This window comes from Lygodium microphyllum, chromosome 15 (genome assembly GCF_053477565.2).
Source record: "Lygodium microphyllum isolate KBCC chromosome 15, Lygodium_microphyllum_v1.1.10, whole genome shotgun sequence".
Classification (NCBI taxonomy): Eukaryota; Viridiplantae; Streptophyta; class Polypodiopsida; order Schizaeales; family Lygodiaceae; genus Lygodium; species Lygodium microphyllum.
The window spans coordinates 67,535,151-67,607,239 of NC_141149.1; the positions used below are offsets into that span (position 1 = coordinate 67,535,151).

Sequence of the window (72,089 nt, forward strand, 5' to 3'; positions counted from 1 at the left end):
AAAAAACAACTCTAGCCAATACCACCAAAATTGCCAAAACTATCAAAAGTTATTTAAAAGTATCACAACTACCAAAACTACCACAACTATAAGGACTTTCATAACTAATAGAACTACCACAACAACCAAAGCCACCAATACTTAGAGAATAAAAAAGGCTGAGAAACAGTAAATACTAACAAAATAGTTAGAAGAACCCAAATTATCAAAGCTAGCAACACTATCAAAACTACCAAAACTATAAGCAAAGTCAAAATCTTCCGTCATACCAAAACTACATATACTATCAAACCCTCAAAAGGACCAAAATTATCTATGAACTAGTGCTAAAACCCACCAAGCAATACTAGATGACATGTACCAAGAAGTACCCTAAACCCTAAAGATACCACCAATATAATCTAATTTTTAGAATTACCATAACAAAGTCCTCAAATAGAATCCATCATGCTATTAAACCTCTACTTGAAGCCTTTGAATATCTTTACTAACTCCATGTCACCACAACAATCATCAACTTGGTTCCAATTCAACCTGCATCTCCCTTATATCTTCATCATTAAGAGGATTTTCCTATCACATATAAAGAAGCTGTGCTTTCAATGAAACAATATCCTCCATGATTCTCTTCACCACCCCCTCTTTACCTTCATACACCAACAAAGTGTCATTGTTTTTCCGAATAGCATCCTTGAGCTCTATCAACCTTGCTAACTCTCCCAAGATCTATGTCATCCTTTCAAGTAATGCCTCCAAACTAGCAATATAATCAACAATTGGTGTTATGTATAGATGCTTTGTTTCTGTGCATATGTTGCTACCACTTTGCATCATGCGAGGCTTCTTGTTAGAATTGGGGGATACCTCCTTGGGATGCACCATTTAGCCTCTTCCATTATTCAATTTTTTGCTCTAGCCATCCAATCCTGGTCCCACACATATTCACCACACCTTTGTCAAAGTGGCCCCATGCCACCTTATGGCCTTTAGGGTCTTTTGTGGTTGCATGACATCTTTCATAAGCATAGCACTATGCAAAGTTGCTAGTTAATTCACCACATGAAGGGAGGCCTTAATAAACTTTGTAATACAAAATTTTTCGCTTTTGTCGGACCAAATGGTAGACCAAATGCGGATGCAAATGATTGAAGTAGATTTTTGAATTTTTTTGGTACTTATACTTGAAGACTATTAGCCATTGGTTGGGAGGCATATCATCGTTGAGATTCTTTAGAAGCTTTTCTTCAAAATTCAACCCAAACTCTTCATGCAGGTCCTTTGTTGCAAAGCAAAATCTTCTTTGCTGGGGATATTCTTCCATTTTTCTTTTACCTAAAATTTGAAAAAATAAAAATTAGTCAGAAATATCATCTCCATCCTTTCTAATAATATACATATTTGTGCTTTGTACATGCAAAACAATTACTTACTAAAAGTTAATAATTTATTGTCATAATTTATTTTTGGTGCCATATCTTCAAAGTGGTGGCTCACAGTATCAAATATGGTACTCCAAAGTACCAAATTTGGTATTATACACATTTCACATCATGCATGGTTTCATGACATAATAAAGGAACATATGTAGTAGATTGCATATACTCTTGCTTAGTTGCATTCAAACAACATGCAAATTTGAAATATGCCTATTTTGATTTTGTATATCTAGAATTTCACAACATGCAAAAGTACATACTTAAGATCAAAACATGATAATTTAAATCATTTGAATAGATGAATGCAAAGTTGCATAGAACTTTTAACAAGCATAATTTTGTGCATAATCTTTAAGCAAACCAAACACCAACCTTCATCAAGATTTAGCATATGCATGCAATTTAACCAAAAAATAGCCTATATTCACTAGTCACAACAAAACTGATTAAAGACTGTATACACTCTTACATGCAAAATAAAAGCTAGAGTGATCATCCTCTCCACTCACCTCTTGCTAATAGACTTGGTCTCCTCATCATCAAAGACGAAAAAGGTTTGCTTAGAGTCAAGCTCAACCGACTTGTAGTGCTAATGGGAATGATATTGACTAGGATTGCCCTAAATGTGGAATCACATACATGTATCCAAACTATCCATAGCATAAGGCAAGCAGTACCAAGGCAACACTACCACCATCAATTCTCTTAAGCATGTTCATGCTAAAAATTATCAATGATGAAGATAGTATTCCCATTCCTATGCATGCTATCACTTACACATTAGGAAGTGAGCATTGAAGGCTCCATGACAATGAATGGATCACTCATTGGAAAGAAGAGCATTAAGAAAATTGGATAAAGAGCTGAATTTAAACTTGAGTGAAGTCCTTAACACCACCACAACCACCTCGAGCATAGAGAGTGCTACAATAGCACCTTAAACCACTAAAGAAACCATCGCTAAGGAGAAGACATATCCTAATCCAATTGAGTAACTAGCTGCAATTAAAAAGGTCAAGGAAAAGGTAAAGAGGACTCATGATGAGTTATAGATGGGGTAGGGTGATGATACCTTAAGCAATTAAAAAGGTCAAGGAAAAGGTAGAGGGGCTCAAGATGAGTTATAGATGGGGCAAGTTGACGATACCTTAAGCATTCCAAGACAATTTGCACATCTCTTCAAGAGAAGCCACAATAATTTAATGAGATCTTCAATGATAATCAAACCCTCGAATGACTTAAAACTCATAGAACAAGAGTCTTCTCTCTTGTCCTTGATCCAAGTAGGATATAATATATCTACAAGACTATCGAACCTACCATCATTGCAACACCTACTTTCACAAAAGTTACCATTTCACTCAGAACTCTACTCAAAGGTAGCACATTGATTTGATAGGGATTGAAATATTGACTGGAAGAAATGAACCTTGCTAGATCTCACCAGATTCCAAAGCCTAGCTTTAGTGCACCTCCAACTCTAAGTGCTTCATGAGTTAACACATTCTAGGAAATAGTTGAGCAACACATTGTTCTTCTCATGGAAACCCTTGGAGACATTATACATCAAGAAATTGTTGACATTGGAGCAAGCATGAGCATAGGTGATCAAGGTATACTCCAAGCCTAGGGAAAAGGAATGCTTTTTTGAACAAATATTATTACTTCTCCCAAGTGGGTTGCCACTAGTAGGTGAGTATTATCATATTTGTGTCGACCAATCCAAGATCTATCATTACAAATAGTTTGGTAAAGAGGCCAAACATAGCATCGAGTTATGGAAAGCATTTCGATAGTGACTTTTCTACTTGGATAGATAAATCTTCATCCATTTTGTAGATCGAACAATATTGACATGGTTTCTTCAGAGCATCTAAAAGAGAGGATCCATATTTGCACATACAATATGGGGGAACTTGATACCGTTTGGGGAGGATATCCTCTTGTGGAGCTAAGTTGGCAACAAATGAACTTGTAACAACAATAAGTGTAGCCAATTTAGAGGATTGAGATGGTGAACTTATTGTGGAGTCTATAGGTGGAGATGAGATGATAAGTGAAGGAGAAGGTATAGGTGAATCTTTTTCCTAAGTAGGAGTGCTCATGAAAGCTCTATGGGGGATTGACTGGTAGACACAATGCAATCGGCCTATCTAGTTGGTCTGTGGCATGTTTTCAAAGCTATTGCTATGGTAATAGTATATGTGTGGGGACCATGCATGCAACCATGGATAATTTTGGAAACCAATGTCTATGGCAGCCTTCATAATACATTGTGCTTCTAGAAGGGCCTTTGGAACCCATCAAGTCATGCTACATGGGCTACTATAGTGCTAGCATCACTAGCAATTGTGCTTTCACTTATGTTTTGCTAGCACGGGATGTGTAGAAGCATGTGTGGAGGTTTGGGATTTCCACTTCCACTATGTCATGGAGCTTATAGGTAGCTTCTCATGAGCTTGATCATTCAAGAGCTGGCTCAAAAGCATTGTGGTTTTAGGTGATTGGTTAAACCAAGACATGGTGGTGATCTGAGTCAACTCAATTTGCACCTCTTTGGAGCTAAAGGTTGTAATCACTAGTGCATTGGCTAATCGTAGATGGATGTGTTTATCAACATAGTTAACATTGCGATTAGTCAAGATTGAATGTTCATCCTAAAAAGATCTCAATGCCACTCCTTTAAGAGTTCAAAATAATATAGAAGAGGAGTGGGATGCTCTTAATCTCAATGGTGATTGTCAATTTACACATGCCCAACAAGGATAAGGTCATCTTTTTTATAGATTCAACTTTGTATTCATTGGGGAAATAGATGTGGTTGGCCTAACTTTTACCAATAGCAGTAAGGAAGTGTGTTATAATCGGACCTCTCATCAATGAGTGCATCAGCCATGACTGACTTAGCTATTGTAAGACATATGCAAAGATATGATATCATATTAAGGGGCTCAACTTTCATTTCTAAGATGTGAATGGTAATAAAATCAAATATTTATTATTGGATATTATGGATTTGGTCCGAAGTGTGGTGTAGGAGAGTGTTGTTGCTGCTACTCAAACTATCCATAACATGTTTGTTCTATATGCAACCGAGAACTATCTACATTCATCATGGGTGGTTGATGTGAGTAGCATTCATGTGGACAATATTTCTTTATTTAGCTACAATTAAACGGTTGATGGTTCAACCATCTAAGGTTTCTATCTCAACACTCCCTACCCTACTGATTACACAAAAACAAAAAGGTGCAAGGCCTCAAAGTTTCATCATTGGTTTATGACGTAAACCAACACAAAATCCCCTTTGTTGAAGGATCTTTGCTTAACATGCTTGGCAAAACAACCCTTATGTCAGGCTTTTTTAGCAAGTAGGGCATGAGTGGCTAGTAGGCATGTTTTGGTCGGGCACTCAAGCTCTTCTAAGTGATGCTGCCATGCTTTAGTACCTTCCCCCCATTCTTGATGGAGCAATGTACAAATTAGGGATTAAGAACTTAATGGGTATAATGGCATCCATGCCATAGGTGAGTCAAAATGGGATTTGTTCTATGGCAGTCTTGTAAGTTTTCTAGTAGGCCCATAGTGCTACTGTGAGCTTATGATCCTAGTCTGAATGAGATGTTGAGATAGTTTTTGTCAAGACATTGATAATAACTTTGTTTGTGGCTTTTGTTTGGCCATTTTCTCAAGGATAGTAAGGACTAGACTTCTTTTGAATGACTAGGAATGTAAATAGAAAATGTTTAATTATTTCATTAAGAAAGTTTGTCCCTTAGGCATTGATGAGAATGAAAAAATGCATCTACATCAAAGATGGAATCTAGAGGATCAATAGATATAGGGATAATGGAGTGCTCCATAAGCAAGTTTATAGGAGACTATCTCCACCAACTTGTCAAGGGCTATAAATATGGTACAAGAAAACACACAAAGGCTCTATGAGATAGCCCTAATGAAGCTCTCTAATGACCTAGGAGCAACCTTGTATAGTGAAAGTCAGCACATAATGTAGTTGGAGGCTTGCAAATTGGTCATGGTGAAGCAACAAGAGTTGTTTAGGGAAGCTGCAATGTGGACCCACACACTCCTCAACCTGAAGAAGATCCAAAAGAACTCAAAATCTAGCTAGGATTTCTCTATAATACCTTGGAAAGCATGGAAAAGGTTCAAAGGATCGATTGAATGATTGAACGTCCAACCAAGAAAGACTTGATCTCACACTTGAGGCAAAAATGCTATTACAATCATAAACTCAAAGCAAGAGGTTTGATACAACTTGAAATGCCTTATCCAACATCTCCTATCGCCTTAGAACTACCAAGGATCATGACACCCCCTATGGATATGCTATAGCTACTAGATTTTGACATAGGGAAGTCACAAGAACACCCAATAGGTGAAGAGGAAGACCCAAAGCAAAAATATGCATTTATGTCAATGACCCAAACTTTAAGAGCTTAGTCACATAGAAAAATAGAACACCCCATTTTCCCTAAGCTCCTACCAAAGGAAGAGGAAGAGAACTCAAAAGAGACACTACAAAAATATTATGAGAAGTAGGAGACCGACCCTTCTATGAAGTTTTATTTCAAATTCAATGAGAAAAGTAGGTTTAGAAAATCACTTTTGCTACACATTATATGTTTGCTCATACGAGTAGATGAGAATATTACTATAAAGTGGATGGACCCTTTAGATATCAAAGCTTATCAAAAGTCATGCAAATTCTAAAGAAGCAGGGGGAGATACTTGAAACAAAGCCTAAAAAAGTGTGGCCAAGTCTACCAAACTAATGCTGCCCCATTTTGAAAGGAAATATGAGGGCATGGAAAGCCTTTGTATACTCTCGAAAGGAAGAGTAGCTAGATCCACTCTTCTATCCCTACCCAAGAAGTCGTGGGCAAGAGTATCACAAAAAAGAACATGGTAAGTACAACTTTCCAAAGGTCCTCAATATTAGAGGTACCCCACACCAACAAGACTTGCCTATTCCAGTCCATTGACCTAGTCTCCTCCTTTGCTCATTTTGCTAAGAGAATTTTCTAATTTTCTAGATCTTCCCTTCATCGCCACTTGCAAATATTCTTGACTCCTCACTCATCAAGCTCCTCCAACAACTAGCAAAGCCTTATCTCCACTCTTTTTTGACATCAATGCTAGAATTGATCGAGTGGCAATAGTTTACCCTTACCTCTACACCCTATTACTACCAACCTTTTGTACTCAATTACTAGAGGACATGGTGGAGAGCAAGTTTACCATGTGTACACATCCATTTTACCTAGAAGCATCACTACAGATGTGGGAGGTACATCAAGGAATATATTTTCAACCCAAGTTGTCTTTAGCACATGCTCAAGCCACTTTCCAAGTGATTTGTTGTATATCTTGTACCTTGATGTGTATTCTCTTTATATTTATATTTTTTAAAAGAAAAAAAAAACATTAGAGAAAATATGGACTCCAAAAATGCCCTTTAGCTTAGGAGTTAATGACTTCTCTAATCAAGAGAGATTTGAGGTGGACCAATGAAAGGGGGGTAGTGTGCACATTCTATCCACTCACTTTTCCCCCTTTGATCCACCAAGCTAGTTTTCTCACAAAAAAGAGTGGTGTTATGGAAAAAAAACCTTTAATTGTCGACATAATAAGGCTCTACTTTGCTCATTTTTTGACACTTGTAAAGGTGGAGTGGAAAATTCAAATTCAAATTTATTTTTGGGTGCCACCCATTTAAAAAAATGTCTATAATGCACCACATGAGGCAAGAAGCACTCAAAATTAGTCACAAAGGCACACCCAATAGTGCCTCGTAATTTGCGAGATAGTGCAAGATTGTGCATTGTATTTTGTAGGATAGTTAGTCTAGTTTTTGTAGTGGCACAGGTGGGGATTGGCCCATAGACCTCTTGCTTACCCCGCCACCCCACTAACCACTAAGCTAAAGGCCAATGTTGAAAGGCCACATGGACTCTAATTAAATAAACAAATCATGTGAGATTTTTTTGGAGTTCTTTCATTGAATACCATCCCGGTTTCATTATGGCATTTGGGCCCCATGTTGTCTTTGTATTAGAAAAAGTAGTCCTTCCTTAATACAATCCTTACAAGGCTCTTTTTTACTCCATATTTTCGCTATTGAATAGAAAAGCACATGCACATTTACAACACTAGGCAATGCCCTAGCCCTTCCCCCATGTCATAATCTCAAGGCACATTGAGGGTAGGACATTTGGGTTTGCTTAGATGACTTGTCACCTTGAGGATAGTACCACATCACATTCTCCCACCAACTAGGTCCTCAAGTATCGACAACATTCTAAGTTTACTTAGAATTTGACCTAGCTCCTAGTTGCACATGCATAAGCATGCAACCATTGCACAAGTAAAGTACACATACCCTATAGGAAGAGCATGAATGATGCAATAAGTACAACAAATTTCCTCAAGACCCATCAACATCATTATTCCATGCCCCTCACAATCCCTTTAGCATCGTCCAACACATTGGTAACATGTGCAAGAGGCTAACTCAGAGATGGCCATTGTGCTTCATGGTGGTTGAACTTCTTAGATGAATAAGAGGGCATCCAAAGTACCATTATTGAGCTCATGTAGCACAATAATTTCTTTGCTTGTTCTTTTGTAGTCTTTATCTCCTTTTTAGAATGCCTTATATAAAATCTTCATTTTCTTATTTCTTTCTCTTTCTCTATGTGTCACAAATGAGGCAGACCCCCTACTTAACAACTAGGCCCTCAACTTTTGGACACAACTAAGCCTTGCGCTTGATGAAAGCAACCTCCTTAAGCCGCCTCTTTAAGTAGCTCCCCTGCTTGATATGACAAAACATGGATCTAGAGCATAGCACTGACTATGGAGGATGGAAGTCGATAACAAGACTTAGAGTGATATAGACAAGAAGAAAACTATTGCTCAAGTGAATTAGGTTCCAAGATGTAGGCTTGGACTCATAAACACAATCTTGAGCTGACCATGTCAGAGACACAGAATGAAGTACAAAGTACAAAATATCATTCATTCAAAAGTGAACCAAGTACATGCTTTTATAGCTTTTCAGCTCCTCACTGTGCACAAGGGATTCAAGACATCTCTTTCTGGAGCATACACCATTTGTTATTTCTCAACACCCCCCCTCAAATGATGAGTCCCTACACTTGCAAGCTTTTGCCCCCCCTACATGATAACATGACCCAGGAGACTAGCTCATAGGCAGCCTAGTCAAGTTAAAGCTTGAGACTTTACATCTTTGGTAAGGGTTTTTACAAAGCAAATCCACTATGGGAACAAATTCCTTAGAACAATCTGTCAGAGTTGTTGATGGTAGCAGAAGCATCTTCTTCTTCTTCTTCATTCATGAATTGGTTTTGGTGGTGGTCATTCTGCATCTATTGTGCTCTTTTCTTGTGGAAACATTCACTCGCAACATGGCCAGTCTTACCACAATAATGACATGGCAACATGGCCAGTCTTACCACAATAATGACATGTCATCCAACTTTTGTTGTCGGTGTTGAATCCTTGACCTCTTCCCTTGGATCCAGTAGCTCCTATGGTGTATAAGATATTGCCCCTTGAGCTGGTCTCTTTTACGTGTTTGCCTTTAAATTTGCTTTCTCCACCAAGCAGTGAGTGCTAAATGTCTTTGAGTGAGAGACTGGGAGCATTACTTAGTGTTGAAACAAGGTTATCATACATTTCATGATTAACACTGGCAAGTAGCACTACTATTGCCTTTCATCCTCATCAATGTTATTTTTAAGAGTTGCTAGCTGAGTTTTAAGGCTCTTGAACTTATTGATGTGTATAGTCATAGATGAACTGTCTTGTTACATCTAACTCATAAAACTTCATAAGTAATTTTACTTTTGAGTTCTTTGCTTGTGTACCAAAGATTTTGTCAAGTTCTTCCCATGCCTTCTTTGCATCCCTGATGCGAGAGATGTGGTTTAATACATCATCTGATAGACCCCATGCAATAATATCTAGAGCTTTGTTGTTCATCTTCTTCTAAGCCTTTGTTTTAGGCTGGCCTTCTTGAGCATCTTCCTCTTTAGCATCTTGTGCATCATCTTCTTCAAAGAAATCCCAGAGGTCTTTCCTCATGAGATGATACATGGTTTTCTCTTTCCAAGAGTGAAAGCCTTCACCATTAAACTTTGTTATCTGCTCCAATTAAGTCATCTTAGAAGGAAGTCTTACCATGAGAACACTCTGGCAGTGTCTATCCTTTCACACAGAAATTGAGACTTATAAATGGATTTGATCAATAAGGTTTTAAATCATTACACATGTTGAGAATAGGATTTTGAGTAGCTGAGGTGAAATCAGTGAATGACTTGTTCATGAGTAAGCTAAATACACGTGCCAAGAGACACTGATTGAGTATCGAGAGATACTATTGATGTTGAGTCTCCTTATTGAGCTAGATGTTGTTGACTTGATTCTTTCAAATCTTCAAAGATCCTCAAAGACTTGTCCTCCTTGTTGATTAATCGGTGTGGCATTGAGTAGACAAGAGTTGCAAGGGGTCCCTTGAGTCTTCCAACTAGCAAGGATAAGCAAATAAGGTGAGAAATGAAGCTTAGTCACTTTTTGGCTATGGTGGACTCTAATTAGGGTTCTGAGCCTAGCTGGTTTTTTGTCTATAGTAGTAGCACATACACGCAGTCGAATGACAAAAGATTTGATGGAGAGATGGCCCATATAGTAAGCTTCAATTTCCCTATGCTTGTAGGGATAATCGCAATTTGTGCACGCAATAGTAACAATACGAACAGAGGTCGGTGCAATCTAGACGGATTTGACAAATTTTCATAATGCTGGAGGTATATTGCTGTTGGGGGTAAAGGCGCCTCCGCCGTGCCGCCCCGTGTATTACTACACTGACAGTACCCGCCACTGCACACTGCAGGTGGCGGGCGCCCGTCACGTCACTTTATTCTTTATTCTTTTAGTGAAAGTTTGAATAAAGGAAGGCTCGGTCACACATTGTGACTGTTGGAGTTCCCATTTCTTGTCTCTCTCTTTCTTGCTCTTGCTCTCCCGCCATAGCTCGCGTGCAAGATTCGATCCTTCTCACCTTTCAACTGGTATCAGAGCTTGGCATTCTCTTGCTCGAGCTCGACTCGGTGCTTCCCGACCTTCGCATCAACTCGCTTCACGCATTGGGTCTCCATCCCGGCAGCCATAGCCGACCTCTTGAGCTCCCGACTCTCCCCGGCTTCCCGAGCTCCATCCTGGCCTTCTTGAGCTTCATCAGGGCCTTGCCCTTGAGGTATTGCTTCAGCATTTGCAGGCATTTGAGTGTATTCTCAGATTGAAACAGGGCAGGAACAAAGGACAGCCACTCTTCTTGAGCTCCATAGCTCATATCTTCCCTCCCCTTTGCATTGGGCCTTCATGGCTTGGTATGTGCCTACCTTGGGCCATCATTGAGCCCCCCATTACCCCCTTTTCAGCCCATGTGGAGCAACAGCAAGTTCAGCACCAACAGGGCGGATTGCATCATTTTTTCCAGGCTGTGAGCACTCATCTACTTCAGCTCCACACTTGGCCATTGCTTCTTGCTCTCTACCTTGATCAAGAGGGCTATAGACTTCATGTTTGATGTCATTCAAGCTTTGGGTATTGGTCTTGATCTTTCGGGGCTGATTTCTTCAGATTTGGGACTATCATAAACTGTCATAACAGGCTGGAAACAGGGCAGCCACACTTGGCATTGGCATTTAATGCTTATACTCTACTCCGGTTACCTTGTTTGATGCCCGTATGCGGTCTACTTCCTACCCGGATGTATTGGGGATGTATGCATTTGGTTTGACCATGATTTTGGCTTGAATTTGGGGCTGAAATCTACTGTTTAGAACAGTAAATACATGCTGGAATAACAGTAAGCTGAAGGTACTTTACATGCTTTGGCACTTACCTACCGATACCGGATGTATGCTTTGAGCTTTGGCATGATATCTCTGACATTTGGGGACGACTTGGAGCATATGTATGAGATTATGGGATGCTTTTGAGCTTCGCATTAGCTCCGTCTTCACTGGCATTTGGACCGACTCGGCATGCTCGTGGACCGCCTATGCCTCATGTCTCTGCTTGAAAGTTAGGCTTTTGCATTACATGCTTTGGTTCGTGACATATGCTATTTGGTTCGTGTATGCCATACCGACATTTGGAGCTTGGATTTGGATGTATTTGAGCATTCTCGGCTTACTTGATCACTGATCTTGGTTGCTATTTGGATGTCATTGAGTTGACCGAGAGCTTATTTGGGCTTATGTATTGCTTCATGGTTAATACGACCGGTGCTTCATGTATGTCCTGCTCTCTTGGATGCGCTTGATGCATTGATAGGGTCACTTATCACTGGTGCTTTCTCTTGGGTTGTCTGAGCTTCTAAGCTCGCCTTGTACGCCTTTTGTGCCAGTGGGAGCATTTTACATGCTTGCTTGACCTTTGACAGTTGCATGCTATTGGAGCACTTACATGTATTTGGAGCAGTTTATGTCTTGAGCAGCTACATACGCATTGAGACTTTGGGATCATACTCCGATCTTTATGGATATGCATTGATGTACTCTTGGTTCACAGGATGCTTATGAGCTGAGTCTCATATTTGGATCTTTCTCTTTGAGCAGATACCTATTTGTGTCAGGTTTTGGCAGTTACAGGAACACTTTGCCTAGAGTGTCTGGGGGTGTGCCTTTCACTGGCAGATGTTATTTTGACATGCTTGGTGTTGAGCTCTATTTCTTTTCACTGTCATTGGCCTTGCTTATGTCCGTTTCATGCCGGCTTTGGACCTAGCATTGTTTGCTTGACATTGGATCCTATTTTGGGACAGTTTGCTCTCTAGACTGCATACCTGCAATTTATTACAGCAAGCAGTTATTGGTGGACTGAAATGTACTTTTCATGCTGAAATATCCTAATTTGGTGTACCGCACCTAGTACTAAGTGGGCAGCAACTTTTGGCACACTTTGCTCACCCTTTGGACCCCGTTTTGGTCATTTTTGGGCAGTTTCTGCAGTAAAACAGCAAGTAGTTTTGGACTGTTTGGACATTTCCAGCCTGCATAATGGCGTCATCTTCGCATGATAGTGCCATCTTTAACATTACAAAGTTGGATGGTACCAACTACTCTTACTGGAAGAGTCAAATATGGCAGGTTTTGGTGCAGAAATCTCAGATTAAGCCACTTCGGTTGAGTGGGGAGCAGCCTGAAACTATGGACATTGACGACTGGCTTGAACTTGATGAGCTATGCAAGTCCACGATTGTATTGTCTCTCACTGAACAGGTACATTATAATGTATTTGAGGAAGCACAGAGTGCATGGGATCTATGGAATAAGATCAAGAATCTTTATGATAAGAAAAGTCCGGCAAGTCAGATGTACTGGTTGAAGCAGCTTATGGATCTGCGCATGAAGGATAATGCGACTATGTCTGCTCACTTGAGCCAGTTCCATGCTATACTGAAGAACCTGACTTCGCAGGATATCACCTTTGGAGAGGAAGTAACTCCTCTTTTCTTGCTTGGAACTCTGAATGAGTCATGGGATGTATTCCGCACTGCTCTTTGTGCCTCTAGTGCTACTCTAAAATTGGCAGATGTTGAGAGTGCTCTTCTTCAGGAAGAGGTGAATCGCAAAAACTTGGATGCCTCTCGTGGTAGTCATGCTTTGACAGTTAGAGGCAGGAATGACAGGTATGACCGTGGTAATGGCCGAGGCCGTGACTCGCAGAAGGGTTGGTCTAAATCTCGTGGTGGCAAGTCGCGTAGTAAGTCGCGTGGACGCAATGCAAATGTCACTTGTCATCATTGTGGGAAAAAGGGCCATATTAGACCACAGTGTCATGAGTTGCGCAATGAGAAGCGCAAGGATAAGGGGAAAGATAAAGTGCAGGAGAAGTCCTCTGATCGCAGCATAGTACCTGCGAAGTCCAACGTCAAGATTGAGGAAATTAATGTCACGCAGACTGAAGAGTCCGATGGTGGTGATGAGTTTATACTTGCAGCTAGTTCTTCTGATGCTTCACACTTGACTGAGACACCTAGTATGTATGCACAGTGCTGGTTATTGGATTCAGGTGCGTCCTTCCATGTGACGCCTTACCGTGAGTGGTTTCACTCTTACCGTACTGTATCTGGATCAATCAAACTTGGAGATGACAGGTCTCTTGATATTGTGGGCTGTGGAGATATTCAGTTGCAGTTTTCCACTGGCAGTTCCTTTTTGCTCAGGGATGTACATCATGTACCTGCGCTTACGCGTAGTCTTATGTCTGCAGGACAGTTGGATGATGCAGGATTTCATGTCTGTTTTGGGGATTCTACCTGGAAGATTACCAAAGGCAGACTTGTGCTTGCTAGAGGCGCCAAGGCTGGCAGCCTCTATCCTCTTGTTGTATCTGGGTCTTCTGTAGACCATGTTTTGGCAGTGGGCTCTATCCCACATGTATCACTTTGGCATGCCCGTTTGGGGCATATGTCTTTGAAAGGAATGAAAATGTTATCTGGTTTGCAGTATCTTCCGCCTTTGGATTATGCATGTTTTGACTCGTGTGATCATTGTCTTTATGGTAAGCAGAATAGGTCTACGCATAAGAAATCGGGTAGGCCACGCATGAGTGAGCCCTTGGCATTGGTGCATTCCGATGTTTGTGGGCCTATGCCTTGCATGTCTATGGGTGGCGCGAAGTACTTCGTTACCTTCATTGATGATTTTTCTAGGAAAGTGTGGGCTTATCCCATAAAGCAGAAGTCCGATGTCTTGGCAATTTTTCAGAGATGGCTTGCTCTTGTTGAGAACCAGACTGGGTATAGGCTGAAATGCCTTAGGACAGATAATGGGGGAGAATATGTCTCGCATGCTTTTGAGCAGTTTTGTGATGACAGGGGTATTAAGCGTCAGTTGACCGCCCCTTACACCCCATCCCAGAATGGTTTGGCTGAGCGCATGAACAGGACTATTCAGGAGCGTGTGCGCTCTATGCTTAGCCATGCAGGCCTACCCTCGAGTTTTTGGGCTGAGGCAGTTAGTACGTCAGTGCATGTCATAAACCGATTGCCTTCCAGTGGATTGGATTTCCAGGTTGCAGAGGAAGTTTGGGCTGGTAAGCCACCCTCTTATGCGCATCTCCGTGTCTTTGGATGTGAGGCATTCTGCCATGTGCCCAAGGACAAGAGGAGTAAATTGGATCCAAAGAGCATTAAATGCATATTCCTTGGCTATGGTGAGTCAGGAGAGATGGGCTATCGCCTATGGGATCCGCAGGCGCGGAAAATAGTACGCAGCCATGATGTCGTCTTCCATGAAGACAAGATGCACAGGCAGCCTGAGAAGGTGGTTGAGATCCGCAGAGTGATCTTTCAGGAGGAGCCTAAAGCTCCAGCACAGCCAGTAGTACAGCCTGCAGCAGTTCCTCCACAGGGCCAGGATGTTGGACAGGTAGTTAGACAGGCAGCAGAGCCTGCGGTGAGACGGTCTGCTAGAGATAAACGTCCACCTGACAGATTTCAGCCCTCTATGCATTATGTTTTGGTTACAGATGCAGGAGAGCCTTTCACTTATGATGAGGCTATGCGCAGGGGTGACAGTCACTCCTGGGAGAGGGCTATGCAGTCTGAGATAGACTCCCTGCATAAGAATGAGACTTGGGATTTGGTTGCCTTGCCTAAGGGCAAGAAGGCTTTGCCATGCAAGTGGGTGTACAAGCTGAAAAGTACCCCTGGACACCCCAAGCCGGCATACAAGGCTAGATTGGTAGCAAAGGGTTTTAAGCAGGAACATGGTGTGGACTTTGATGAGGTCTTCTCTCCTGTGGTTAAGATGACCACCCTGCGCTTAGTCTTGGCTTTGGTTGCACAGCTTGACTTAGATCTATATCAGATGGATGTCAAGACGGCTTTTCTACATGGGGACTTGCATGATGAGATCTATATGGATCAGCCTAAGGGCTTTGCAGAACCTGGCAAGGAGCACCTAGTGTGCAAGTTGAAGAAGAGCTTGTATGGCTTGAAGCAGGCACCTAGGGAATGGTATCATAAGTTTGATGCCTTTATGCAGTCACAGGGCTACAGCAGGAGTGCTATGGATCCGTGTCTTTACGCGAAGAAAGCCTGTGATGGCAGTTTGCTTATCTTGGTACTCTATGTTGATGATATGCTGATAGTAGGGAAAGCTCATGATGAGCTAGATGCTCTTAAATCTCAGCTAAAGAAGAGCTTTGAGATGAAGGATTTGGGACAGGCCTCACATATACTTGGGATGCACATTAAGCGCGATAGGCATCAGGGACTTTTGTATCTCTCACAGCGGGAGTACATTCATAAAGTCCTTGAGCGCTTCCGCATGCAGGACGTAAAGCCTATTGGCTGTCCATTACCTTCTTATGTGAAGGTATCACAGGCTGATTGTCCGCAGACAGATGAGCAGAGGGCCGAGATGGCCAAGATCCCTTATGCATCAGCCGTGGGCAGTTTGATGTATGCCATGATAGCCACTCGTCCAGATATTGCACATGCAGTTGGTGTTGTGGCACGCTATATGGCTACACCTGGCAGCAGACATTGGGATGCCGTGAAGGGTATCATGAGGTACCTGAAGGGCACAGCAGATATGTGTATTTGCTATGGCAGCCAGGATACAGGGGTCGTGGGGTACACTGACTCCGATTATGCAGGACATGCAGATAGTAGGAAGTCCACTTCTGGCTATGTATTCACCTATGCTGGAGGGGCTATCTCTTGGATGTCCAGGGTTCAGAAGTGTACGGCTTTGTCTACCACTGAGGCCGAGTATGTTGCAGCCACTGAGGCTTGCAAGGAGGCCATATGGTTAGGCCGTCTAGTTGCTGACCTTGGGATTGATGCTACACCTACACTGCATTCAGATTCTATGAGTGCCATTCAGTTGGCTAAGAATCCGGTCTTCCATGCGAAGACGAAACACATTGAGGTGAGGTATCACTTCATACGTGGTGTCGTGGAGGACAGGTCTGTTGACCTTGTCAAGATCTCCACTGATGAGAATCCTGCAGATTTGCTCACGAAGAGCCTCACTACTGAGCGCTTTGCCTTCCTCAGGAGGTTGATGGGCGTTGGATGAGATGTCACCTTTCCTCACCTATGTACATTTGTACTGTCTTTTCTTTTTCTTTTCTCTCTCACTAGGACAGATTCGCCTTCATAGGTGGCTCTAATAGGCAACTAATAACTTTACAAAATAATAAATATACATGAGCCCTTTGGTGTTGTCATAGTCAATAATGATAAGAACATTGCATGTTTTTTAATCTTATTGAGTTGATAAATAGATCAAGAGAAATCTACACTTGAGAATATAGCTCTTGAAATTTTGGTAATGTTATCTCCATAATTGTAGGGATACTTTGCAATTTTCATTCATATGCATAACGGAACAACTTACACATGAATATTGAATTACAAACATGATATTTAACTTTTTTCATGACCATGTATTATCCCAAATATATATTCTCTTTGACCTTAGCTTATTAACCCTTTGTATTAAGGCATGTTCCTATGCAAGTAGAGATGGTGTGAACTTGTATATTTCAAAACAAGGTTGAGGATTATATTGTTGATGATGGTTTACTTGACTAGTGGATCCCTTCATAATGATTATGACTTGAGGGATTAGAGGAAGAATGGCTCAATGTAGAAGGATGAAAAAAGAACCAGGTGTTAGATGTAGAGATGAAGTTTCAATGTTCTCCACAAGCTTCAACACCTCTAATTAAAACCTCTTTTGTAGTCATTTCATAATTTCAATATCCCACAAACAAGCAATGAGGATTTAGTCTAAGGACAAAGTATTATAAGTGAACCAAAGAAGTACCAAACGGTCAAGGGTGTCCATTATGTAAATGGTGTGTAAAAATGAATAGAGAGCCCATGCTTATGTATGTCAACTTTGATATTCTTCTTTTTTATCTTCTCTTCTACTAACTTGCAACCTCAATAATTTGAGAGTGGGGGAGAGAATGAGTGAGTGTCTCCAAGTACTTCCTTCTCATCTCCCCTTCTTACTTCCATAGCTTGATAGGGTAAGAGGTTTAGTGACAAAGAGAGTGATGGAGTGTGAGTGAGGCACCGATTGGAGAAACTCCATCTTTGTCACCATCATTGTCTCCTCCTCCTCCTCCTCCTCCTCCTCCTCCTCCTCCTCCTCCTCCTCCTCCTCCTTCTTCTTCTTCTTAGTGTTCCAGGGTAAGAGCTCCATCCTTTCCCATTGTTGAGTGTAGAGGCCAACATTGAGAAAGGCCCATATATTAAAATGACCATTTTTATGGTCTCTAGAATAAACAATTATATTCCGCATGCACATTGATGTATCAAAGATGGTTATAAGAGTGGCATTGTGTCAATCCATCGAGCATAACTTGGACTTCCTTGTGAGATCTACTAGTTGATTTCTCAATGATGTTGAGATGAAATCCATAGCCCTATCGAGAGAGGTGTGGGAATGGTCTACACCATTGAGAAGTATAACCATACTTATTGACTATCCCATTCACCTATTCATTGATTATCAATAAATATTGTACCTTGATAACAAGACCCATGTGATGGGATGAATAGCACAATGGTTGCATTTTTTGCTTGAGTTTGATTGTTTTATGAAATGTGGAAAGAAAAGCAATGCCATATGATGATCACATATTCCAAATAACTAATCGAGAAGTTGTGATTGGATTTCGATAATAACCCTCTTGACATCCACTTATTTAAGGTTGAATGAGAGGCACAATTGTTCAAGGTTAAGGCCACATCTTATTAGATAAATGAGATTGTGCAAAATCCTAGAAAAAGGACAGCCTGAGAGGCCCATAGAAAAAGCAAGGTTAAAGAGACTATTAATTAAGACACGATCTTATCAATTGCTTGTTGAATGATTAAACAAACTAGAGAAAGATACATTGCATAGTAGATATGTGTATGACCATGAGATTAAATAAGCTTTGTTAAAGGTGTAGGGAGAAATAGTGAGAGGTCACTTCAATGCAAAAACTAAAGTTGGAAAGGTACTAGGTCACCTTTGGTGCCCAATTCAAGAATGTGGTAAGATTTGTCAAGCACTAAGATGCGTGCCAAATGACTTAAGTACCAATTAGGAAAGATAGAATGGAGCTAAGACCTATTATAAGGGCACATGCATGTATACACACACAACACATGTGTGCACACCCACAAAGAGGAGGAATCAATGTAAATATTGGGGAAGGTCTTTTACTTGTTTGTGTCTTGTGCTTCTTCAATTCTTTCTTATGTTTTGAATCAATATATTAGATAGGTATATGGATATTCTGCTTATTTACAAACAATGAGCATTCTATAGACAAGTTTATATGCTTGAAATGAGCAAATTCTATATTTTGTCTTCCTTTTTTTCAATTACTAAACCTTTAAAGACCCATAAATGTCTCATATGATTCTAGATCACAAGCAAACATTGTACTAACTAGTTATCATTTAACATTCAAAAGTTCATTTTTTGAAATGTTTTCATGTTCAAAGCTTATATAATTTGATATTTTTTCTACTTAGGATGGGCAACTATCATATAAATTAGAGATAAATATACTAGGCACTACCATGCTTGTTAGAAGTATAGATTATGTTGAAATATCAAAGTGAGAGCAAGAGAAAGTATGCACAAGAGAGAGATAGACCTCAAGTACAAGAAGATCTTGCTTAATGAGTTGTTCATAAGTACAGCCGGTACACTCTCCTCTACATTGAGAGTGACCTCTAGGCTATTTAAATAGCCTCTGGATGGCTAGGCTTAGAGTTTTCCCATGCCCTCCAGTTCATTCACACCTAACTACCCTTATCCACCCTTGCATACATAGGGTTCACATGCATATCTCTCAACACCTCCCCTCAATGCTAGAGTGGCATTGGACTACAAGACATGTTAATGCCCCCCCTCAAACAAAATGGGATGCCATTATAAATCAAGCTACAAGAGTGCTTATAAGTAGAGGATTTATAGATTTAGAAAAGTCAATCATTAGGTGGTTTAGAGACAAAGTTGGCCTTCAATTCTTTTGGTATTTCAGGGATGGTAGGACATTTACTAGTAATATGTCTTGTCTTCTTACATTTGTTGCACTTCATTTTGTCAGGATGTTTTTTCCAACAGTTTCTAGCAAGATACCCCTTTTTGTTGCAAAATGATCATTAAGTGGATACAGTATGAACCAAGAGTTAGTCAAGGGCTGTTGAAGTGGATATCTAACTAGTGTTGCCTTCTTTTTTATTTCTTTTCTCCTCATCTAAACAAGATTGGATGGTGCTTTCCAAGGTTGGATTTGGGATGTTTGTAAGAGTAGTTACAAAGGTCGGGAATACCTTCTTTACAGCTTTCAAAAGAATTGCAATGGCATATTCATCATGAATTGGAGCTTAAATTGAGGATAATTGTGCCATGAGCCCCTTCATGTGAGAAATGAACTTACCTAGGTCTTCTCCTTGTTTATACTCTAGGCTTTAAAAATCGATCTTAAGGAAAATTTTAGAGTTCTTTCCTTTAACACCATAAAGCTTTTCAAGTTCATCCCATTTCTCCTTGGTAGTGGAGAGTTGGCCAATGTGATGAATTAATGATTCATCTAGATGAAGCATGATTATGGCATGGGCTCTTTCATCATCTTCTACATCGTGGGTTTAATGGATCAATAACCTTGGTCCCTTTGATGAAGGGCCAATAGCCTTGTTCCATCATTGTATACTTCACTAATATCTACCATGGATGAAACTCTTTTCCATCAAACTTACGGATTTGAGGTCTAACATCGGCATAGGCCATGGAGTGTAAAGCTCAAGTACAAGAAAAAGATATTGCTCAATGAGTTGTTCACAAGTACAACTAGTACACTCTCCTCTACATTGAGAGTGACCTCCAGGTTGTTTAAACAGCCTTTGGATGGCTAGGGCTAGGGTTTTCCCCTGCCCTCCAGTTCATTCACACCTAGCTACCCTTGTCCACCCTTGTATACATAGGGTTCACATGCCTATCTTTCAATAGATTATAAGCAATGTTACATGTATCAAAATGAAAACATAAGATCTTAACATTACCTCTCTTCAAGTTTTGTACTCTTACCTTTTGTGGTCTCTTTAAGCAACAACAACAAATCTCTAAATGTTTCCACAATGCATCATACTCTAATCTTAGCTCACTTTAGCCCTTCCTAAGGGTCGAGGGCATGTGCATACACCTCACGGGCTCCAAGTCATTGTTATTCTTAAAAACATTGCAAAACTTAAGTTAGCCGCATAATTCAATAATCAATGATCACATATAGTGCCATATAAATTAGAAGTGTAAATCCTAGACACTAACATGTATATTATAACTCTTGTAATGTCTTAAAGCAACAAGAACAAATCTCTTTGAGACCCACATAGGAAGTTGGCTATTTGACACATTGTTCACACCAACCATAATGCATGATCAAGGAGAAGTTACCTCTATTTGTGTAACTATCAACTTCTCCCTTATAGTGACCGCACACACCTACGCAAATAGAGGTGACACTCCAAAGAGTTCAAGAGATCAAAGTAGCATACAAACCACAAGTGTAAGGATGCCAAACACAAAGGCTGCACCAAAGAGATGAGGGAAGTCTACTAGTAACACAATCAATACTTCACAAAGCTAAGGGATCAATCATGATGCTACGCCCATACCATCTCATCAAGGATGTGCAACATACTCTACCCATTGATCCTAATTGAGTGGAGGTGGTCATCAAGGCATCATTATTCAATCACTCCTAGTCATACAATGCTCTATATATCCACTCATCCTCTCCTTGTCGTATACCTATATGGGCATTGTATTGTACATCACTTCAACTTCTTTACACAATATGCCACTAATTGTCATTCAACAATCACATGATGCCATTTTCAGCCTTGATAAGCCTCTCTCTCTCTCTCTCTCTCTCTCTCTCTCTCTCTCTCTCTCTATATATATATATATATATATATACATATATATATATATATATATATATATATATATATATATATATATATATATATCCACACACAGCTTGAAGATCATTTATACATTGTTCATTTTATGGACAGGAAATAACTCTCAAGATTGATGCTACCTAAAACAAATCGTGATCACTCATGGCGAGCAAATGAACTTTCGGATTGGCGTGTTAATAGAGGTACTTCAGCATAGTTTGCACTTCATACTGGAGTTTTAACTTTTGGATTCACATGTCAAAATAGATACCTCAGCATAGTTAGGTTGAAGCCACTACATTTACCGACTGTAACTTTACCCCAATGCTGTGTTTGCCTTTCGTTTGCATGCAATTAGATAGAGTTTATACTAGGAATATTGTACATCACCACTCAATGACCACATAGGGGGAGAGAACATATGCACAAAACACCACAGTAAAGGAGCAGAAGCAACATAAGAAATTTTACTCGTGCTGAGGCCAGTCCCAACTTCCCAAAGTCGGGGGTAGAAGCAGCAAAAGGATTCTTTTTTTTGGCTTTTGGTGTACATCGCATCACATTGTGACTTTTAACATTAACCTCTTAATTATAGTAAAGATTGTTAAATAATGGTCAGGTATATGAACCGTAGATCCTTGCAGGACTGTTAAATCTCTTGACATAAATTGTCCTAATAAATCCCAGCACTACCAGTATCAAATCTTCTACAGCAACTCGTTGCTCCCACCTAAATCAGCAATTGCTGAACATGTGACGCTTATGAAACACATAATTGTGATTTAGCCCCCTCTTTCCTCACGGAATCAGCTGAAACATGCATCAGGATCTTACGGAATGTGCCATCATTCTTAGCTAACACCACAGCCTAGAAAAGAAGTTGAATCAGAAGTATGAACACTGAAAGCACCTCACAAACCCTTAAAAACACAAAATTCTACGACTTAGGTGTCATAGAGCAAAAAGCATCACCATGCAAACAAACTCCATTGAAAACCAAGTCCAGTGACACCTGTGACACCTCGAGCAATACCACCTACGAAGAGAGTGTAAGTTCCAGCACAACATGATTTGTAGTGCCACAGCAAGACACTCTTCAGTGTTTGAACCAGTGTTTATCAATTAATCTCATGCTTTCTTACATTTGGAGTACACTTTGATGATAGACAAATATTATTGAGTAGATGTATGTATCCCCTCTCATGCACAAAACAGAGACGACTTTTAAAAGGCTGCAAGTGAAAGCACATCTACGTCTGTCAGCACATAATTGTTGCTCACCTGGATCACATGGCAGACATGCTCAAAAATGTCTCAAGAAGGCCCTATACATGCCCATTAACTAAGCCTAAAAAGTAACTCCATTGATTTGACCCTTTGCTCTGGTCCAACCTTTCCTCATGATCGGCCCTGCATGCACCGATACAAGTTATAACTGGCAAGGAAGTGTATCCCAACTTTCCACATCACTCTGGTACCTACAAAGGCCAGACTTGCTGCTGTAGAGCCTATTACAAATGTTGAGAGCTGTAAGAAGAACTAAATACCATTTGTACCCCTCATCTCTAGACCTTGTTGCCTAGTCAAAATGGAACGAGTGTCCACTTTCTCAGCTGCTCCTACACCATTAGTCGAACCTTTGCCCATGAGCTCATGATCCAGAAAGACGACGATGACTGTGATGTCATCATGAAAGTGGCGTCTTACCCCTCTTTCAATCTTTTTTAGATCAGTATATCGCACTTCTCGCTTCTTGGCTGCCTCCTGCATTGCAGCTTTAATCAACCTCCGTGCTATTCCCTGCACAATATCAAGAATGTGTACTCTTAAAAGCACATACAAATTTCACTAGTACAGAATACCCAAGAAGCTACTTTTTGCATTTTAGCATATGTACACGCTGTAAGGACGTGGGATACGAGAGCATAGAGGTTTTAAGCCCACAATCTGAAACAACTCAGTTTCTTAATTTCTGTTTTTCTTTTTCTTGACAGGCAAGTGGTAGTTAAGTTACCCGGTGAGGATGGCTGTGCACAATTTCAACAGCTTCAGTATTGCTTAGATGCTCCCACAGGCCATCAGAGGCAAAAATTAGAAATTTGTCATGAGGTTGAAGCTCGTGCACTGGTGGAATCTCCGGTTCAGCTGTAAGAACAGGTCTTACAAGAGGCTCAGATAAGCGGAAACGAGGAATGAGAGGTTCTCTATTGAACTCTTGCTTTTTCAGATAAACATCACCGATGGATCTGGAAACCTGCATATCAAAGCAACCATTCTAGAATCCCGGATATGAAACATTATACGAGATATCAGATGAAATAGAAGTGTGCATGCTTCAATTTAACACATCCAAGGGTCATCATCCAAATTTCCATTTTCTGTTTAGTCTATGCATGCATATGTCATCTTTAAGAATTGCTTGCAGATCTCAAGCCTGATTGGGATTTTTGACAACTACAATGAGTCACAAACCAATATTCCTCAAAATGCTCATTCAAAAGGCCAAAGGGCTACCATGATGGGGCTATCAATAGACAGGTGTCCCAAAGCTAGCCACTCTAATAGATAACTCCCTCATACCCACACGGGAGAGGACACAGCCAAAATAATGGTCTTACTTGGCTCCTAGATGCAACAAAACGCTCCTCACCTTGTCACTTATCCTCCCATAATTGCCTTGCAGTTCCCCACTGTAACCAGACACGTCTCTGCTAGAGGAGTCCACTGCTTAATTACATCTCTACAGCTCACCGTACTTAAGGATGGATCTGCATGTTTCGTGTTAGTAGTCCAAAAATGAGATGTAACACTGTATTGCTAGCCAGTCACATGTCACCAAGGTCCATAGGATGTTGTCTAGTCCCACTTTACTGTGCTCTAACTTTGTTATTGTGATCATTTAGTCCAAGCCCTCTGGTAAACTCGTGGGTTCACAACATAACGTGCCAATGCGGGTTACTCTACAATTTGGAGCCATCATGGTTTCCATGTTAAATGCAAAAGATGAAGTGAAAAGAAACTTTGGGGCTCCAAAGTCTTCCACTCTCTGATGTTGAATGTAACAGTTACCTGATCTAGAACGCGTTAACAATCAAAACTCGCGAGGAAGAAAGAGAAGAAGCTTAAATGATACCATGAATGTGCAGCACACATCCAAGAGCTTGGGTAGGGTAGGCCTAAGTGTCCAAGGGATGGGGCTGACATGGATTGCACAAGGCAAAAGTATGCTATCAAGATCAGTAAAACAATTGCAGGAGAGCTTGCAATGGTCACCCTGTGAGGAGAAGCTCTGTTATAGGCTGCTGGTGGGGTCCAGGAGCGGTCTAACCTACATGGCATAGTCAGAGTTGAGTAAGTCAAACCTAGCAGGAAAATGGCAAATTGGATCTCCCACATCACCAGGGAGATTCCTTGACCTTCTTGCCGAATTCCAGTTTTTGCTGCTGCAAATAACATCCACTGCCCTTACCACCATGCCACACTTTCATGTCAGAACCTTGGAAATTAAGACCTCAAAAGAATAAGGCTGGCTGCCAATAAACAAATCCGCTGCCTAGTACTCTTGCCATGGATGATGTATGACAGTCATCCCAACAGCACTCACCCGCCATTCACCTAAAAAATCACATTCGGAAGATCATCTAGTGTCAGCTCCAACACAGTTATGCACCTCATGACAGGTTGGCAAAAAGCCCAGCAAGACTTGGTGACGCCACAGCCTTTGCTCTGACACTAAATATCACCAGGCTTCCAGTGCCATACTAGATACTACCAGCTCTCCTGCCATCCCTGCATCTGATTCAAGTGGTGAACCAGATACTCACTGCCAACAGCCTTGCCACATTGGGAGATGGGGGAGACTGCCTATCACTATGCATACTATCACTTGCTGGCCTTCAGCTCCAATTAGGGACAGGCTTCACACCACCTGGCACATCCTCTCAGAGCACCACTTGCCCCTCACACCCCACCATCCAGTAGCTTTGCCTTAGCCCAGGAGCTCTGCAGCCTCTTTTTTTTTTCTTGGTGGTTGAAAGAGGGAGGGAAGGGGGGGAAATAAAGGTTTTGGCAGCGGCCGCGGGGGGGGGGGGAAGATGTTTGGTTAGAAATGTTAAACAGGCTGATTAGACCCAAAAGCATGAACCCAAGGGTAAGTGTGAAGCATGGGCCAAACACTTCTATAAGCACAACTACGATGAAAATTTTGATTAAGCAGTCAAAAGATGATCCAGCAAATCAATGGGCAGGCCTTAAAAGAGTTAAAATCCTCAAGAATTAGAAGACCTACAGTCAAAGTAACCTCTCTCGCCTGCAGGGTACAAGCTGATATCGGCCTTACCAGACAGCTTCCACAAACCAGCTGAAGGGTCATGTGGTTGGTTAACTTGCAATCCAGTAAATATATAGAAGTTTAGACTCACCCAAACATCTAGCAGTTTTCCACAAACCCCTAAGGCAAATGCTGAATTTTAGCTTCTTTGCGCCATTGTGCTTAGAGGTTTGAAAACAGATGGTAAAATTCTAATTTCCCCTGGAACTGTTCGTAACAAGAACCTTCAAGAAGGCAAACAATTAAGAGGATTGTTTTGCATGACTTCATGATATATTCACTTATCATTTTAAGAAACCAATTGACAAGTAATTATGAACATCTTAACTCGTCTTTTCCACAAACCATTTGGTAGCCATTGACTATGCCACAAGCTTGCACACCAGTAAAATCTCCCCAAACACATTAAATCAATCCCTGATCAAGACCTGTTAAACAAGTGGGAAAAAAACTGACCTGAATTATGCCCTTCACACGCCAAACACCATGCTTTAATAACACAATATGTGAATCATCTGGATGACGAGATTTTAGCTCTTGCCGAACTGCTTCAATCCCCACATTATGTTCAGTTGTCAATTGCACGGATGTAATTGATCCAGAATTTTTGCAAACCCTCCCCAAGACAGCCCTTGAATCCCCAAGGTTAGCAATGTAGAGTTTTCCACCCCATAGAACTCCAACCAAACAGCAGGATCCTACCGCAGCAATTTGTGGCTTTACAGGCCATGCTTGCACAACTAAAGACTCAAAACCCTGCTCTGTAGCATTGAATGCCAGCTGAAGAACTTCGGTGGACATACCCCCCTTCTCAGACATGAACCCTGACAAAAGGAGAAAAAAAAAATTGTTAGTTCCAATATATCGTACTTAAACATCTTATAGCAACAAAGGATCAGTGAGACAACAGCAGCTACAAACTGCAGTTTTATCATTATGATGTTACTGGTTTTAAAGAAACAACAAGTCTACCTACAACCGAGTTCCCAAACGATTTGAATGAGCCATACCCCCCCCCCCCCTTTAATGCAAAGCTACTGCATCCAGGCCGTCCATTAGTTGTGCACTTCATTCATTAGAAGCTCCAGTTCACCCACACTTCACAACCCACTCCCTACAGCACATGTCAGAGGACACACAGAATGGGCCCCCAGGACACTGGAACCGCACCCTTAACAGAATCCTCCTCCTAGGGGGCAGCCAGGCAATGCATCCCCTTGTCAAGGACAGAAAAGGGGACAGCCAAGGGATGGCGGAGTTGTGTTCACATAAGCACTTGATCCGTCACACACCCCACCCCTCTGTTGAGATATCGAGCTCCACTCGTGATATGCCAGGGTGACCGTTGTGCATTTATGTCACCGACTTGTCAGTTGTAGATGCGGTTGGTACACCGCCCATAAATAATAGCTAGATGATAGCTATCCTTATCTACTCTAGTTCGTGGCTCAGTTAGTATGCCACCTTAGTTAGTTGAGTTTGGTTTGAGACCCATATATAGGGTTCTTCTATTTCTTTGTATGAGAGTTCTTTTTGGCTTACACAACTAAGAAGAGGAAAACTGTTTTCAGCCTCCATCTCTATGTGTATTCCCCCATTGTGCAAGCAAGAAAGCTACAAGTGAGACTCCTTCCTTCTCTCTCCCACAATCTTGACACCCTCCCCCCCAAAAAAAAGAATACACATGCAGAAGCAACAGTGTGAAAATAACTACACGAGTGACTTGGACACGATCTCTAGTATGTTAGGTGGAGACACAAAGTGTTCTCTTACACCATAACCTTTGAATCAACACATACCATGCCCTACGGAGGAGCAAGATTAGATGTATGTATTGTCAACATAGAACTTCCATCCATAGAGAAAGAGGAGTTTCAAGAAGCTCATGAGCATTTGAGCTAGAAGGGTGCTCAAGAAACTACTCGTACATGAGTGTACCTCATGAGGAAGTACTCTCTTGTGCTTGTACTAATGATGAATCCTAGCTCAATATCTTGGCTATCACCTAAACCAAGAGGGTATCCAACCCTCACACACCATTTAGAGCTTCATAAAATCATGACCCAGTGGCATTCTTTCTTGAAGAACAAGGATGAAGCTAATCTCCTCATTTTCGGGGAAATACTTAAGTAGTTCAAATTGAGAATGCAGAAAAAAACGCAAAACCTGAATCATGATGAAGAAATCAGGACTTCGCGCAATGCTGAAGATAACAAACTGGGCCCCTACATGACTTGTTATTCTCAGAGCAGAGGCATGAGATGCAGGACAGGGGGGAGAGAAGACTGAGACAGCAGGATGCTCATGACAGCGGCAGGGTGAAAAGGAGGCTGAAAATCGTGACAAATCAGCAAAAGTGGAGATCCCTATAAATAGGGAAAAGATCCGAAACTGGCCGACTAACTGGAAACCTGCTGACCTGCCCTGCATATAGCGCCGGCAAGGAGAAAAAGATGATGACCATACTCAAAATGTTCAACCAGCTGTTTAGCTGCCCAAAAATGACCCGCCCGGGTCCACCTAGCCTGGAAAAGTGGACACAAACTCATGCATCACGTAAACTGCTGCTGAAGTGCCATGTGGTCTCCTCAACAAAGTGGGCAGGCCAATTAATGCCCTGGGCAGATTTGTGAAGGCAGAGGACAGATCTGGGAACCCTAATCATTAATGTCTCCATCTAGTGTGCCTAGGGTGAAGACTGTTGTACTAGCAAAGGACAATGGATAAATTCAATGCAAGAGCTCAAATCATCCTCACCAAACTCTCGCTGAGGCTCACAACCAAGAGATGGACACAAAAAAAGACAGGTAATAACATGTCTGCTAACACCCGCCCCCTCTTAGCTCCTAGCCAAAGGAGCAGAAAGAATGGAACACCAGAGGGGAACAGCTCACAGAAAAGGAAGCTCAAGAACAGTGAACAACCTCCAAGGAAATCCCCAAGGGTTTGCAATAGATCTGAGGGTGGCAGAAGATCTATTGGAAGACCAAAAGTCATGAATGTCAATGTCATCCATCATAGAAAGGTCCAGGCAAGTAGTATAGGCCCCTCTCTAGACAAAAACCTGAAGAAATAGGTAGGCCGAACAAGCCAATGGAAATGGTGAAACCAAACTTCTTACTCCAAGAGGGTGGGTAATGACTTGATTAATCACCAAGTACAACAAGCATAAAACTCATAAATACTGATAATAAAAACGTTATCAATTAATCTTGGACAATACATTCCCGGTTGGCCCCATAACCAGCACCCCTTGGGGTATTTCTTTAGCTTCTATTAAAATTGGATGAAGTATACTAAGATTTGGCTACAATCTCCTTCACTTTCCAATGTCTCTTGTTGTCAAAAATGACTAGTAAGCCTTCAAACTGATTTGCCCCTTAATCTAACAAGGGCTTTTGACTCTAGACTAGTCAAAACGAACGCCCAATCCAATTGGGATGGCTGCCTCTTGAAATCTCTCGCAATTCCTTGAATTCCAGCTGTTGATTTCAAGAACTAAGCCTTCAATTCCTAGCGCAAGACCCAAGGTAGCTAGCAAACTCTAATTTCTACTGTAAATTAGGGTTTATAGCAGCCAATCCTCTTGCTATCCACCTTGTATGACAGAATTCCCTTGTAAGTGGCTGAGAATTGCTGAGGGAATTATTATACGTGAGAGAGAAAGTTGGAGAGAAATTTTAGAGGTCTGTCACCAAAATGGACTGGAATCTACTATTGCCCTCCTGTGAATGAATTATTGGCTGGTGGAAATAATTTTTTGAGCACTAGAATAATTATCAAATTAATTTTCAGAATTAATCATCTAAAACTAATTTAATAAGCTGGACAATGCTGGAAAATGGGATTAGAAGATTGCCACTAGGCAAAACTTGCCCATGCGCGTGGGAAAAACGTTTTTAGGGGCTGGTGGAAGTCTATTCCAACCATTGTGAGAGAGGAGGCTGTTAGAGAGCAAGGAGAGATTGTTGATGTGATTTACAGCCACTAGGGATTAGTCCTACAACATATGGCAGCAAGATGGGGCGGTAGTCTTTCTCGAGGTCCTAAGCTGTAGGTGACAGCTTCCATGGCTGTTTGAGCAGGGCAGCAACAATTCTTCAGCGTTTCGTGCAATGAAACTCTGAAATTTCTCTCTATATAATGTTTTCTCTCATCCCCCAACCATCTCTCAAGTTATGTCAATATTCTCCAGCAGTTTGAGCCATCAGAGGAAGAGATTTCTGTCAATCTCCACTGTAAACCCTAATTTACAACAAAAATTAGGGTTTTAAGAGCCGCCTCGAGATGCATGCTCAAAATTGAGGGCCTAGGACGTGAATTCCAACAACTAAAATTGAGGAATTTTAGGGAGATTCGAGAGGCCAACCAACCAATATCAAATTTGGGGCTCAAGTCATCTTTCAAGGAGCAAGCTAAAGACTAGTCCCCACGCAAACCAAGGGGCAAATCGGTTTGGAAGCTTGTTGGTCAATTTTGACAGCAAGAAATACTTGGATTAGTAAAGGAGATCAGAGGATCTCAGTTGTACTCCTTCCATTTGCAATATAGGATAAAGAAATACCGCAAGGGGGACCAATAAGGTATCCAATGTCCAAGATTAAAGTGGTGAAGTGTGCATTTTCAATTTATGTGAATTTTATGCTTGCTGTAATTAGTGCTTAACCAAGCTGTTTACCACCCTATCTAAGGAGAAAGGCTTGTTTCAAGGTTCCGTTGCCAAGACACCATCAATGCCCTTGAATTGGTGGGCCCGAAGCACATGATTGGAATCCAAAAGCTTTGCTCTAATGCTGAGATTGTATTCAACTGAGCATTACAGCAATAACGTCTTTAGATAGTGAGATGGAATCAAGCATATCTAATACCTCTTTACAACAATAGGTGACAACAGGTTGAGTTGTGTATCAGCCAAACAACATCGTATTCAGTTGCACCTTTGCACCTACAACTCGGACCACTACCATTAGGTCCATTCTTGCCTTAGCCAATCATAGGAGATAGCTACCATTAGCTCGGATGACTGCAACACATAGGTGATAGCAATTTGAGGGCTCGGGGATTGGCCTTGATCTGCTTGGGGATTACGCATTTACATTGCATGATTTCATCATCTTTGTAAAAAGTACTTGGGCAAGTGAATAATTTTCTCACGAGGGATACTATCTAAGTGGCACTTGCTACATGCACATTCTCAGCATGTAGCATCCTTTGCATCTCATTGTGCAAAGCACCCCTAGGCAATCATCAGCTATCTCCACCGAAGGTTCTTACACCACATCACCATTCCTTCATCATCTTTGTCATCGACACCCTTGAGTGGATGGATAGCTTATCTGTTTTGTGATGGGTTGAACCTAGCCATCCCTTCTCATTCTCCCATATCACAATCGACCACCAACCATCTCTCCAAACACCTTTACATTTATGTTTTTTCTTTTTTTTGAAACCATAAAATACATTGTGGTTCCATCTACCTTTACAGGACTTGGTAGGCCACTAGGCAACTAACGAGCACCCATCTCTCAAAACACCTTTTTATATTTATGTTTTTTCTTTTTTTTGAAACCACACAATTCATTGTGGTTCCATCCACCTTTGTAGAACTTGGCAAGCCACAGGGCAACTAACGAGCACCCTTTGTCCAATGCCCTATCCTCCTTGGGGTGACTACTTCGACTCCCTTGGTAAGGCATCCATTGCCTCTGTAGTCTTAGTAGACTATTGGGCAGCCGTCATGCACCCTTTGTTCGAAGCCTTGGTTGCTTTAGGGTGGGACACCTTAGGTAAACCTGGGTTGGCCTTCCTTTATACCCATGTTTTGGGCCTGAGAGGAGGTGTCACGCTAAGAAATGCATTCCATGCTGATTAGCCTCTTAAACAGCCCCAAAACATGCTTATTTAAGGAAAATCACAAAATTGGTACACAATTCAAGAGAGTTTGTGTGAAACCCTAACTTGGGAGGGTCCATCCACATATATAAATAGACAAGCTGCCCCCATTCAATCTTCATCCCTTGCATGCAAGTTTTCGCATTCCCATAAAGATCTTCGCCATCAGCCTTCCTCCACGTGACTATCCAGCTTATATGGCTACTGCCACCACTGTTTGCTACTCCAACCCCTAGCGACTACCCTTCCAGCTGCTACCTATTGCACGGCGCTTCTTTCACTGCTGCATTTGGCCTCAAACAGCCATTGCCAGTCCCAATCGACACCTCTTTCATTGCGTTTGGCAGTTTCAGCCATCATCGACATCCTTATGTATCTCCACTACTGTCAAGAAGTATCCTATTGCTTCCAATGATCTGTATTTTGGTCTTCTCCACCCTCCGATACACTCCGACTCGTGGTTACAACACTCAGAATCCGTCTTCAGTGGACGTCACACTTCGACACTTAGCGCTCTACCCTTGAACATTCTATGCACTCTTAAATTCATTTACTGCATTGCTTCATTCACTTCCTTCTCTCTTTATTTGCATTTGTGTTTTTGCGTTTTAAGTTTTAAGTCTTGCATTTCGCATTTAGGGTTTGAGTCTTGCACATCACTGTCTATGTCTTTGTGTTTCTATCATGGTCGTACACTCTATGTTTCCTTAGTGCAAACCCTAGCAATTTCTTCACACGGGCACAAGCAGAGAGCAATCACTCTAGGGAAAATTTATGCATTTCTAGATCAAGTCAAACAAATTCATCCAATCATCGACTGTTCGCAACAGTTCTGTAGCAATTCGGAGAGTGAAGCAGGTGCTACAAGAATCTTGCTCATGCCATGTGGTATACAAGTAGTATTTTCACTACAATTATACTCTTTTATTATTGTAGGTGGACTATTTTGGCTGCAATTGGCTAGTCTTTACTAGCCAACGTTGTTTTTCTTTTCGCCTATTTACAAACTAGTTGCACGAGGTCACACATCAATTCATTTTTAGTGTGTAGTGGTTGTGTCTTCACATTCTTGAAAGGCACAGGAGCCATCTCCTTGTTACCAGATTAGTCAGCTTAGGGTGAGTCTGTGCTGCAGAGGCTGTGGCCTTTTTATAGTATTTTTTCTAGCATTTTCTGGTGCCCTTTTTAGGGCTAGGGAGCATTTAATGCTCCCCCCATTTTATGCCTATATATTGTTGGGGCTCCTCCTCCTCTTATGTACTTCAGCCATCATTTGTGGATTCTTCTGAGGAGAGAGGAGCCAGTGCCAGGGTGCCCACACAGCCAATGACTCACTGTTGTATGCTGCTGCCTCGTGTTCGATATGGATTCCGTTTCCCGGGCATACATCTAAGTTCTCATCTGTATTTGTGTTTATGTTTTCTTGTCTTGTGTTTCAGCACTTTATTTCAGCATGTTGTTTATGCTTCCATTGCTGCACCACTTCTGGCATGGTATCAGATTTCAGGATTTGTGTTTCTACTATGTTTTCTTGCTGATTTCAGGACTATTTTCCCTCTTGCTGGTTAGGCAGCTGCTGCTCCAATCAGGCGACCAATTTTGCCTGCGTTTTTGCTGACGTCAGCATCCGTACAACTTGCACATCCATTTCAGCCTACGTTTTGGTGTTTCTGCATTTCCTCCTGGCTGGGCGCTTACATCATCAGGCCGTTTTTACTGTTTTTGACAGTTTTTGACTAATTTCTTGACTTTATACAGCAGATTTTGGCTTATTTTGATCAGCCTTTGGGTTATACTGCATGTGAACTCTTGCTTTTTGCAGTCTGTGCTCGTGGTTTGGCTGTGTTCCCTCTCCCAATCCCTTCTTTTCTCTACTTCTTTTCTGAATCCTCTCCAGATGGCTCGTCCATGCACATCCACTGATGACAAGCTCCATGGACCTGATTATTACATGTGGAGTGCAGTGATGAAGGCTTGGTTTATTCAGAAGCGGTTATGGTACATGGTTAACGGAGCTATGGCACGCCCTCAGCAACCTTCTCCTGTTCCATCTAGTTTTGATGAAGACAACCATGAGGAGGCTGTTCTTACATGGGATTCGGATTATGCCCGTGCTTATTCAGTATTACTTCGGTGTATTTCGAAAGAAGTCCTAACGGTGGTCACCTCCTGTACGACAGCTTCAGATGTATGGTCGAAGTTACAATTGATGTACAAGGCTCCTTCAACCATGAGGGCCGTTACTCTCTATGGCCAGCTCCAGCAACTGAAGTTTAAATCCAAAGATACGATTCAATCCTTCCTACTTCGTGTTATCCAACTCCAGGACCACCTTCACACTATGCAATCTGCCCTATCAAAGGCACATCTTGTTGGTACGGTACTCTACAAGCTTCCTTAGGAGTTTGATGGAGTGGCGAATGCTTTACGAGCGCAAACATCTACGACTCCTTTCAGTTTTCTTCACATGTCCTCCATGCTACTTGAGCATGAGCCTGCTTTGCGACTACAAGGGAGGCTTCCATCACATTATGGGGGTTCAGGTGAGGCTCTTGCAGCTTCAGAGAGGGGTTCAAAGATGAAGAAGTCGAAGGCTCAGTATTACCACTATGGCAAGAAAGGTCGTTTAAGGAAGGACTGCAAAGAGTTAGCGGCTACCAAGAAGAACAAGGAGCTGAAGACAAAGCGGGATGCGGACTCCTCCGACGAGTCATCCTCTACCTCAGATTCCGATCCCCCAGCCAAGGCGAAGTCCAAGGCGTGGAAGGGATCCTCTTCTTCGACTCGCGGGAAGGGCTTAGTGGCCCCTTCCTCAGCTGCTTTCTAGTGGTGGTGATGAGGACATCCCTCACGACTCTCCAGTGCAAGAGCGGGAGTGTGAGAGGATGGTGAGATGGGGCAGTCGTGCCTCATCTATATGTCTATATAGATGCACAGGATCCAGAGAGGAACTTCCCTAACGCATCGACCCAAGTCTGGCAGGTACAAATCCTGGAGCTAGGATTGACATCCAGCTTCATGATGGGCTGGTTACTTGACAGAGAGCGGGAGGCTTTCGTCTGGAGCCCACATGAGGGACACTGTGGCGGTGTTAGATATGATCAATGCCCCACCCTCATTAGGTGCTACCAATGATCCATGGTGCTCAAAGTTGTAAGGCCCCCATTATGAGGAAAAGCCAAATGTGAGCCCGGACATTGGTTGAGTCCTGACTTGTATATCAAATGAGGTCTATGTGACCGGATGGCAAAAAGGTGACTGTTGTGGGTCTAATCTTTGGGTTAGACGGAGTGGTTAAGCTGGTAGCAACTCGAGGCACGATGGTAAAGGGAATATTCCCTGGAATATTCCCTGGCCGACTAGTGGAGGCTCATATGGTAGGTCGGTCAGCAGGCCGACCTAACGACCTTCGCGGGCTATAAAAGCTAAACCCCTTCACAGCCATCACTCACTCATCTTTCACCCAGTCAGAGTTGTTGTTCCAGCTAGCCTTAAGCTCTTCACCTATCTTCTGTCTAGATCGCCATCTAAGCTTTACACAGTGGAAGCGCACGGGTGGACAGAGCCATCTTTGTATCAGTTGTTTGGAGTTAAAGAATTTACTGATTCTCCTCTTATCTGTTGTGTACTCTCTATCTCTTTCTCAGATTCTGTTCGCTGCGCCGTGTATATTTTACATGGTATCAGAGCCCAGGGGCTCTAGAGATCGGAGAGCGTGCAAAAGACAAAGGCTTCAACAGCAAAGAGAAACGATGTCGACTTTTGGAAGCGGTTCTGGCGCATCAGGAAGCGGTGCAGGAGGTGGTGCTGCTGTACCGGCTATTCAAACACTGAGGATTCGTCCACCAACCTTCAGCGAAGGCAAGTTAGATGGTACAAACTACACCTTGTGGAAGTTCAAAATTACAACTATCCTTGATTCTTATGAGCTTCTGGAGACTGTGCTGGGGACTGACGCAAAACCACAACCTACCCCCGACCCATCAAATCCTAGTGTGATGATTCCTCCGAATGCAGATCTTCTACGAGCTTGGAAACGAAGGAATGTAGATGCATTATGTGCCTTAGTTACAAGCTGTTCTGACAGTGTTTTAACTCTGATTCAACATAGAACCAAAGCATCAGAGACTTGGAATGTACTAAGGAGTCAGTACGAAACGCGAAACCAAACAAGGATTCAAAACTTGGAGAATCAACTAGCAACGGAGAAGTTTGCTGAAGGAGAGACGGTTGAAGCATTCATCACTCGGATTAAGAATCTGCGCGACCAGATGGCTAGCGCTGGGATACAAAAGACTAGCGAAGAGCTAGCTCGGAGGTGTCTTCAGATTTGTCCACAAAAGTTTGATGGACTAGTAACTGCCCTTAATACTCAGGTGAGACCTCAAGCTTTGACTTTTGAGGAGTTTTGTGCATTATTAATGGAGGAGGAGTTGAGGCTGAAAGCCCGAGAAGGAAGCAACAATGGAGATGTTGCATTCTCTGCCAGTGCAAAAGGCAAAGGTGTTTCCTCCACCAAAAATGATGGTGACAAAAACAAGAAGGGCGGCAAGAAGAAGTTTCAAGGAGAGTGCTTCTACTGTAAGAAGAAAGGACATATAATTGCAAATTGCCGTGTCAAGAAGGCAGATGAAAAGAATGGTACCCTTAAAAGTAAAGGGAAAGAGACAGCCAATACGGCTGAAGCAGAGTTGGAATTATTCATGGCGACCATTGAGAAAGTGTGCTCTTCGGCGCAAGAAGAATCTACCACTGACTCTTGGGTGTTTGATAGTGGGGCCTCCCGTCACATGACCAACAAAAAAGGTCTATACAGTTCTATGCAGCCTCTACAAGAATCCATCACTGTGACGGTTGGAAATGATGCTAAATGCCCTGCTGCGGGCACAGGTACTATTTCTTTTGTTGCTGCAAATGGTGAAGTCAAAAAGCTTTCAAATGTGTTGTATGTTCCCGAAATCAGGAGAAATCTCTTATCAGTTGCTGCCATAACTGATCTTGGTCATGAAGTGAGGTTCAAGAAGACAGGTGCAGAAATTATTGATAGTGCTGGCACAATTGTTGGCAAAGGAGAAAGAAGGAACAACCTGTATGAGCTAAGTGCTCTTACAGCCACCGCTGGAGTGGGCACAAGTAAGCTTTGGCATGAAAGGTTTGGACACATCGGATTTGCAGTATTGAAGGAGATGCAAAAGCAAGGTATGGTTGCTCACCTACCTACAATAACTGAATTGAAGGAACCATGTGAAGCTTGTATGATGGGCAAGCAACAAAGAAAACCATTTCCACAAGAAAGCAAGAATAGAGCACAGGCTCCTCTAGAGTTGGTGCATGCTGACTTGTGTGGTAAGATGCCTACACAGGCCTTGGGGGGATCTTCTTATTTTATGTTGATTGTCGACGACTACAGTAGGAAGATGTGGGTGTACTTCCTTCGTGATAAGGCTCAAGCTTTTGGTAAGTTTAAAGAATGGCTAATACTTGTTGAGAATGAAACAAGGAAAAGTGTGAAGAAATTTAGAACAGATAGTGGTGGTGAGTTCAACTCAAAGGAGTTTGAAGGCTTTTGCAAGAGCAAAGGGATCAAGCGTCAATTGACGACGCCTCACACACCTCAGCAGAACGGTGTTGTGGAATGCAAGAATCGCACCATTGTGGAGATGGCAAGATGCATGCTAAAGGGCAAGGGATTGCCTAACCATTTTCGGGCTGAAGCTGTTAATACTGCAGTCTACATTCTAAATCGGAGCTATACAAAAGGCTCTCAAGGGAAAAACACCTCATGAGGCTTACACTGGTAAGAAACCATCTGTCTCACATTTCAGAATTTTTGGATGTGAATGTTATGCACATGTTCCAGATGAGAAGAGAAACAAGTTACAACCAAAAAGCAGAAAATGTATCTTCTTGGGTTATAGTGATGAGCAGAAGGCTTACAAATTATATGACCAAGAGGCAAAGAAGATCATCGCGAGCCGTGATGTGGTGTTCAAGGAGGAGCCGCATACAGTGGAGGAGGAGAAGGCAAGTTCTTCCACTTTATCATCAAGCGAAGAAGTAGTCCACTATGAACCTATCCCGAGAGCTATCCCTATCCTTAAGGAGGAGGAAGCATCATCTTCAGATGATAAGGAAAAAGTTCACCAACCTGACATCACCCCACCGGAAAAGCCATTGCCGCACTGAGTGAAGCAGCTCTATGACCACAATAATCCTATGCCTGCATCTGTTGAGGAGAAGGCAGACGGACCAAGGAGGTCTCAGAGAATAGAGGAGCAAAGGAGGGCTTCTGCTCACATAGTCAATATGGCCTTAATGGTTGAGATTATGAGAGAAGTAAAGGAGCCAACTGACTTAGAAGAAGCACTTGCAGATTCATCATGGAAGACTGTTATGCAAGCAGAGTATGACAGCATAATGAAGAATGACACTTGGGAGCTAGTGGATCGACCAACAAAGCGGAAGGTTATTGGCACCAAGTGGATCTGGAAGGTAAAGTACAAGGCTGATGGTACCTTAGAAAAGTACAAAGCTAGACTGGTTGCCCAAGGATTTTCACAAGTTGAAGGGTTTGATTTTCAAGAGTCATTTGCCCCAACTGCCAGAATGACCACTATTCGCACGGTACTTGCAGTGGCTGCCCATGAGAAGTGGCCAGTGTACCAAATGGATGTTAAGTCAACGTTCTTAAATGGTGATCTCAAGGAGGAGGTGTACGTGGCTCAGCCACCAGGGTTTGAGGCCCCCCATTCTGAGAACAGAGTGTGTAAACTGAAGAAGGCATTGTATGGGCTGAAACAAGCCCCCAGAGCATGGTACCAGCGGATAGATAGGTTCTTTTTAAACCTAAACTTCAAAAGATGTGCCTCAGATGCTAACTTGTATGTTTACAGGGATGGTAAAAAGTCTGTAGTGATTGTCCTATATATGGACGACCTTCTTATTACAGGTGACTATGAAGATATGATCAACCAAACTCGAAAGGCTTTGAGTTCTGAGTTTGAAATGACAGACTTGGGCTTGCTGCACTATTGTTTGGGGATTGAAGTCTGGCAAGAGCCAGGAAATATCTTCATCTCTCAGAAGAAGTATGCATGGGAGATCTTGAAGGCATTTGGCATGACCGAGTGCAAGGAGATAGCTACACCTATGGAAGTGAATGCAAAGTTATCCGTCGAGGATACATCAGCACTAGCAGACATTGGGAGGTATAGGAGGTTGGTCGGCAGTCTGATCTACTTGTGTAACACCAGACCAGATATCAGTTTTGCTGTTGGTGTTTTGAGCAGGTTCTCAAACAAACCTCATGAGAGTCATTGGAAAGCTGGGATGCAGGTGCTCAGATACTTGAAGAAAACTCTTGACTATGGTATCACATACAGTTTCGGAACTTCTCTTGTGGGAAACTGTGACTCAGATTGGGCAGGAGACATTGATTCCAGAAAGTCAGTTTCTGGTTATTGTTTCTCTTTAGGTTCAGGAATTTTCTCTTGGATTAGTAAGAAGCAGCCGACAGTGGCATTGTCTTCTACCGAAGCAGAGTACAAGGCAGCTTGTTTTGCTGCATGTGAGGCCGTATGGTTGAGAAGGATTCTATGGCATATGGGAGTGCAGGATGAAGAACCAACTGTGCTGAGATGTGACAATCAGAGTTGCATCACCATTGCCAAAAATCCAATGTTTCATGCACGCACCAAACATATAGAGATCCAGTATCACTATGTGCGTGATTTGATGGAGGATGGGATAGTGGAATTGGTCTACTGTCCAACAGAGGAGAATGGAGCAGATATCTTCACCAAAGCACTTACGAAGGATCTGCTTCAAGTTCATCTTCAGAGACTCGGCATTGGGCCGAGGAGATAGTTCACCTATGGGTGGACATTGAGGGGAGGTGTTAGATATGATCAATGCCCCACCCTCACTAGGTGCTACCAATGATCCATGGTGCTCAAAGTTGTAAGGCCCCCATTATGAGGAGAAGCCAAATGTGAGCCCGGACATTGGTTGAGTCCTGACTTGTGCCCGATGGTAAAGGGAATATTCCCTGGAATATTCCCTGGCCGACTAGTGGAGGCTCATATGATAGGTCGGTCAGCAGGCCGACCTAACGACCTTCGCGGGCTATAAAAGCTAAACCCCTTCACAGCCATCACTCACTCATCTTTCACCCAGTCAGAGTTGTTGTTCCAGCTAGCCTTAAGCTCTTCACCTATCTTCTGTCTAGATCGCCATCTAAGCTTCACACAGTGGAAGCGCACGGGTGGACAGAGCCATCTTTGTATCAGTTGTTTGGAGTTAAAGAATTTACTGATTCTCCTCTTATCTGTTGTGTACTCTCTATCTCTTTCTCAGATTCTGTTCGCTGCGCCGTGTATATTTTACAGGCGGTTCTAGCCAAAGGCGGAGATTCCATGGTCACATGTTCAAAGGCATGTTTGGCAGATTGTTCTTGTATGTCCTAAGTGACATAGGTGACATAACACAGAGAGCTGCTATGATTCTTCTCTATTTTCAGGTGGTGCTGTTATGATCGACATTGACGTCAAATACTCTCCGAGGCATCTTGGTGGTGGGCTAGCCACTCACTACTTGGATATCCATGGTTCTTCTGGTGGTTCTATGTTGTATAGTTTATGATTCCCCGTCATTGTACTACAATCATTGTATATGCTTCTCTCTAAAACGAAGAGTAGTTATACCCTAGATTCAAGTGCAAAGGTTTGTGGCATTAGTTGCTATACTATATCTAAAGCACTACAGTTTCATTAGTTAGAAACCAATCAAAGATTGGAGTCAACTTTGGTTAATCAAAAAATATTTTTTAATAACCAAAGTGCAAATATTAGTAGCATTAGTTGCTACACTGTATCTAAAGCACTATGGGTTCATCAGTTAGAAACCAAACAAAAAAAATCAAAAGATTGCATTTTTAATGCTTAAACTTCTTTTTTAATAACCAACATGCAATGCAATTGAAATGTGTTGAGGTATCAAATTAAATACACAATGAAAAAAAATTGCTTTTTTAAAGAAAAGAGATGGTGCAAAGTATGCAAGGATAAGTTCATCAAAAATATTTTTAAGTAAAAAGCCAAAATGAGAAATGCTTCTTACATCGAGCATGCAATCATGCTTGATGAATCATTTTCAAAGATAGGCAGTTCATTAGACGCCCTATCACAAGTAGTCATGCTGTGAAGTCACTATTATTAGGCTTTTTTCAACCATAACCACCTCATTAGAAATCCTATTGCACATAATCGTGCTATGTTGCCATTTTAAGGGTGTCTTTTTTAGACATAGCAGCCATATGCGATCAGCCATAAAAACAAGGCCGTAAGTTTGAGGTAAAGGAAGACAGTGATGCACTACATGATGGTGACAGCCACCACCTATTGAAAGCACCACTTTCAAAGACAACTATATGGCACCCTACCCTTTGTGGTGTGGCACAAAGGCATAGTTATGAGAGGGATAGCAATATGATCAAGAATGACATAGGGTATTGGTGTAGCAAGAGGCTACCCTATACTACTCATTTGTGTGGCAAAGCCCCACTAGGAATACAACCTGCAAAAAAGATGGGGTTGAGAGATGTCGAGGGTTAATTTTACACTACCAAAACCCTAAACCCTTGAGAGATGGTTAGCCATGTTCCTTTTTCTTTTTTGGAAAAGCAACATTTCTTTCTTCCCCTCCCTTTAGGCTTTTTTAAAGGAAAAGGTCACCTAGAGACTACCTTTGTAATGTATTTAATAACGCTTGTCCTCAAAAGTCTTTCTCTTTCTACATAATAAGGGACGCAATGTCCTAAAACCATCCCTACATGCCTACTTAAAACCATTGTTTTCTTTCCCTTTCTTTAATTAGAACAAAGAAAGAGGCCATCATGGACCCAAAGTATCCAATGCAATTTCAGAACTCTCCATTTTTGAAGAATCAAAGATAACTTTCTATTTACGATTGGTTTTATGTGTAAATATATCCTTCAAAGCAAAGCTCAACCCTCATACATAAGGTATGGGTATTCTAGTGGCCATGACTTTGGAGTGGCTCAAAATGGTAGTATTACCCCCTGCTTTGTCCTGCATCTATTGGGGTTATAGACGGTGTGTTCATGTACATGTGTGTCTATGTACACACTTTGTGGGCACATAGGTATCACTGTAGACATTACACTTGGCCTATATAAACAAGAACCTTTATAAATGTAACGTAGTTTGTTGCAAAACACATCCTCACAATACAATTGTAATTCTTACAATGATTTCTGCAGCAATATTTCAATACAAGACTTTGAGCCTGAGCACCGTGGGATAATTGTCCAACTGACTTGTTACAGCTGCCTGCACTCATGACATGCACCAACCAAAACCTGACCCTTGATCTGGTAGGCATACAGAAAAATGGTGAACAGGAACTAGCATGCTGCCAACAGCAAATCAGAAAGTTTGCCTGGCAAGGGAATACCAAAAGGCATGTTCTGGTTATATTCAGATCCCAGGAGGCCTTGTTTCCAATAATCCTGTACAGAAATTAGTGACTTCACCAGTCTGGTAAAGTCAACAAGGTCTAGGAACGGAGCAAGCACAAACAATCATAATGAAGTTCAGAACTGCTCCACACAAATCTTAAACAATGTACATCAGTGTCTCTGTGCCTCAGCTCACAGACTTCTCACTTACTTTCCTATTGAAAGACAGCCTGCCAAAATACAAGGTACATGAAAGCTACAATGTCCCATAAAACTACAACGTACTGTTTACAGCCGCATTGCAGTAAATCCATAATTTGAAAGCCTCATACTTCGGTCAGTACTTCTTTACTGGTATTTCCCAAATGTTCAAAGAATCCATTACCTAGTCACTGATCAAAAGTGTCTGCAACTGGAACTGTTTTAAGCAAACCGATTTGAGATGCAAAACGAACAACTAACCAAACATAAAGGCATCTGTGACATTTCTGCAGGAAGGTATAATTTGAAGTTACGTAAGGAAAGATTACTCTTGAGATGTGCAAAGAGGTTCTCCTTGATGAATTTGGCAGCCTCAGGGCCTCCGTGGCCATCGTAGACTCCCACAAAAGTGCCGGAGGAGAAGGACTCAACCTGACTGTAGTCCTCGATGAGCTGGTTGGCCTGCACCACGGCCATGGAGAACTCGCCGTAGGCATGGCAGCCAATATCCGTGGAGCTTAAAAGAGCATCCTGATTGTCGGACGGCACCTGTGCTCGCCAGCACGAAGCCACTACATCGGTAATCCTCGATAGCATCCCCTCATATCTGTCAGGCTATCCCTCTCCTTCGATCTGCCGCACGCGGAGTTGCGCTAGCAGCATGGCCTGGATTGAGATCGGGCACATAAAAAGCTCCTCCTCTTCCGGGCTATGGATATGACGGTGATGATGCTGGTGGTGGTGGTGGTGATGGTGATAATGATATTCCTCCCCGGTGAAGCTGAATAAAGCAAATTTGCTTGGGGCTGCGGATCAGGGCGTGGATTGGGGGAGGGAAACCCTAATGCGATGCAGGAGAGGGAGAGGAATCGGCACACAAACAGAGAGTAATTTTAACACAGACAGACAGACGGACGGACGGACGGACGAAGCCACAGAGACGCGCACAGGCACAGAGAGAGAGAGAGAGAGAGAGAGAGAGAGAGAGAGAGCGAGCTTTTTTTCTTCCCCCTTTTCCTAGTAAACAAGTTACAACACAAAGGTAGAGTTTGATGCTCTCTTTTCATCAAACTCTCAACAACATTACTCTCACTCTCCCTTTCCCTTCTCATGCCATGGGACACTTTGCATACATTTCCTAGTGGATGCCTACTTTGTTAGTGTTAACTAATAAGAGTACTTATTTAGGAGTTTGGCATCCATAGTTCTTTACACACTAGAGAAGGCATGGCCTGCGTTTCTTGTTACATAAGACAAGGGTCCATTTTTTACATTTGCGACCAATCAAAAAATAATAAACATATTATCCTCTTTTTTTTTTTGCAAAACATGTATTTTTAGTGTGTAAAGGCTCTCTGCCCATGTCCATAACCAATTTCAAAAATCGCATGTCCACACTCTGGTTGGGCAAGGGTTAGTGGACATCCATTATTTGGTGTGTAACCACCTTAATCTCAACCCCAAACTAGGGAGAGGCAACTATGGATGTTGTCGATGACTTGAATGGCAATCTTGTTTATGCCAATAGTATGTGTGCACATTCCAGCCAAGTCTGATTCCCAAGGACATACCAATCTTGATTTGCCTCATCCGTATGGGAGCTCTCAATACCTTGAAGATCTATCATGTTTAAAAAAGACTTTGCATGTCAGATGTTTACAGTTCAACCTTAACTAGAGTAAAGGGGCCAATTTAATGATAGTTGCAAGCCCTTGTCTCGATTCAAGGCTAGATATGGCAAATGAATTTACCGCCAAGAGAAATACCCTCTCAAGCTTCAATGTGCATGATAGGAACAAATTTAGATGGTTTTGATAACGTTGTGATCATGCTAATGCCTATCAAACAACTTTTCTGTGTTGCAAAAAGAGCCTGTAGTTTTGTGGTGACAATGGGCCTTTTTTCTTGTAAATAACCTAATGAGGATATGTAATGTGAAATTTTTATAACCTCATCCCCGATCAATGTAGAGCATGTCACCTACTTTGTACCTTAATAGGCATTGATCTATTCTTGAACCAAGAAAGCAATGTGACAAAAAACTATCACTAAATAGGAAAGTGTCACTTTTTCAACCCCTTTACCCTATCGATTCTAAAAGAAAGACCCATTCATAAGAGAGAGTTTGGTCATCAAACTAGAACTATCTTTTATATCTAATGCCATTATAGTTAGCCCTACACGAATCTCTATTATCAACATTGCCTTCTTGGAGCCTCTAAGCTAAGCCCCATTCAGGGGGGTCATGCCATTATACACCTCGAAACTAGGCCTTCTATGTAAAGGATTTTACCGTTTGACCTTAAGCATGGTGGCCAATTGAGCAAGCTCTTGAATTGCATATATTCACATAGAACCTTTATACCAACTTTTGTCTTTCAATCAAATCCTAAACCTCCTTCCTCACATTGTAGTTTTTTTGTGAAGCAAGTATTCCTCCAAAGGCCATCAATACAAGAAACATCAACTATGCATCTCAAAAGTAGGCCCTTTGAATGAAGGTTTTTACATTAACCTTGAGTACAAAACTAACTAAGACTTTTTTCATTATACATTCACAAGAGAGTTTGAAACTCTCTTCTCATAAAACCCTCTTTTTTAAATCTAATGCCATGGCACACTTATCCCTATAAGAATCTTTCCTAACAAAATTGTATACTTATTTAACCTCTAATCTCAAATCCAAATTAAGGAGTGATGGCTATGCATCTCAAAGTAGTCCTTCTTCACAAAGGATTTTACAAGGTAGCAATAAGTATGAGGGCCAATTAAGACTCTTTTCATTAAACTCTAAAATAAACAAATGTCCACATAGACATTTATACTCTCAATTCCTCTCGATGCGATGGAACTTAGAAAAAATCCTAATGACATCACCCACTTGTGGCCTTTGACCTCAAGCCCAAACAAGGGAAATGTGAGATGCATCTTAAGAGTGCCATTTGAACAAAGGGTTTTACTAGTTAACCTTAAAGGCAATGACCCATTCTTGCACTAGCATATTTCTTCCTTATGGCCTCTAAACTCAACCCTAAATAGGGAAAATGTGATTATGTATCTCAAAATTTGATTGTTTGAGTGAAGTGTTTTACCTTTAGTCAAGGGCTAGTTGGGACTATTCAAATGCACAAAGTCAATAGTAGCAGGTGTTGTCTTGTATGCATACTCAATTGAGATAGCACTAGATAACTTCACAATAGGATGGATGATATTGGCAAAGGTTGTATGCCTTATCTAAGGATAAGAGGGAGAGGAGAGAGGGTTCGAAGAGAGAAAATCAAGAGAAGCCTATAATCCACACATTATACTTGTGGAACTTGCACATAAAAACATCCCCATTTTTGCTAGAAAATTCAAACATAAGTTGGTTGTCGTACTAAAAGCTTTACTACAACACAGTTCTCACACTTTCTTCTTGGCTACTTCCTACATATGTTATTGTAAGGCATGGCAAATAGTAGATATTGAATGAAGTGGGTGGTGTGCTCTCATTCGAGGGTAAAAGAAGGAATCTTATGTATGCATCAACTACATTGTGCATTATTACTTAGCTTGTTATAAATACAAATTCACACTTATGTCTCAAAAATATAATAAATAAATAAACATTGTAGTATGTCATTCTAACAAGTTAACTTGCTCTTTTATATTATTGGTACATGTGGTAGTACTGTGGATAGAGGGATATGGTCCCAAGCATGATGTTTCTCCTATATTATTGGTACATGTGGTAGTACTATGGATAGAGGGATATGGTCCCAAACAGGATGTTTCTCCTTTATTTAGTTAGTCACAAATCTCACTTGCTCCACCTTCGTTGCCCAAGTGCTAATCACAACATTGGCAAGAGAACTGTATTAAAGGGCTTTGACCTTCTTACTCCTAGGTTCATTGGTCTAAACTTGGTAGATGTTGTGGTACAAATTTGTCATGACAAGCTTCTTGATGTAATGTAGAAGTAAACCAATAGCAACTCAGTAATGGAATTTCAAGCCTATAAGCCTTAGAATGCCAAAAAAATCAATAAATATTCATTCATTCCATTTCTAGGTCAATGGATTTAAATGTACATGTGTTAAACAAACCTTCACTTTAGGTTCGTGTACATAGAGGCTTTAATTAGATATCAAACTCTATATAAACTCGCCAAGGGATAGCAATTCTACAAAAAAGTTTTGTGGAATGCTATGGCTTATTTTCATAACTAAGCTTTTTATGTTATAAGCATGCAAGCATGCATAAAAGTTTATGTTGAAAACCACTTTTACCTTTCATGCTTTCAAAGCATCAACTTATCTCTTGCATGGCTCTATTTTATCGTGTTTATTATCCCCAATTGTTGTTATTAGAATTCTTCTCATTAACCAGCATCCTTATGCTAAACTTCTTACCATCTTTTTTTGACTTTTTATAAATGTGACATGATTACAAGTAGCCTTTCAAACATGGACCTTAAATGTCACACATATGTGCTTGTGTATCCGTGTAAGTAGGTACTACACAAGGTCTAGTGGGCCACGTGAACTGTAGAATTTGGGCATTTCATGTTACAAGAAAGCCAGTACTATCTTTTGAACTGTTACCTTTCATCTATGTTCATTGTCATGGTTTGAGCTTTTATGACTTTGGCATGTGCTCCTTTTTGGAATTTTGAGCCAATCCATCCAAGTAGGCATGTGAGTTTGATTGTAATTAGGTAAGATTGCCTTTTTTCTCTCATTATGGAAAATTCCCCCCCTAAAGCTACAATGATACTTCTTTTACCACATGTGAAGATGAGGAAAAAAGAGTTAAGTGTTTTTGTTTAAGTATAGCCTTAGTAGTTAGAGTTTGACCTCCACTTTTTAACTAATGGCATCTGAGTTGTGATAAACATTTGAGTGTTTTAGCTTAGCATGATTTATCATGTTTTTTAGTTGTGGTCAATAGTCGGTCTACTTTCTAATTTTATGCATATTATGATTAACAAGAAGTACACAAAGCCATGAACTAAATTTTGAGATTAACAATTCAATGCGTTAAGTTACATCAAGTGCATTTGTAAACATAACAGATTTTGTCACATGTGAAACAATGACTATTTGGCCATGTGCATGCATACATATGTATATATGTCTATATGTATGTATGTGCATCATATGTATGTGTTTGCGTGTGCATGTACATAAAGTTTGCACATGCATGTGTCTTTGTGTTTACATAGACATGCACACATAGACAACGTACATAGAGAAGTGCATGTGTGTATGCATGCATGCATGCTAGAGATAAGCAACCATCATCTCCATTTGAAAATGCACCATTTGGTTCTAACTAAGATACAAGTTCATCTAATTATTTCTAGAGTATGTTTTCTTGAAAAACAATCAATGTTTAGAAAGCTCCAATCAATACCGGTTCATTTATTAATGTATGCATACATGAATGTGTACATGCACACAATGGAACATGTGTATGTGCAATTGTATGCATGTATGTATGTCTATGGTCGAAATATCAAACGCATCACAATAATTTCTTCCCAATTTCACATCTCATGACCTAACTAGGAAAAAGGAAGTGCATGACATGTTTCAAACCTTGTGAGATGTAAAAGTGTAACTAACATGTTGAAATTATATGAAGGTTTGCAAAATAGAACTTGACTCATTCATATACATACATACATACATACATATAGACATGCATGCATGCATGCATGCATACATATATCTCCAAAAATTCTCAAAGAGCCTCATCTCAAGAGATGCCATCATGGATGTATTGAGATCCCTTCATAATAGTCATATGCTAGATATTTTAGATAATAGGAGATTTGGGAGCTCTTGTACACATACATGAGTCTACTTTTTTGTTGCTTATTTGTTTCATCCATGACGAGGCATACAATGGATTGATTGTAGGCACCATTTTGGTCTCATAGGTCACTTTGATCTTCAATAGGCATTCCTCAATCTCTCTCTTTGTGTGTGTGTATGTGTTTTGAATTTGGGTTTTTAGGACATACCTAGGGTAGAAAAAAAAGCTTGGAAACATCATTGGCCTCTTTACATTTCATTTTGGTTGGAATATGATCCATCTTTGGGGTGAGAAGTAGTGGATCATTGGACTATCAATTGAGATGAGATCAAAGAGGGCTAAATTATATTATTCAAGGAATGGTTAATATGCTCATTTTTCTTCAATTGGTTGTTAACATCTATAATTTTATCAGCATTAAGCCTCATTCCAAAGTGATTATTACTGTGAAGAGATTCAAAACTCTAAGGCTCCTCATCCAATGAGCATTTCCAAAGCCTTAAATAATTCAACTATAGATTTGTATGATCTTTTATACAAAGAGCACATATATATTTATAATCTATTTATGGCCTATCTTGGTAGCTACTAGCAATTATGATTATCATTGAGGCATCTTGAATCCACCTAGTTCCTTCGAGAGGGTTAAAAGAAGATTGCCAAGTTAACAACAAAGACTATATGGCCTTGGTGGCAAATTAGATCCAAACAAATCTTCTCCATGTCTAATTAACTCAATAATGTGTGGGACTTAGCAAACTAGCTTGTGAAATACTCTCACTTCTCCTCTACAAATATGCTAGGCAAAATATTATCTCTTTTCCTCTACACATATACCCCACAAAGATAGGAGCAAATTAAAAGAGTTGAAAAACATTTGTAGAAGTTTATAATATAATCAATAGGAATTAGTGCAATGACTTTTGGATCTTTGATACATTGCATATTGTGTTGCTAATATAAATTCTCATTTTATCAATCAACTCACTTTTTTGTTTTGCTAGGCGATGTCAAATTTGTGATTAGTAGGAGTTCAAAAGCATTAAGTACTGAGATAAAAAATAAATATTGAGAAAGTGCATCCTACCTCTTGAAAACACCTCTCTGAATATAAATTTGTCAGTTTGTAAGTGGCTTAGAGCATGTGGCATGTCCTAACATGTTCTCCTAATGTACATACACAACCTATCAAACATGTATAGATGGAGTCATGATTATAATTTTTTTAAAAAGCTTGGGGGTATGCATGCACCTGCCACCAATCCATTTGGTTGTCCTAGTAATCAAAATAATGCTAGTAAAGCATCGTAACATCTACATTACGAGTTCACAAAAAGTAGATCCATAAAGGCAATACGATATATATTTCAAAGCTTTCTAAGCTTCATTTACTAAGCAAAATACTCTAAATTCATATGATAAGAACATCAAAAGCTTTTTCTCTCTTTCTTGAATTCTAAAATACATATTCATGATGATAGCTTTGACTTCTCAATCTAAAATAAAGCACCTTACAAACTAAAGAGGATACCGAAACTCCCTAAAACATTTCTTAAATGTAGATGCACAATTAAAACAAAGTCACACTGAACCATCCAAAGCCAAGTCAATTGGATTATCTTGTTTTAAACTTCATTAGGTTGATATAGATGAAAAATGAGACTTGCATAAGCTTCAAATGTATAAGCAAAGTAGACAAATATATTTCAAATAATTAGTTTGCATAGAAGACATATTGAAGAGGTAGTCTAATTGCAATTGGAAAATTTCCACCACCCATGAGCTATGTATGGACAATGAAAGAAAAGCATAGTTCATTGCATATTGTTGTTTACATGAGTTTAGCGCCGATCTATATTTGTGACCTATTCATAAATGCTTGGTTTTTCATTCTCACAAATACAAGAAATAAAGGAAAAGAGGAAAGCGATGTTTTTTTGCCACTATATGTTTTGAAATTAATGTGCGTCATTTTCTAATGGTTTGCATTAGTATGTGCAGTTTAGAGTTTGTGATGTAGTTGGATAATATGTTCTGGTTCAAAGGTTGAGGTGATTTATGGTCAATCAATCTAGTACAACATAGTTGATTTGTTAACTTCTAGTTTTTAGATTATGTATTCAATCCATGCTATTTTAAGGTGCAACACTTCCTATCAAAGCATACAAAATTTGCAAACTTTGAAATAAACTAGAACTTCCTTTCTACCACCAACAAAAGTAGTAATATTATTTGTCAAATAGGGCCAACAACTAGGAAAAACACTATTGCAAGAAGGTTGGCTTTTTTGGATGAATATCAGCCAATTGTCCCTTTTACTAGCCTTGTACTTCTAACATCCTCACGACAACCATAATGCACCTTTTATAGATCTTAATTGGCAATAGCTTTAGGATGGCTCCATCAACAAGTCGATAACAACTTAATACGCAATAGTTGTAAGGTGGTCATCCACAACCATCAACTACTTCCAACATCTTCTTTCATGGATAAATACCAAAACACAATCAAATATCAAGGTAGACACCTGAGCAAAAACTTTATATGAATTTAAAGGAAACTACACACAAATCACTTTTAGTTGCCTAAAGGCCTTAGGTAAAACTGAGCAGAATTTTATTTAAGGTGAATAACTATTTTGAAGACGCAATTATAACTTCTAAGCTCTACCATGGACTCTGGAATTCCTAATTGTCAACACTCTTCTAATAACTACCCCTCTAATGATGGCCTACAGTCTCAAGAATCAATATCGTCAAATTTGTGCCAAAGCCTCTTCCCTAAAATAGAAGGAACACATCCTCTTCCTTCTAATTACATGAAGTATAGTAGGGATTAAGTTTGCCTAAACTTCCCCACTTTGTTCTTAGTGGGAATTTTTGAAAAAAAGCTATTCATAGTAGAATATTGTGGCTATTGGGAGGTGTAGCACACCAAGCATAAATGCTTTAGATGAACTTGATATCCAAATGTTGAAAGGATTAGAGGGGAATACCTAGCTTTAAAAGTAGCTAGATGTGACCATATCAGTTGCAACCCATATGAATTACCTTTGTGACAAAGATGGATGTTGTATGTAATTTATATTTGCATGTATTATAACAGGAGTGTGTGTGCATTACAACAAAAAGAAAATGTGAACATTTTTTTGTAGATCTTCAAATAATTATTGTCAAGCCGACTTCAATTTCTAAACATTTGTGACACAACTTTGGTGCATAGAGTTCTCCCATCTTCTTGCATTTATCTTAGGTTTGTACCATGCTAGACATATACCATTTTACGTTTGTTCCACGCTAAGGAAAAGTCAAATGAAAAGCTTATTTGTAAAAAAAGGTGACAATATCATAGTTACATGTGCTACATTGTCCTTAGAGTTAGGAGTTGTGAGAAGGCTCAATTAAATTGATTAAATGCTTATCGAATTTCTTTGGTAGAGGATGCAATGATAATTTCAACACTTCTACTGATTTCATACGAATCTAAAGTCCAAAATGGATTGAATTCAAACTTCCCACGTAAGCAATGAGAAAAATATAATATTTTGGCTTTGTGCTTTTCCCTCGAACACCAAGGTGGGGAAAACTCATGAGGAGGCTTTTAGATAAGGTAATGGCCTTATCCAGTCCTTCTTTTATCACATTGTCTAACCTTCTTCCACATTTTCCAAGTTCATTTGGTGATAACCAATTACCATTTATTCATAATTATTGGTTCAATTTATAAATAATGTATTTGTAAATTTAAATAGTGCAAACAAAGATATATATTGATGAGATATTTACCTCATTGATATAATAAGTTTGGAGAACTTGTAAGAAACCTTAAAAACAAAGGGACTTCTACCTAATAATTCTTTACTGGACCATGAGTTTCTATGCGATGAAATCCTTCTAATGACCATGTCCTAGATGAAGCTTGTTCTCAAAGCTTCCCCTATGATTTGGATCTCTTCCATCATTTTAAAGAGGCCTAATTGCAAAAAAGGATTCTCAACATTTTTAGCCTCTCCTACAAAAAACATAGTAAGGCTAAATATTTTGAACTTGCTAGCTTGGTCCTTGGTATGAAGCTCTACATACCAAGGGCTAAGTTAGGGAAACCAAATTTGTGGAAGAACCTTGTTTTCTAAAACAGGAGCTTTGAGAGATGGATTTAGTTGGTATTTCTATCAAGTAAAATGTCCAGACCTAAAACAGGCCCAGCACTAGCTTGAGGGCTCTAGTCAAGCCTCCTAAGCTCAACAAACCATCCTCACGGTCTCGTAGCTAGGACTGTTTGGAGGTTACACACTATTATAAATAAATCATGCATCTATATTGAGTTGTAATCCAATGGTATTACCCATCTCGACTCCAATAAAGGGAGTATCCAAACATACAGGTGATCAATAAAGAGCTCCCCCCAACAAAATGCTATGGCTCCTATGGCTCTCCTACACCTTGGGCATTGGCCCTAGGATGCACCATCTTACACGTAGAACATGAACATAGCAAAGTCCTCTCACAATATAAGCATAATGATCCAAGAGATTGTACATATTTCTCACTTAAATATTGAACTACCCTATAGCAAAGGGGAATCTTACACTCTCAACGTTGATTGTCACCTGAACATCTAATTGCCATGCATCTAGGAATTTATCTTCTGATACCATAGTTAAATTGCGTATGCAAAGTGTATGGCACTTCGTGCTCAAACAACTTAACTAAAAACCAGCCAACGTGAAGTGCACAAACAATCTTTTCATGATTTCTTTCTACTAGCGTTGTGCGGCATTGCTAAGAAACAACACTGGGCTAACCTGTGCTATTGAATCTCTTAAAACTTATATTAATCACATCCTATATGCTAAGATATGCAAAGAACTTAGTAAATCAATCAAATGTCTTTCCATTATTGCCCCACACCCCCTACCATTTAGATTTAAATTGCTTGCACCAATGTAGGGAGATTTCGTGGTGATTTTCCATAGAAACAAGCCCTAAAATAGGCACTTTAGTATATAAATGAAGGCAAATTGAGACAAACCCTCATGCTTGAACTTCATTATACATTCACAAAAATTCTCCTAATTTTCCATAAATTTTTCAATAATTTGCAAGTGTCTTCTCATCATATACACTAAGATTCACCATAAAAATTAAATAAGGATCACTTAATTGAAAATTCACATACGTACATCTCATATTTTGAGGAAATGGATCCATTGATGCAATTTTCCAACCATTGATGCTTCCAAATCACTGAGATAAAAAATAAATATTGAGAAAGTGCATCCTACCTCTTGAAAACACCTCTCTGAATATAAATTTGTCAGTTTGTAAGTGGCTTAGAGCATGTGGCATGTCCTAACATGTTCTCCTAATGTACATACACAACCTATCAAACATGTATAGATGGAGTCAGGATTATAATTTTTTTAAAAAGCTTGGGGGTATGCATGCACCTGCCACCAATCCATTTGGTTGTCCTAGTAATCAAAATAATGCTAGTAAAGCATCGTAACATCTACATTACGAGTTCACAAAAAGTAGATCCATAAAGGCAATACGATATATATTTCAAAGCTTTCTAAGCTTCATTTACTAAGCAAAATACTCTAAATTCATATGATAAGAACATCAAAAGCTTTTTCTCTCTTTCTTGAATTCTAAAATACATATTCATGATGATAGCTTTGACTTCTCAATCTAAAATAAAGCACCTTACAAACTAAAGAGGATACCGAAACTCCCTAAAACTTTTCTTAAATGTAGATGCACAATTAAAACAAAGTCACACTGAACCATCCAAAGCCAAGTCAATTGGATTATCTTGTTTTAAACTTCATTAGGTTGATATAGATGAAAAATGAGACTTGCATAAGCTTCAAACGTATAAGCAAAGTAGACAAATATATTTCAAATAATTAGTTTGCATAGAAGACATATTGAAGAGGTAGTCTAATTGCAATTGGAAAATTTCCACCACCCATGAGCTATGTATGGACAATGAAAGAAAAGCATAGTACATTGCATATTGTTGTTTACATGAGTTTAGCGCCGATCTATATTTGTGACCTATTCATAAATGCTTGGTTTTTCATTCTCACAAATACAAGAAATAAAGGAAAAGAGGAAAGCGATGTTTTTTTGCCACTATATGTTTTGAAATTAATGTGCGCCATTTTCTAATGGTTTGCATTAGTATGTGGAGTTTAGAGTTTGTGATGTAGTTGGATAATATGTTCTGGTTCAAAGGTTGAGGTGATTTATGGTTAATCAATCTAGTACAACATAGTTGATTTGTTAACTTCTAGTTTTTAGATTATGTATTCAATCCATGCTATTTTAAGGTGCAACACTTCCTATCAAAGCATACAAAATTTGCAAACTTTGAAATAAACTAGAACTTCCTTTTTACCACCAACAAAAGTAGTAATATTATTTGTCAAATAGGGCCAACAACTAGGAAAAACACTATTGCAAGAAGGTTGGCTTTTTTGGATGAATATCAGCCAATTGTCCCTTTTACTAGCCTTGTACTTCTAACATCCTCACGACAACCATAATGCACCTTTTATAGATCTTAATTGGCAATAGCTTTAGGATGGCTCCATCAACAACTCGATAACAACTTAATACGCAATAGTTGTAAGGTGGTCATCCACAACCATCAACTACTTCCAACATCTTCTTTCATGGATAAATACCAAAACACAATCAAATATCAAGGTAGACACCTGAGCAAATACTTTATATGAATTTAAAGGAAACTACACACAAATCACTTTTAGTTGCCTAAAGGCCTTAGGTAAAACTGAGCAGAATTTTATTTAAGGTGAATAACTATTTTGAAGACGCAATTATAACTTCTAAGCTCTACCATGGACTCTGGAATTCCTAATTGTCAACACTCTTCTAATAACTACCCCTCTAATGATGGCCTACAGTCTCAAGAATCAATATCGTCAAATTTGTGCCAAAGCCTCTTCCCTAAAATAGAAGGAACACATCCTCTTCCTTCTAATTACATGAAGTATAGTAGGGATTAAGTTTGCCTAAACTTCCCCACTTTGTTCTTAGTGGGAATTTTTGAAAAAAAGCTATTCATAGTAGAATATTGTGGCTATTGGGAGGTGTAGCACACCAAGCATAAATGCTTTAGATGAACTTGATATCCAAATGTTGAAAGGATTAGAGGGGAATACCTAGCTTTAAAAGTAGCTAGATGTGACCATATCAGTTGCAACCCATATGAATTACCTTTGTGACAAAGATGGATGTTGTATGTAATTTATATTTGCATGTATTATAACAGGAGTGTGTGTGCATTACAACAAAAAGAAAATGTGAACATTTTTTTGTAGATCTTCAAATAATTATTGTCAAGCCGACTTCAATTTCTAAACATTTGTGACACAACTTTGGTGCATAGAGTTCTCCCATCTTCTTGCATTTATCTTAGGTTTGTACCATGCTAGACATATACCATTTTACGTTTGTTCCACGCTAAGGAAAAGTCAAATGAAAAGCTTATTTGTAAAAAAAGGTGACAATATCATAGTTACATGTGCTACATTGTCCTTAGAGTTAGGAGTTGTGAGAAGGCTCAATTAAATTGATTAAATGCTTATCGAATTTCTTTGGTAGAGGATGCAATGATAATTTCAACACTTCTACTGATTTCATACGAATCTAAAGTCCAAAATGGATTGAATTCAAACTTCCCACGTAAGCAATGAGAAAAATATAATATTTTGGCTTTGTGCTTTTCCCTCGAACACCAAGGTGGGGAAAACTCATGAGGAGGCTTTTAGATAAGGTAATGGCCTTATCCAGTCCTTCTTTTATCACATTGTCTAACCTTCTTCCACATTTTCCAAGTTCATTTGGTGATAACCAATTACCATTTATTCATAATTATTGGTTCAATTTATAAATAATGTATTTGTAAATTTAAATAGTGCAAACAAAGATATATATTGATGAGATATTTACCTCATTGATATAATAAGTTTGGAGAACTTGTAAGAAACCTTAAAAACAAAGGGACTTCTACCTAATAATTCTTTACTGGACCATGAGTTTCTATGCGATGAAATCCTTCTAATGACCATGTCCTAGATGAAGCTTGTTCTCAAAGCTTCCCCTATGATTTGGATCTCTTCCATCATTTTAAAGAGGCCCAATTGCAAAAAAGGATTCTCAACATTTTTAGCCTCTCCTACAAAAAACATAGTAAGGCTAAATATTTTGAACTTGCTAGCTTGGTCCTTGGTATGAAGCTCTACATACCAAGGGCTAAGTTAGGGAAACCAAATTTGTGGAAGAACCTTGTTTTCTAAAACAGGAGCTCTGAGAGATGGATTTAGTTGGTATTTCTATCAAGTAAAATGTCCAGACCTAAAACAGGCCCAGCACTAGCTTGAGGGCTCTAGTCAAGCCTCCTAAGCTCAACAAACCATCCTCACGGTCTCGTAGCTAGGACTGTTTGGAGGTTACACACTATTATAAATAAATCATGCATCTATATTGAGTTGTAATCCAATGGTATTACCCATCTCGACTCCAATAAAGGGAGTATCCAAACATACAGGTGATCAATAAAGAGCTCCCCCCAACAAAATGCTATGGCTCCTATGGCTCTCCTACACCTTGGGCATTGGCCCTAGGATGCACCATCTTACACGTAGAACATGAACATAGCAAAGTCCTCTCACAATATAAGCATAATGATCCAAGAGGTTGTACATATTTCTCACTTAAATATTGAACTACCCTATAGCAAAGGGGAATCTTACACTCTCAACGTTGATTGTCACCTGAACATCTAATTGCCATGCATCTAGGAATTTATCTTCTGATACCATAGTTAAATTGCGTATGCAAAGTGTATGGCACTTCGTGCTCAAACAACTTAACTAAAAACCAGCCAACGTGAAGTGCACAAACAATCTTTTCATGATTTCTTTCTACTAGCGTTGTGCGGCATTGCTAAGAAACAACACTGGGCTAACCTGTGCTATTGAATCTCTTAAAACTTATATTAATCACATCCTATATGCTAAGATATGCAAAGAACTTAGTAAATCAATCAAATGTCTTTCCATTATTGCCCCACACCCCCTACCATTTAGATTTAAATTGCTTGCACCAATGTAGGGAGATTTCGTGGTGATTTTCCATAGAAACAAGCCCTAAAATAGGCACTTTAGTATATAAATGAAGGCAAATTGAGACAAACCCTCATGCTTGAACTTCATTATACATTCACAAAAATTCTCCTAATTTTCCATAAATTTTTCAATAATTTGCAAGTGTCTTCTCATCATATACACTAAGATTCACCATAAAAATTAAATAAGGATCACTTAATTGAAAATTCACATACGTACATCTCATATTTTGAGGAAATGGATCCATTGATGCAATTTTCCAACCATTGATGCTTCCAAATCACTGAGATAAAAAATAAATATTGAGAAAGTGCATCCTACCTCTTGAAAACACCTCTCTGAATATAAATTTGTCAGTTTGTAAGTGGCTTAGAGCATGTGGCATGTCCTAACATGTTCTCCTAATGTACATACACAACCTATCAAACATGTATAGATGGAGTCAGGATTATAATTTTTTTAAAAAGCTTGGGGGTATGCATGCACCTGCCACCAATCCATTTGGTTGTCCTAGTAATCAAAATAATGCTAGTAAAGCATCGTAACATCTACATTACGAGTTCACAAAAAGTAGATCCATAAAGGCAATACGATATATATTTCAAAGCTTTCTAAGCTTCATTTACTAAGCAAAATACTCTAAATTCATATGATAAGAACATCAAAAGCTTTTTCTCTCTTTCTTGAATTCTAAAATACATATTCATGATGATAGCTTTGACTTCTCAATCTAAAATAAAGCACCTTACAAACTAAAGAGGATACCGAAACTCCCTAAAACTTTTCTTAAATGTAGATGCACAATTAAAACAAAGTCACACTGAACCATCCAAAGCCAAGTCAATTGGATTATCTTGTTTTAAACTTCATTAGGTTGATATAGATGAAAAATGAGACTTGCATAAGCTTCAAACGTATAAGCAAAGTAGACAAATATATTTCAAATAATTAGTTTGCATAGAAGACATATTGAAGAGGTAGTCTAATTGCAATTGGAAAATTTCCACCACCCATGAGCTATGTATGGACAATGAAAGAAAAGCATAGTACATTGCATATTGTTGTTTACATGAGTTTAGCGCCGATCTATATTTGTGACCTATTCATAAATGCTTGGTTTTTCATTCTCACAAATACAAGAAATAAAGGAAAAGAGGAAAGCGATGTTTTTTTGCCACTATATGTTTTGAAATTAATGTGCGTCATTTTCTAATGGTTTGCATTAGTATGTGGAGTTTAGAGTTTGTGATGTAGTTGGATAATATGTTCTGGTTCAAAGGTTGAGGTGATTTATGGTTAATCAATCTAGTACAACATAGTTGATTTGTTAACTTCTAGTTTTTAGATTATGTATTCAATCCATGCTATTTTAAGGTGCAACACTTCCTATCAAAGCATACAAAATTTGCAAACTTTGAAATAAACTAGAACTTCCTTTTTACCACCAACAAAAGTAGTAATATTATTTGTCAAATAGGGCCAACAACTAGGAAAAACACTATTGCAAGAAGGTTGGCTTTTTTGGATGAATATCAGCCAATTGTCCCTTTTACTAGCCTTGTACTTCTAACATCCTCACGACAACCATAATGCACCTTTTATAGATCTTAATTGGCAATAGCTTTAGGATGGCTCCATCAACAACTCGATAACAACTTAATACGCAATAGTTGTAAGGTGGTCATCCACAACCATCAACTACTTCCAACATCTTCTTTCATGGATAAATACCAAAACACAATCAAATATCAAGGTAGACACCTGAGCAAAAACTTTATATGAATTTAAAGGAAACTACACACAAATCACTTTTAGTTGCCTAAAGGCCTTAGGTAAAACTGAGCAGAATTTTATTTAAGGTGAATAACTATTTTGAAGACGCAATTATAACTTCTAAGCTCTACCATGGACTCTGGAATTCCTAATTGTCAACACTCTTCTAATAACTACCCCTCTAATGATGGCCTACAGTCTCAAGAATCAATATCGTCAAATTTGTGCCAAAGCCTCTTCCCTAAAATAGAAGGAACACATCCTCTTCCTTCTAATTACATGAAGTATAGTAGGGATTAAGTTTGCCTAAACTTCCCCACTTTGTTCTTAGTGGGAATTTTTGAAAAAAAGCTATTCATAGTAGAATATTGTGGCTATTGGGAGGTGTAGCACACCAAGCATAAATGCTTTAGATGAACTTGATATCCAAATGTTGAAAGGATTAGAGGGGAATACCTAGCTTTAAAAGTAGCTAGATGTGACCATATCAGTTGCAACCCATATGAATTACCTTTGTGACAAAGATGGATGTTGTATGTAATTTATATTTGCATGTATTATAACAGGAGTGTGTGTGCATTACAACAAAAAGAAAATGTGAACATTTTTTTGTAGATCTTCAAATAATTATTGTCAAGCCGACTTCAATTTCTAAACATTTGTGACACAACTTTGGTGCATAGAGTTCTCCCATCTTCTTGCATTTATCTTAGGTTTGTACCATGCTAGACATATACCATTTTACGTTTGTTCCACGCTAAGGAAAAGTCAAATGAAAAGCTTATTTGTAAAAAAAGGTGACAATATCATAGTTACATGTGCTACATTGTCCTTAGAGTTAGGAGTTGTGAGAAGGCTCAATTAAATTGATTAAATGCTTATCGAATTTCTTTGGTAGAGGATGCAATGATAATTTCAACACTTCTACTGATTTCATACGAATCTAAAGTCCAAAATGGATTGAATTCAAACTTCCCACGTAAGCAATGAGAAAAATATAATATTTTGGCTTTGTGCTTTTCCCTCGAACACCAAGGTGGGGAAAACTCATGAGGAGGCTTTTAGATAAGGTAATGGCCTTATCCAGTCCTTCTTTTATCACATTGTCTAACCTTCTTCCACATTTTCCAAGTTCATTTGGTGATAACCAATTACCATTTATTCATAATTATTGGTTCAATTTATAAATAATGTATTTGTAAATTTAAATAGTGCAAACAAAGATATATATTGATGAGATATTTACCTCATTGATATAATAAGTTTGGAGAACTTGTAAGAAACCTTAAAAACAAAGGGACTTCTACCTAATAATTCTTTACTGGACCATGAGTTTCTATGCGATGAAATCCTTCTAATGACCATGTCCTAGATGAAGCTTGTTCTCAAAGCTTCCCCTATGATTTGGATCTCTTCCATCATTTTAAAGAGGCCCAATTGCAAAAAAGGATTCTCAACATTTTTAGCCTCTCCTACAAAAAACATAGTAAGGCTAAATATTTTGAACTTGCTAGCTTGGTCCTTGGTATGAAGCTCTACATACCAAGGGCTAAGTTAGGGAAACCAAATTTGTGGAAGAACCTTGTTTTCTAAAACAGGAGCTCTGAGAGATGGATTTAGTTGGTATTTCTATCAAGTAAAATGTCCAGACCTAAAACAGGCCCAGCACTAGCTTGAGGGCTCTAGTCAAGCCTCCTAAGCTCAACAAACCATCCTCACGGTCTCGTAGCTAGGACTGTTTGGAGGTTACACACTATTATAAATAAATCATGCATCTATATTGAGTTGTAATCCAATGGTATTACCCATCTCGACTCCAATAAAGGGAGTATCCAAACATACAGGTGATCAATAAAGAGCTCCCCCCAACAAAATGCTATGGCTCCTATGGCTCTCCTACACCTTGGGCATTGGCCCTAGGATGCACCATCTTACACGTAGAACATGAACATAGCAAAGTCCTCTCACAATATAAGCATAATGATCCAAGAGGTTGTACATATTTCTCACTTAAATATTGAACTACCCTATAGCAAAGGGGAATCTTACACTCTCAACGTTGATTGTCACCTGAACATCTAATTGCCATGCATCTAGGAATTTATCTTCTGATACCATAGTTAAATTGCGTATGCAAAGTGTATGGCACTTCGTGCTCAAACAACTTAACTAAAAACCAGCCAACGTGAAGTGCACAAACAATCTTTTCATGATTTCTTTCTACTAGCGTTGTGCGGCATTGCTAAGAAACAACACTGGGCTAACCTGTGCTATTGAATCTCTTAAAACTTATATTAATCACATCCTATATGCTAAGATATGCAAAGAACTTAGTAAATCAATCAAATGTCTTTCCATTATTGCCCCACACCCCCTACCATTTAGATTTAAATTGCTTGCACCAATGTAGGGAGATTTCGTGGTGATTTTCCATAGAAACAAGCCCTAAAATAGGCACTTTAGTATATAAATGAAGGCAAATTGAGACAAACCCTCATGCTTGAACTTCATTATACATTCACAAAAATTCTCCTAATTTTCCATAAATTTTTCAATAATTTGCAAGTGTCTTCTCATCATATACACTAAGATTCACCATAAAAATTAAATAAGGATCACTTAATTGAAAATTCACATACGTACATCTCATATTTTGAGGAAATGGATCCATTGATGCAATTTTCCAACCATTGATGCTTCCAAATCACTGAGATAAAAAATAAATATTGAGAAAGTGCATCCTACCTCTTGAAAACACCTCTCTGAATATAAATTTGTCAGTTTGTAAGTGGCTTAGAGCATGTGGCATGTCCTAACATGTTCTCCTAATGTACATACACAACCTATCAAACATGTATAGATGGAGTCAGGATTATAATTTTTTTAAAAAGCTTGGGGGTATGCATGCACCTGCCACCAATCCATTTGGTTGTCCTAGTAATCAAAATAATGCTAGTAAAGCATCGTAACATCTACATTACGAGTTCACAAAAAGTAGATCCATAAAGGCAATACGATATATATTTCAAAGCTTTCTAAGCTTCATTTACTAAGCAAAATACTCTAAATTCATATGATAAGAACATCAAAAGCTTTTTCTCTCTTTCTTGAATTCTAAAATACATATTCATGATGATAGCTTTGACTTCTCAATCTAAAATAAAGCACCTTACAAACTAAAGAGGATACCGAAACTCCCTAAAACTTTTCTTAAATGTAGATGCACAATTAAAACAAAGTCACACTGAACCATCCAAAGCCAAGTCAATTGGATTATCTTGTTTTAAACTTCATCAAAGTAGACAAATATATTTCAAATAATTAGTTTGCATAGAAGACATATTGAAGAGGTAGTCTAATTGCAATTGGAAAATTTCCACCACCCATGAGCTATGTATGGACAATGAAAGAAAAGCATAGTTCATTGCATATTGTTATTTACATGAGTTTAGCGCCGATCTATATTTGTGACCTATTCATAAATGCTTGGTTTTTCATTCTCACAAATACAAGAAATAAAGGAAAAGAGGAAAGCGATGTTTTTTTGCCACTATATGTTTTGAAATTAATGTGCGTCATTTTCTAATGGTTTGCATCAGTATGTGCAGTTTAGAGTTTGTGATGTAGTTGGATAATATGTTCTGGTTCAAAGGTTGAGGTGATTTATGGTTAATCAATCTAGTACAACATAGTTGATTTGTTAACTTCTAGTTTTTAGATTATGTATTCAATCCATGCTATTTTAAGGTGCAACACTTCCTATCAAAGCATACAAAATTTGCAAACTTTGAAATAAACTAGAACTTCCTTTCTACCACCAACAAAAGTAGTAATATTATTTGTCAAATAGGGCCAACAACTAGGAAAAACACTATTGCAAGAAGGTTGCCTTTTTTGGATGAATATCAGCCAATTGTCCCTTTTACTAGCCTTGTACTTCTAACATCCTCACGACAACCATAATGCACCTTTTATAGATCTTAATTGGCAATAGCTTTAGGATGGCTCCATCAACAACTCGATAACAACTTAATACGCAATAGTTGTAAGGTGGTCATCCACAACCATCAACTACTTCCAACATCTTCTTTCATGGATAAATACCAAAACACAATCAAATATCAAGGTAGACACCTGAGCAAAAACTTTATATGAATTTAAAGGAAACTACACACAAATCACTTTTAGTTGCCTAAAGGCCTTAGGTAAAACTGAGCAGAATTTTATTTAAGGTGAATAACTATTTTGAAGACGCAATTATAACTTCTAAGCTCTACCATGGACTCTGGAATTCCTAATTGTCAACACTCTTCTAATAACTACCCCTCTAATGATGGCCTACAGTCTCAAGAATCAATATCGTCAAATTTGTGCCAAAGCCTCTTCCCTAAAATAGAAGGAACACATCCTCTTCCTTCTAATTACATGAAGTATAGTAGGGATTAAGTTTGCCTAAACTTCCCCACTTTGTTCTTAGTGGGAATTTTTGAAAAAAAGCTATTCATAGTAGAATATTGTGGCTATTGGGAGGTGTAGCACACCAAGCATAAATGCTTTAGATGAACTTGATATCCAAATGTTGAAAGGATTAGAGGGGAATACCTAGCTTTAAAAGTAGCTAGATGTGACCATATCAGTTGCAACCCATATGAATTACCTTTGTGACAAAGATGGATGTTGTATGTAATTTATATTTGCATGTATTATAACAGGAGTGTGTGTGCATTACAACAAAAAGAAAATGTGAACATTTTTTTGTAGATCTTCAAATAATTATTGTCAAGCCGACTTCAATTTCTAAACATTTGTGACACAACTTTGGTGCATAGAGTTCTCCCATCTTCTTGCATTTATCTTAGGTTTGTACCATGCTAGACATATACCATTTTACGTTTGTTCCACGCTAAGGAAAAGTCAAATGAAAAGCTTATTTGTAAAAAAAGGTGACAATATCATAGTTACATGTGCTACATTGTCCTTAGAGTTAGGAGTTGTGAGAAGGCTCAATTAAATTGATTAAATGCTTATCGAATTTCTTTGGTAGAGGATGCAATGATAATTTCAACACTTCTACTGATTTCATACGAATCTAAAGTCCAAAATGGATTGAATTCAAACTTCCCACGTAAGCAATGAGAAAAATATAATATTTTGGCTTTGTGCTTTTCCCTCGAACACCAAGGTGGGGAAAACTCATGAGGAGGCTTTTAGATAAGGTAATGGCCTTATCCAGTCCTTCTTTTATCACATTGTCTAACCTTCTTCCACATTTTCCAAGTTCATTTGGTGATAACCAATTACCATTTATTCATAATTATTGGTTCAATTTATAAATAATGTATTTGTAAATTTAAATAGTGCAAACAAAGATATATATTGATGAGATATTTACCTCATTGATATAATAAGTTTGGAGAACTTGTAAGAAACCTTAAAAACAAAGGGACTTCTACCTAATAATTCTTTACTGGACCATGAGTTTCTATGCGATGAAATCCTTCTAATGACCATGTCCTAGATGAAGCTTGTTCTCAAAGCTTCCCCTATGATTTGGATCTCTTCCATCATTTTAAAGAGGCCCAATTGCAAAAAAGGATTCTCAACATTTTTAGCCTCTCCTACAAAAAACATAGTAAGGCTAAATATTTTGAACTTGCTAGCTTGGTCCTTGGTATGAAGCTCTACATACCAAGGGCTAAGTTAGGGAAACCAAATTTGTGGAAGAACCTTGTTTTCTAAAACAGGAGCTCTGAGAGATGGATTTAGTTGGTATTTCTATCAAGTAAAATGTCCAGACCTAAAACAGGCCCAGCACTAGCTTGAGGGCTCTAGTCAAGCCTCCTAAGCTCAACAAACCATCCTCACGGTCTCGTAGCTAGGACTGTTTGGAGGTTACACACTATTATAAATAAATCATGCATCTATATTGAGTTGTAATCCAATGGTATTACCCATCTCGACTCCAATAAAGGGAGTATCCAAACATACAGGTGATCAATAAAGAGCTCCCCCCAACAAAATGCTATGGCTCCTATGGCTCTCCTACACCTTGGGCATTGGCCCTAGGATGCACCATCTTACACGTAGAACATGAACATAGCAAAGTCCTCTCACAATATAAGCATAATGATCCAAGAGATTGTACATATTTCTCACTTAAATATTGAACTACCCTATAGCAAAGGGGAATCTTACACTCTCAACGTTGATTGTCACCTGAACATCTAATTGCCATGCATCTAGGAATTTATCTTCTGATACCATAGTTAAATTGCGTATGCAAAGTGTATGGCACTTCGTGCTCAAACAACTTAACTAAAAACCAGCCAACGTGAAGTGCACAAACAATCTTTTCATGATTTCTTTCTACTAGCGTTGTGCGGCATTGCTAAGAAACAACACTGGGCTAACCTGTGCTATTGAATCTCTTAAAACTTATATTAATCACATCCTATATGCTAAGATATGCAAAGAACTTAGTAAATCAATCAAATGTCTTTCCATTATTGCCCCACACCCCCTACCATTTAGATTTAAATTGCTTGCACCAATGTAGGGAGATTTCGTGGTGATTTTCCATAGAAACAAGCCCTAAAATAGGCACTTTAGTATATAAATGAAGGCAAATTGAGACAAACCCTCATGCTTGAACTTCATTATACATTCACAAAAATTCTCCTAATTTTCCATAAATTTTTCAATAATTTGCAAGTGTCTTCTCATCATATACACTAAGATTCACCATAAAAATTAAATAAAGATCACTTAATTGAAAATTCACATACGTACATCTCATATTTTGAGGAAATGGATCCATTGATGCAATTTTCCAACCATTGATGCTTCCAAATCACTGAGATAAAAAATAAATATTGAGAAAGTGCATCCTACCTCTTGAAAACACCTCTCTGAATATAAATTTGTCAGTTTGTAAGTGGCTTAGAGCATGTGGCATGTCCTAACATGTTCTCCTAATGTACATACACAACCTATCAAACATGTATAGATGGAGTCACGATTATAATTTTTTTAAAAAGCTTGGGGGTATGCATGCACCTGCCACCAATCCATTTGGTTGTCCTAGTAATCAAAATAATGCTAGTAAAGCATCGTAACATCTACATTACGAGTTCACAAAAAGTAGATCCATAAAGGCAATACGATATATATTTCAAAGCTTTCTAAGCTTCATTTACTAAGCAAAATACTCTAAATTCATATGATAAGAACATCAAAAGCTTTTTCTCTCTTTCTTGAATTCTAAAATACATATTCATGATGATAGCTTTGACTTCTCAATCTAAAATAAAGCACCTTACAAACTAAAGAGGATACCGAAACTCCCTAAAACTTTTCTTAAATGTAGATGCACAATTAAAACAAAGTCACACTGAACCATCCAAAGCCAAGTCAATTGGATTATCTTGTTTTAAACTTCATCAAAGTAGACAAATATATTTCAAATAATTAGTTTGCATAGAAGACATATTGAAGAGGTAGTCTAATTGCAATTGGAAAATTTCCACCACCCATGAGCTATGTATGGACAATGAAAGAAAAGCATAGTTCATTGCATATTGTTATTTACATGAGTTTAGCGCCGATCTATATTTGTGACCTATTCATAAATGCTTGGTTTTTCATTCTCACAAATACAAGAAATAAAGGAAAAGAGGAAAGCGATGTTTTTTTGCCACTATATGTTTTGAAATTAATGTGCGTCATTTTCTAATGGTTTGCATCAGTATGTGCAGTTTAGAGTTTGTGATGTAGTTGGATAATATGTTCTGGTTCAAAGGTTGAGGTGATTTATGGTTAATCAATCTAGTACAACATAGTTGATTTGTTAACTTCTAGTTTTTAGATTATGTATTCAATCCATGCTATTTTAAGGTGCAACACTTCCTATCAAAGCATACAAAATTTGCAAACTTTGAAATAAACTAGAACTTCCTTTCTACCACCAACAAAAGTAGTAATATTATTTGTCAAATAGGGCCAACAACTAGGAAAAACACTATTGCAAGAAGGTTGCCTTTTTTGGATGAATATCAGCCAATTGTCCCTTTTACTAGCCTTGTACTTCTAACATCCTCACGACAACCATAATGCACCTTTTATAGATCTTAATTGGCAATAGCTTTAGGATGGCTCCATCAACAACTCGATAACAACTTAATACGCAATAGTTGTAAGGTGGTCATCCACAACCATCAACTACTTCCAACATCTTCTTTCATGGATAAATACCAAAACACAATCAAATATCAAGGTAGACACCTGAGCAAAAACTTTATATGAATTTAAAGGAAACTACACACAAATCACTTTTAGTTGCCTAAAGGCCTTAGGTAAAACTGAGCAGAATTTTATTTAAGGTGAATAACTATTTTGAAGACGCAATTATAACTTCTAAGCTCTACCATGGACTCTGGAATTCCTAATTGTCAACACTCTTCTAATAACTACCCCTCTAATGATGGCCTACAGTCTCAAGAATCAATATCGTCAAATTTGTGCCAAAGCCTCTTCCCTAAAATAGAAGGAACACATCCTCTTCCTTCTAATTACATGAAGTATAGTAGGGATTAAGTTTGCCTAAACTTCCCCACTTTGTTCTTAGTGGGAATTTTTGAAAAAAAGCTATTCATAGTAGAATATTGTGGCTATTGGGAGGTGTAGCACACCAAGCATAAATGCTTTAGATGAACTTGATATCCAAATGTTGAAAGGATTAGAGGGGAATACCTAGCTTTAAAAGTAGCTAGATGTGACCATATCAGTTGCAACCCATATGAATTACCTTTGTGACAAAGATGGATGTTGTATGTAATTTATATTTGCATGTATTATAACAGGAGTGTGTGTGCATTACAACAAAAAGAAAATGTGAACATTTTTTTGTAGATCTTCAAATAATTATTGTCAAGCCGACTTCAATTTCTAAACATTTGTGACACAACTTTGGTGCATAGAGTTCTCCCATCTTCTTGCATTTATCTTAGGTTTGTACCATGCTAGACATATACCATTTTACGTTTGTTCCACGCTAAGGAAAAGTCAAATGAAAAGCTTATTTGTAAAAAAAGGTGACAATATCATAGTTACATGTGCTACATTGTCCTTAGAGTTAGGAGTTGTGAGAAGGCTCAATTAAATTGATTAAATGCTTATCGAATTTCTTTGGTAGAGGATGCAATGATAATTTCAACACTTCTACTGATTTCATACGAATCTAAAGTCCAAAATGGATTGAATTCAAACTTCCCACGTAAGCAATGAGAAAAATATAATATTTTGGCTTTGTGCTTTTCCCTCGAACACCAAGGTGGGGAAAACTCATGAGGAGGCTTTTAGATAAGGTAATGGCCTTATCCAGTCCTTCTTTTATCACATTGTCTAACCTTCTTCCACATTTTCCAAGTTCATTTGGTGATAACCAATTACCATTTATTCATAATTATTGGTTCAATTTATAAATAATGTATTTGTAAATTTAAATAGTGCAAACAAAGATATATATTGATGAGATATTTACCTCATTGATATAATAAGTTTGGAGAACTTGTAAGAAACCTTAAAAACAAAGGGACTTCTACCTAATAATTCTTTACTGGACCATGAGTTTCTATGCGATGAAATCCTTCTAATGACCATGTCCTAGATGAAGCTTGTTCTCAAAGCTTCCCCTATGATTTGGATCTCTTCCATCATTTTAAAGAGGCCCAATTGCAAAAAAGGATTCTCAACATTTTTAGCCTCTCCTACAAAAAACATAGTAAGGCTAAATATTTTGAACTTGCTAGCTTGGTCCTTGGTATGAAGCTCTACATACCAAGGGCTAAGTTAGGGAAACCAAATTTGTGGAAGAACCTTGTTTTCTAAAACAGGAGCTCTGAGAGATGGATTTAGTTGGTATTTCTATCAAGTAAAATGTCCAGACCTAAAACAGGCCCAGCACTAGCTTGAGGGCTCTAGTCAAGCCTCCTAAGCTCAACAAACCATCCTCACGGTCTCGTAGCTAGGACTGTTTGGAGGTTACACACTATTATAAATAAATCATGCATCTATATTGAGTTGTAATCCAATGGTATTACCCATCTCGACTCCAATAAAGGGAGTATCCAAACATACAGGTGATCAATAAAGAGCTCCCCCCAACAAAATGCTATGGCTCCTATGGCTCTCCTACACCTTGGGCATTGGCCCTAGGATGCACCATCTTACACGTAGAACATGAACATAGCAAAGTCCTCTCACAATATAAGCATAATGATCCAAGAGATTGTACATATTTCTCACTTAAATATTGAACTACCCTATAGCAAAGGGGAATCTTACACTCTCAACGTTGATTGTCACCTGAACATCTAATTGCCATGCATCTAGGAATTTATCTTCTGATACCATAGTTAAATTGCGTATGCAAAGTGTATGGCACTTCGTGCTCAAACAACTTAACTAAAAACCAGCCAACGTGAAGTGCACAAACAATCTTTTCATGATTTCTTTCTACTAGCGTTGTGCGGCATTGCTAAGAAACAACACTGGGCTAACCTGTGCTATTGAATCTCTTAAAACTTATATTAATCACATCCTATATGCTAAGATATGCAAAGAACTTAGTAAATCAATCAAATGTCTTTCCATTATTGCCCCACACCCCCTACCATTTAGATTTAAATTGCTTGCACCAATGTAGGGAGATTTCGTGGTGATTTTCCATAGAAACAAGCCCTAAAATAGGCACTTTAGTATATAAATGAAGGCAAATTGAGACAAACCCTCATGCTTGAACTTCATTATACATTCACAAAAATTCTCCTAATTTTCCATAAATTTTTCAATAATTTGCAAGTGTCTTCTCATCATATACACTAAGATTCACCATAAAAATTAAATAAAGATCACTTAATTGAAAATTCACATACGTACATCTCATATTTTGAGGAAATGGATCCATTGATGCAATTTTCCAACCATTGATGCTTCCAAATCACTGAGATAAAAAATAAATATTGAGAAAGTGCATCCTACCTCTTGAAAACACCTCTCTGAATATAAATTTGTCAGTTTGTAAGTGGCTTAGAGCATGTGGCATGTCCTAACATGTTCTCCTAATGTACATACACAACCTATCAAACATGTATAGATGGAGTCACGATTATAATTTTTTTAAAAAGCTTGGGGGTATGCATGCACCTGCCACCAATCCATTTGGTTGTCCTAGTAATCAAAATAATGCTAGTAAAGCATCGTAACATCTACATTACGAGTTCACAAAAAGTAGATCCATAAAGGCAATACGATATATATTTCAAAGCTTTCTAAGCTTCATTTACTAAGCAAAATACTCTAAATTCATATGATAAGAACATCAAAAGCTTTTTCTCTCTTTCTTGAATTCTAAAATACATATTCATGATGATAGCTTTGACTTCTCAATCTAAAATAAAGCACCTTACAAACTAAAGAGGATACCGAAACTCCCTAAAACTTTTCTTAAATGTAGATGCACAATTAAAACAAAGTCACACTGAACCATCCAAAGCCAAGTCAATTGGATTATCTTGTTTTAAACTTCATCAAAGTAGACAAATATATTTCAAATAATTAGTTTGCATAGAAGACATATTGAAGAGGTAGTCTAATTGCAATTGGAAAATTTCCACCACCCATGAGCTATGTATGGACAATGAAAGAAAAGCATAGTTCATTGCATATTGTTATTTACATGAGTTTAGCGCCGATCTATATTTGTGACCTATTCATAAATGCTTGGTTTTTCATTCTCACAAATACAAGAAATAAAGGAAAAGAGGAAAGCGATGTTTTTTTGCCACTATATGTTTTGAAATTAATGTGCGTCATTTTCTAATGGTTTGCATCAGTATGTGCAGTTTAGAGTTTGTGATGTAGTTGGATAATATGTTCTGGTTCAAAGGTTGAGGTGATTTATGGTTAATCAATCTAGTACAACATAGTTGATTTGTTAACTTCTAGTTTTTAGATTATGTATTCAATCCATGCTATTTTAAGGTGCAACACTTCCTATCAAAGCATACAAAATTTGCAAACTTTGAAATAAACTAGAACTTCCTTTCTACCACCAACAAAAGTAGTAATATTATTTGTCAAATAGGGCCAACAACTAGGAAAAACACTATTGCAAGAAGGTTGCCTTTTTTGGATGAATATCAGCCAATTGTCCCTTTTACTAGCCTTGTACTTCTAACATCCTCACGACAACCATAATGCACCTTTTATAGATCTTAATTGGCAATAGCTTTAGGATGGCTCCATCAACAACTCGATAACAACTTAATACGCAATAGTTGTAAGGTGGTCATCCACAACCATCAACTACTTCCAACATCTTCTTTCATGGATAAATACCAAAACACAATCAAATATCAAGGTAGACACCTGAGCAAAAACTTTATATGAATTTAAAGGAAACTACACACAAATCACTTTTAGTTGCCTAAAGGCCTTAGGTAAAACTGAGCAGAATTTTATTTAAGGTGAATAACTATTTTGAAGACGCAATTATAACTTCTAAGCTCTACCATGGACTCTGGAATTCCTAATTGTCAACACTCTTCTAATAACTACCCCTCTAATGATGGCCTACAGTCTCAAGAATCAATATCGTCAAATTTGTGCCAAAGCCTCTTCCCTAAAATAGAAGGAACACATCCTCTTCCTTCTAATTACATGAAGTATAGTAGGGATTAAGTTTGCCTAAACTTCCCCACTTTGTTCTTAGTGGGAATTTTTGAAAAAAAGCTATTCATAGTAGAATATTGTGGCTATTGGGAGGTGTAGCACACCAAGCATAAATGCTTTAGATGAACTTGATATCCAAATGTTGAAAGGATTAGAGGGGAATACCTAGCTTTAAAAGTAGCTAGATGTGACCATATCAGTTGCAACCCATATGAATTACCTTTGTGACAAAGATGGATGTTGTA

The 72,089-nt window shown here is 39.0% G+C and overlaps 1 protein-coding gene across 1 annotated transcript; it reads right to left on the reverse strand.

The window, feature by feature from the left end:
• Nucleotides 1–22,583: 22,583 nt before the first annotated feature.
• LOC148024642 (putative protein phosphatase 2C 46) lies at nucleotides 22,584–43,417 on the reverse strand. Its single transcript, XM_087694271.1, has 5 exons — nucleotides 42,713–43,417; nucleotides 26,270–26,637; nucleotides 23,498–23,737; nucleotides 23,031–23,283; nucleotides 22,584–22,893 (listed from the first exon to the last, which is right to left on the reverse strand). Exons 1-5 carry the CDS (start codon nucleotides 42,978–42,980, stop codon nucleotides 22,832–22,834), a joined length of 1,191 nt encoding a protein of 396 aa, XP_087550397.1. The 5' UTR covers nucleotides 42,981–43,417; the 3' UTR covers nucleotides 22,584–22,831.
• Between the last annotated feature and the right edge of the window lie 28,672 nt (nucleotides 43,418–72,089).

Bases quoted from the DNA above. Each gene is read 5' to 3' on its own strand.
- LOC148024642 (XM_087694271.1), bottom strand. From the start codon at position 42,980: ATGCTATCGAGGATTACCGATGTAGTGGCTTCGTGCTGGCGAGCACAG. The intron at 23,738-26,269 runs GTCAGTTTTTTT...TTTGATATGCAG, and splicing joins GTGTGAAGGGCATAATTCAG to GTTTCCAGATCCATCGGTGA. The intron at 23,284-23,497 runs GTAACTTAACTA...GATATTGTGCAG, and splicing joins TGCACAGCCATCCTCACCGG to GGAATAGCACGGAGGTTGAT.